The following is a 72,089-nucleotide window of genomic DNA, read 5'->3' as shown; positions in this document are numbered from 1 at the left end:
TAAGATATTTAATAGCAGCATGATCAGTGTGAATAGTTACTTTAGAATCAACAATATAAGGTCTGAACTTATCACAAGCAAATACAACTGCTAAGAATTCTTTTTCAGTAGTAGCATAATTTTTCTGGGCATTGTCTAGAGTTTTACTAGCATATTGAATAACATTTAATTTCTTATCAACTCTTTGCCCTAGAACAGCACCTACAGCATAATCACTAGCATCACACATAATTTCAAAAGGTAAATTCCAATCAGGTGGCTGAACGATAGGTGCAGAGATCAATGCTTTCTTAAGTATTTCAAATGCTTCTACACAATCATCATCAAAGACAAATGGTATATCTTTTTGTAATAAATTAGTCAGAGGCCGAGATATTTTTGAGAAGTCCTTAATGAACCTCCTATAAAAGCCGGCATGACCAAGGAAACTTCTTATACCTTTGATGTCCTTGGGACATGGCATCTTTTCAATAGCATCAACTTTAGCTTTATCAACCTCAATGCCTCTTTTGGAAATGTTGTGCCCCAAGACACCTTCATTAACCATAAAGTGGCACTTCTCCCAATTCAAGACAAGATTAGTTTCTTCACATCTCTGCAAAACTCTATCAAGATCGCTCAAGCAATCATCAAAAGAGGATCCATAAACGGAGAAATCGTCCATGAAAACCTCACAAATCTTTTCACAAAAGTCAGAGAATATAGCCATCATGCATCTTTAAAAGGTAGCAGGTGCATTACATAAACCAAAAGGCATACGTCTATAAGCAAAAGTACTGAAAGGACAAGTAAATGTGGTCTTAGCTTGATCATCAGCTGACACAGGTGTTTGAGAGAAACCAGAATAACCATCTAGAAAGCAAAAGTGTGTATGTTTGGATAATCTTTCTAGCATTTGATCAATAAAAGGTAAGGGGTAATGATCTTTTTAGTAGCCTTATTTAATTTGCGGAAATCAATTACTATCCTATAACCTGTAATAATTGTTTGCGGAATCAATTCATCTTTATCATTAGGAACGACAGTAATACCTCCCTTCTTAGGGACACAATGGACATGACTTACCCACTGACTATCAGCAACGGGATAGATTATACCTGCCTCAAGGAGCTTTAGTATTTCCTTTCTTACCACTTCTTTCATCTTAGGATTCAGCCGTTGTTGATGATCAATAACTGGTTTGGCATATTTCTCCAAATTTATTTTGTGTTGACATAGAGTGGGACTAATGGCCTTAAGATCATCAAGAGTATATCCAATAGCAGCACGGTGCTTCTTCAGAGTTTTCAATAATTTTTCTTCCTCCTTCTCTGAAAGGTTAGCACTAATAATAACAGGATATATCTTCTTTTCATCAAGATAAGCATATTTAAGAGTATCAGGCAATGGTCTAAGCTCAAACACGGGATCACCCTTGGGTGGAGGAGGATCCCCTAGGATTTCAACAGGCAAGTTGTGTTTCAGAATAGGTCCCTGTTTAAAGAACACTTCATCTATTTCCCTTCTTTCATTCATAAACATATCATTTTTCATGGTCTAGCAAATATTGCTCTAAAGGATCACTAGGAGGTACGGCAATAGAAGCAAGACTAATAATTTCATCTTTACTAGGCAATTCCTCTTCACGGTGTTGTCTACGAAATTTAGAGAAGTTGAACTCATGAGACATATCACCTAAACCAATAGTAACAACATCCTTTTTGCAGTCTATCTTAGCGTTAACATTTTTTAAGAAGGGCCTACCAAATATAATGGGACAAAAGCTATCTTGTGGGGAACCAAGAACAAGAAAATCAGCAGGATATTTAGTTTTCCCACACAAGACTTCAACATCTCTAACAATCCCAATTGGTGATATAGTATCTCTATTGGCAAGCTTAATTGTAACATCAATTTCTTCTAACTCAGTAGGTGCAATATCATGCATAATTTCTTTGTATAAGTCAATAGGTATTGCACTAGCACTAGCACCCATATCACATAAGCCATGATAACAATGATCTCCTATTTTAACAGAAATAACAGGCATGCTTACCACAAGTCTATGTTTATCTTTAGCACAAGGTTTAGCAATTCTAGCAGTCTCATTACAGAAATAAATAACATGCCCATCAATATTATCAACCAAGAGATCTTTAACTATAGCAATATTAGGTTCAACTTTAACTTGCTCAGGAGGTGTATAAGTTCCAATATTGCTTTTACGAACCACAGTTGAAGCTTTAGCATGATCCTTTATTCTAACAAGGAAAGGTGGTTTCTCAACATAAGCAGTAGGAACAATAGGATCATTGTAAGTGATAGTCTTTTCTTCAACTTTAATAGGTGCAGCTACTTTTACTTCTATAGGAGGATGATATTTAAACCACTTTTCCTTAGGGAGATCAACATGAGTAGCAAAAGATTCACAGAAAGAAGCTACTATCTCAGAGTCAAGTCCATATTTAGTGCTAAATTTACGGAAAACATCGGTATCCATAAAACTTAGGTGTCATACCTGACTCCTTACCTTCGTCGAGATCCCAATCTTCAGAGTTGCGTTTAATTATTTCCAATAAATCCCATTTAAATTCAATAGTCTTCATCATAAAAGAGCCAACACAAGAAGTATCGAGCATGGTGCGATTGTTATCAGAAAGCCGAGCATAAATTTTTTGAATAATCATTTCTCTTGAGAGCTCATGATTGGGGCATGAATATAACATTGTTTTAAGCCTCCCCCAAGCTTGAGCGATGCTTTCTCCTTCGCGAGGCAAAAAATTATATATATAATTGCAATCACGATGAACAAGATGCATAGGATAAAACTTCTGATGAAATTCCAATTTCAATCGTTTGTAGTTCCATGATCCCATATCATCATATAGACTATACCATGTCAATGCATCTCCCTTCAAAGATAAAGGGAAGACCTTCTTCTTGATAACATCATCGGGCATACCTGCAAGCTTAAATAATCCACAAACTTCATCCACATATCTTAGGTGCTCATCAGGATGTAATGTTCCATCTCCTGTAGAAGGATTAGCTAGCAGTTTTTCTACCATACCCGAAGGAATTTCAAAGTAGACATTTTCATTTTCAGTAGGTTCAGTAGGTTGAGGAGAAACTCTTTGCTCTACTGGTCGGGGTGAAGATACCCCGAACAAGGCCCTCAGAGGATTACTTTCCATAGTAACAAGTGACAGTAAATTTCAGCACACTATATAAATTTTCCTTACCAAATTCCACCTACCAAAGGCGCTTCACTCCCCGGCAATGGTGCCAGAAAAGAGTCTTGATGACCCACAAGTATAGGGGATCTATCGTAGTCCTTTCGATAAGTAAGAGTGTCGAACCCAACGAGGAGCAGAAGGAAATGATAAGCGGTTTTCAGCAAGGTATTCTCTGCAAGCACTGAAATTATAGGTAACAGATAGTTTTGTGATAAGATAATTTGTAACGAGCAACAAGTAACAAAAGTAAATAAAGTGCAGCAAGGTGGTCCAATCCCTTTTGTAGCAAAGGACAAGCCTGGACAAACTCTTATCTAGAGAAAAGCGCTCCCGAGGACACATGGGAATTATCGTCAAGCTAGTTTTCATCACGTTCATATGATTCGCGTTCGGTACTTTGATAATTTGATATGTGGGTGGACCGGTGCTTGGGTGCTGTCCTTACTTGGACAAGCATCCCACTTATGATTAACCCCTATTGCAAGCATCCGCAACTACAAAAGAAGTATTAAGGTAAACCTAACCATAGCATGAAACATATGGATCCAAATCAGCCCCTTACGAAGCAACACATAAACTAGGGTTTAAGCTTCTGTCACTCTAGCAACCCATCATCTACTTATTACTTCCCAATGCCTTCCTCTAGGCCCAAATAATGGTGAAGTTTCATGTAGTCGACGTTCACATAACACCACTAGAGGAGAGACAACATACATCTCATCAAAATATCGAACGAATACCAAATTCACATGACTACTAATAGCAAGACTTCTCCCATGTCCTCAGGAACAAACATAACTACTCACAAAGCATATTCATGTTCATAATCAGAGGGGTATTAATATGCATATAGGATCTGAACATATGGTCTTCCACCAAATAAACCAACTAGCATCAACTACAAGGAGTAATCAACACTACAAGCAACCTACTAGTACCAATCCCAGACTTAGAGACAAGAATTGGATACAAGAGATGAACTAGGGTTTGAGAGGAGATGGTGCTGGTGAAGATGTTGATGGAGATTGGCCCTCTCCCGATGAGAGGAGCGTTGGTGATGACGATGGCGATGATTTCCCCCTCCCGGAGGGAGGTGTCCCCGGCAGAACAGCTCCGCCGGAGCCCTAGATTGGTTTCGCCAAGGTTCCGCCTCGTGGCGGCGGAGTCTCGACCTGAAAGCTTGCTTATGATTTTTCTTCGGACGAAAGACTTCATATAGCAGAAGATGGGCATCGGAGGGCCAACAGGGGGCCCACGAGGCAGGGGGCGCGCCCAGGGGGGTAAGGCGCGCCCCCCACCCTCGTGGCTAGGGTGTGGGCCCCCTCTGGTATTTCTTCCGCTCAGTATTTTTTATTATTTCCAAAAACAACTTTCGTAGAGTTTCAAGACTTTTGGAGTTGTGCAGAATAGGTCTCTAATATTTGCTCCTTTTCCAGCCCAGAATTCCAGTTGCCGGCATTCTCCCTCCTTATGTAAACCTTGTAAAATAAGAGAGAATAGGCATAAGTATTGTGACATAATGTGTAATAACAGCCCATAATGCAATAAATATCGATATAAAAGCATGATGCAAAATGGACGTATCAGGGGGCTAGCCGGCTTGACCGCAACCCGCCATCCCCCTTAGTACATTCCGGCGTGTTCGAGTTGCTGAGGCCCCCAACTTCGCCTTAAGCCACAGTCCGGCTTCGGCTGTTGGCCGACAAGAACCATGGGCCAAAGCGTCGGCACGCCGAAAAACGCTAAGTTAGATTTGCCGGATTGGTCAATCCGGCCTCACCGCACTAAGTTGCCGCACGACCGGCTGCGCGCCAGCCGGGCCAGTGGGTGATTCGCTCGCGCTCAATGTTTGAAAGGCCTAAGTACTATGCACTCAGTCCCAAGGCTGAACTCCTTGTCACAGACCGGAACCCGACTGTCTGACTCGCGGGGGGAAGCCCAAAGAAGTAGCAAGCAAGGAAAAAAGCTTAAGAACAAAGAGCAAGAGCGCAAACACTCGCGAAAATATTTAGATCACAAAAATAAAGGCCCGCGGCCGGAGTTCATTACATTCACCCTACACCCCAGTGGGTGGGTGGACTTGTCAGTTAACAAAATGCGATAAAAGTAAAGTAGGACGGCTTCAGGCGGCTCCCGCGCCGGGCTACGCGACCGCCGACTCCTCCGCGGTGATCTCCGGGTTCTCCGAGGTGCTGGTGTCATCCAACCCTGCATCATCGTCCGCATAGGGGCCCGACTCCTCCCAGCTGCCAGCCGGGTCGTTGAGCGCCAAGCCGAAGTTGTCGGGCGGCACCTCCTCACCGTCTTTGGTACGCTCCACCTGGAACTCGTCGTGCGACGCGGATGAGGTGAGGTAGCTGGCCCGCGCGGCAATTCGGCCCGCCTCCGCCTCCAGCTGAGCCTCCGCACTAGCTCGCTGGGCCGCCAGCCGGTCTAGGTTCAGGCCTGGATACCAAGACATGATGAACCGCAGCGCCAAGTCGGCGCCGGCATGAGCGGCGGAGACACGCCACGCGTGAAGCCGCGCCTGTCTGGCTACCAGCCAGTGCGCCAACCGCGTAAAGCTATTGGGCGCAATGGCGAGCCAGAGGGCTACCGCCATCCTCAACCCAGCCTCGGATAGCCGTGCTGTCGGCTTGTCCAGGGCCCTCAGGAGGGCTTCAGCGGCATGCTTGATCTCCGAGAAACTCCAGGCGACATTCAGATCAAGTCTGTCACCCGCGTCCGCCTGGGTCGATCGGTGGGCAAGCACGGCCTCCTCCGTCGTCTCCTGCATCTCCGGGAAGTACTCTGTTGGGTGGAGAAGGGAAACAATCAGCCATGAAAAAACTCAGCCAGCTCGCAACCCGGCGAAATCAATAAAGAAACACTTACTGACAAGGAGCTCGTCGAGATGCTGCGCCTCGCACAACATACCATGCCCCTCCAAGTTCCCGGCGCGGCCACTGGCTTCGAGCGCCTTCTCGAGCTCGGCGACCTTGTCAACGGCCGCCTTCAGCTTGTCGCCCCTTGCGGTGGCCGCCATGTCGCACTCGTTTCCAAGCCGGATGAGCTCCGCCTAGTGGGCCTCCGCCGCCTTGGCGGCCTCCGCCTTCAGCCGCTCCACCTCGGCTTGGAGCTGGTCGTTGTCGACGACTGCCTGGTCGCGCTGCTGGCCGGATTCGACCAACCGGGTTCATAGATCCGGCACCTCGGCCTCGGCAGCTGCGCGGCAAAGTTTTAGGTCAAGACGCCGGAAGAAAAGAAAAACACTAAGTTTTGACCCAACTATTTCAGAGTTGGCCCGAATCTCGGGGGCTACACCCAGTGGGTGCGGTAGCACGCCCCCACTAAGAGCATTCAAGATGTACCTCCGGCAAGACGGAGCGCCTCCTTGGCAGCGAGCTGCCCCGTGACCTGGCGATGCTTCTCCAGAAGCCGGTTATGAATGCTGACTCGGAGGCCGTCCAAGTGCTGCAGGAAGGCAAGGATTAGCACAACCGCAAAGACATTTTTTAAGATTCGACCCAACTACTTCGTAGTTGGCCCAAATCTCGAGGGCTACACCCAGTGGGTGCGCTAGCGCACTCCCAGTGACAAGCCGGAAAGACAAGCAAGAAAACTTACGATCATAGAGCGCTCCAGCTCCCATGCCCACTCCAGCTCGCCCTGGGCGAAGGCCTGAATCCGATCCGCGTGCCCGTGAAGATGCTGGCGCACAGCATCCATCGCTGCCTCCTCCCGCGTGCGCGGCACGAAGATGGCTCCGCTGGACCCGGCTCGGGCTTGCTGCGACCCGACGACCGGGCCGCTTCCCGGCGCCTGCTCCGTGTTCACGACAACCCTCGATGGCGGAACCACCAAGGCGCGCTCGCTTCGCGCCGGATCCTCTATGGCCGGCGTTTACCCTGGTGCTCCGGCGGGCATCGACTCCGGTGCTCCGGCCGGCGTCGTCTCCGGTGCTCCAGCCGGCATCGACCCCGGCGCTCCTCCCGGGGCGGCGTCCCCGGTGCGCCCCTCCTCTGCCCGCTCGGCCACGTTGTTCTGGGGTGGGGTGTCTATGACTATATCCTCCACCTCCGAGTCGTCAACGGCCGGCTCCGGGTCACGCCCCTCCTCCACCGGCGGCTCGATGACCGTCTCCGTCGGCTCCGTGTCCTCCAGCATCTCTAGGCAAGTCGGCTCCAGGGCAGCCTGCTCCCTCGCCTCTGCGGGCCTAGCCCAAGCCTGGGCCGAGGTCGCTGCCAGCTCCTCCTCAGCCTTGTTTCAGGCCTGCCAAGCCACGCACTCACTGTCCGCTGGATCCAGGCCGAGGTCCTCCTCAGACGTGTGCTCCTCCCGGTCGATGGCGCTACTCCGGGTCTTCCAGAACGAAAATCCGCCTCCGAACGCGCGTCCGTGGCCGCCAATGCCAAGTGAAGAGGCGACCTGAGCCAAGCAAAGAAAACATAAGAAAGGTGCAACCAAGCAGGACACAGAAAGCAGCAAAGGAAACTCACCCGATCGCTGTCGCGATGGCTTGCCACGCGCGGCCGATCCCTCCGCCGCGCGTTTCGTGGCCGGCTTCGATGGCACCGCGTCCTTCCCGTGCGGTCGGCCTGTCGCTGCCAGCACGCGGGACGACCGGGCGTCGGCCGTCTTCTTCTGTCATCTTGGGGGGTCGACGCTGTTGTCCCCTCCCCCCATCGGTGCTGCACCACCAGCGTATGTCAGGACCTCATCATCATTCTCCGACCAGTCTCGTAAGAGGTCTGGGTGCGGAGACTTACCAGCACGGCGCGCTGGGCCGGCTTCAGCATCGGACGGCTCCGGGTTCTCGGCGGAGGTCTCCACCCCCTCCGAGCGAGCCTGCTCAGTGGCCAGTACCCGTGCCCTTGTCCCATCACACCTTTGTTGGATGGCGTTCAGCAACACCTCTCTCGTTGCATCAGGACGGAGGAAAAGTTGAGACATTGCAAAAAAAGAGGACCAAGGACTCACCGCTGGCGCCGGGTTCTCTCCATTGTAGGCCGCCTTCCCAAAGCGCCAGTCAGGGGCCAACCTAGCCTTGGAGATGGTGTTCACCCGGTCGGCGACCTGCTCCAGCTATAGCCTCCCGGACGACATCCGGGTGGGATCCCGGGGGTCACCCATCTGGCCGATGATGTGCGCCCGGCGTTGCAGCGGCAGCACCCGGCGCGCGATGAAGGCGGCGACAAGATCCGTCCCCTTAAGACCCTCCCACACCGTCATCTCCCTGATTTGGCTGCACACATTCTGCAGCCCCTGTGACGGGTTCTTGGGCATGTAGCCCCAGTTCATCTTGGCGAGCGGCTTCTCATTGATGAACGGGGGCAGGTTGATGGCGTCGGCTCCTCCGCCGATGTTGCGCACGTAGAAGATGGGATTCTGCCACCTCAATGGGCATCTTGGGGAACACCCCGTTCGGCTGGATCGAGACTATGGCAGCCCCGCAGTCGGACATGGCCTCGGCCTCCGGCCCCTGCTGCTTGAGGAAGAAGAGGCAGCTCCAGAGCTCCATGTCTGGCTCCACCCCCAGGTAGTCTTTGCATAAGGTAGCGAAGCCAGAGAGCTGTAGTACGGTGTTTGCGCCCAAGTGGTGCGGCTGCAGCCCGAAAGAAATAAAGGCGCGGAAGAAGGTGCTAGCGGCGAGGCCGAACCCACGCTTGAAGTGGCTATAGAAGACCACACGCTCACCCTCCAGCGGCTGCCGCTCCCTCTCCCATCCAGGAGCGCACACGGCAACGTCCTCCGCCGACGGCAATCGCCGAGTGTCGTGGAGGTACTGGATGTCAGCGTCGGTGACCTCGGATCCCTCCCATGAGCCCTTTGGGGCGCCATCGATGGAGCTCTGCAAGGGTACTAGGTGCGACGGCAAGAAGAAGCTAGCGTGGCCGGTTGGTGATTCGGGCGGTGCCTGGCATTCTGGTGGGCAGCGAGCTTGAGAGTTGGGCAGAGAGAAGAAGGACGGGGCGAGGGGTGCGTGCGTGAGTGCTTCCGCTGCCCCCTCCATCTGATTTCATAACCGCAGCCAAACGTGGGGAAGTGGGATCGGCTGCGCCCACGTTTCCACTTCCCTGCATTATGTGGGCACGTTTCCCCCACAAATTAATTACCCTGAGAAGTGCAACCGTCCGCGGCAGCCGCAACCAATCCTCGCGCGCGGACCGAGGGTGCGACGTGGCGGGCCCCAGCCCGCTCTTATGTCCCATCGTGCGCGTGGCCTCACAGGGCCTCTCCAGCTGCTGTTCATCACGTGGCGCCTGTGTCGGGCCGTGGGAGGCGCGTCCCTTTCCCTTCAAGATTCGGGAGACGCCTCGGTTTCTCGCCCATGCCGGGGTGCCGCAATCCGGCTTTTGGAAACCGGCACACACTGGGTGTTGCCGGACCCGACGGCCGCAAACCTCATCAACCCAGCCACCTCCTCAGGGGGGTGAAACTGCAAAGGCCCCCTGCTTGAAGCCAGCGAGCCTTCACAGCTTCGGGAACTACTGTTGGGGGGATGGACCCCGTGCAGGCAACGGAACCCGGATCCCTCTCAAAAACATCGGTCCTGGCAACGCCCCTCAATCCGGCTTGCGCCTGGCCGGCTTCCCAGCGCAACCCAGCCAAAGCCGGCTGGCGCATGCCGGCCGGTTCTCGCAAGTTAAACCTTCATCGACAAACAAGCATGGCTACAGTGTGCCCCCCTTTATGCCGGCCCCGGCGGGCGCGGCTGTCGTGCCGACCAAGCCTCCGCCTGGGGTGGGCGGCGTCCCGGAGGCGCAACCCTGTAGCAAGATGGCGCGACCGTCCCATGACGACCAACACGGCGTGCCTATAGTACCAGCAGTCGCCCGTACCTGCGCCCGGCGGGCCCAGTACGGCCCGCACCCGACGGACCCGACCCGACGCCCCGGCGGCCCCCACTGCCGGCTCCTGAACACTGACAATCCGGCCCCGTGCCCATGTAACTTTACCATTGTAACCCTGGGGGCAGCGTATAAGACCCCTTGGTGCTCCTCCATGCAGGGGGTCGACTCCTCTAGCCACACACACATACTGACATCCACCCACACGGAGAAGGAGAAGCCTATGCACTGGCCTGCCTTCCTTCCTCCCCAAAACAGCTCTAGGAGCAAGCTTGTACCATGTTCATATAAACCACACTCGGCAGGACTAGGGGTGTTATCTCTCCGGAGAGCCTCGAACCTGGGTACGTCTTGCGTATCCCGCTTGCTCGTACCAACCTCGCCTCTGGAGCCCACCGGTTGCCTCTTGCCTATCCCTCTCTTTAGCCACCCTGTGGCATCTGTCCTGCGCCCACCATGACAGGTTCTGAGCGAGGCGTTCGGATTAGGGTTTTTGTGGGACAGTTGTGGGGTCGGTGGTGGGCCGGGCCTGTCAGGCGGACGCGCCCGGGCAAGTTTTGGGTCGGATATGAGGAGTGTCGGTCAGCTCGGGCGTTTTTCCGCGGTTTGAAAGGTCCGGTTGGGTCATATTTTTTTACAGGTCAGTAACCGGACGAACTGCCTAGGCGAGGTCTGGCTGTAGATGCTCTTAAGTGAAAGTGAGGATGTGGTGACCAGTGTTCTTGAGTGTTGCATGTCAGAGCATCTCCAGCAGCTCATATTTCTAAAAAAATTGTCAGAAAGTTTTTTAACACAATACAAACGCTGATGCTCATACATACGCACATACACTCACCCCTATAAACACACGCATATCGTACATATGTGAGCACATTCAAGAGACGGAGCTGGCACATCATCTTTAAATTGAAGAAGTCGTCACACGCGCTTTCATAGTCGACGCAACGTCTCCCACTGAACGCACATCATCGGAAGACCTGAAATAAATTCAAGAAAATGCGACCATCAATGTGAAGTCTAGGAATTGAACTCTAGTAGACTAGGGATATCGTTGTCCTCCTAACATGTGACCACGGGTTGGTTCATTTAAAGTTATGTCCACCGTTTGGGAAGTTGAGGCAAACAAATTCTCTCCAATAGTTCTCTTAAAGTGACCATAACTTTCTGGGATCTTGTAAAATTGGTCTTTCTTCCCACATGTTTACTGGAAAATCATCTTTCCATAAAGTCGTGGCTACTTTTACAGGAACTGTTAGAGTCTTTTTTTGTCCCCAATTTCCCGTAACACAGCCAGAATGCCGCCGCCCGCCGCCTCGCGCCAGGGACCATCGCATCACCTCATGTCGTCCTTGTTGGCAATTATCTATTTTTTGTTTAATTAAACTAAAATAAAAATGGATTTAGGGGAAGAAGTGTATGGAAACTGACAAAAGTTGCTCTCGAACAACTTCTCGTAAATTTTACGATCATCTGAAAACCAGTTTTATGAGGAAAAAATTAAGGGAGTTATTGGAGTTGCTCTACGGGCAACTCCAGACGTCTCTTGAGTCTTGTGTCCTAAGGGCAATTCCAACGAAAGACCGCCAGACGTGTCTATGAGCAGTGATAGGGATGGAGGTTATTCAATCGCAACATCAAATTCGGACGGTGTGCTATGGTTGACAGTGGGCCGGGCGCACTGGAAAAAGAAGACAGAGTAGGCCAATGGTTGTGAGACATGGCCCAACTGATGGTGGGCATATGGACGCCGGCAAAACTCCCCTTCGTTTGGTTTGGTGATTTTGAACTTCCGGACCGGTCCGAACAATTTTGATGACCACCATTGGATAGTAAAAAAAATGTCTGGATTGTTTGATCTGGACAATTAGGACGATTTGGTAATCTGTGTTGTATAAAATCGCCCCTAAATGTCCGAATTGGGCAGTCCAGACATTTTTTGTCATCCAACGGTGGTCATTACCCGCATTCATGTTAGTTGGTTGTATAAGGTCTGGATCGTCATCACGGGAGTAAGTTCCCGGTTGTGGAGCTGGACAACTCACGGTCTCGATCCAGCATCGCCAACCCTGTTCGGATATGTTATACATCTAATGAGAAGTAAGAACACTGCTCGGATGAGAAAACTTACCGCTTCGACGGGTTTATGATAGGAGAAGCCATCAAACATTCGTTGATTGATGAATTCTTCCTTTTCTCCCTTGCAAGTTGCTTCCAATGCAGCGACCAAGGCCGCCTAGTTCTCAAAACCTTTTCTTATGGCTCGGGTAGCCTCGTTAGACCCATTGACCTCACAATGTATGGGTGCGTTTCTTGAAGCGGTTGAACGACTCGGCCTATCGCTACGGCCATCACGTTGATGATGGTTAGCTTATGGCGTCCGAGGCAAGTGCCTTGAGCGGCCAACCGATAAATCTCGGATTCTTAGTGTCTTCCCTTTGGGAACGACTTCTCGGCCGCTAGTTGTACCACTATTTCGGTGGCATGGGGGAAAAGGAGGAAGACCTTCCCGGACAGGATCCTTGAGTGGGACGTCGGCTATATAAAACCATTTGGATGCCCACATCTCGACATCCTCCTTTGGGGTGCTGCTACTTATGAGTTGCGTTGGGATTTTTCTTGAAGACGAGAGGAGATGCAACATAGTAGATATAAGTATTTCCCTTAGTGAGAACTATGGTATCAATCCAGTAGGAGAATCACGCAAAGCTTCATGAATAGCACATGCACACACAAAAGCAAATACTTGGACCCAACGCGGGCAAGAGGGTCGTCAATCCCCTTGAACTCGCTACTTGCAAGGATCAAATCTTGTAGAGGTGGATAGATAAATTGCAAAAAAAATAAAAGATATAATATATAAAGAAGACCCCGGGGCATAGTTTTCACTAGAGGCTTCTCTCTCGAACACATAGCATACGGTGGGTGAACAAATTACTGATGAGTAACTGATAGAAAAAGCATAGTTATGACGATATTCAAGGCAATGATCACATATATAGGCATCAAGTCCGAGACAAGCAGACCGACTCGTGCCTGCATCTATTACAATTATTCCACCCATTGACTGCTATCCAACATGCATCTAGGGTATTAAGTTAATAAAAACAAAGTAACACCATAAGCAAGATGGCATGGCGTAGACAAAGTAAACAAATTAATATGAATAAACCCCATTGTTTTACCCTTAATGGCAACCATACAAATACGTGTCTTGTCCCTTTCTGTCACTAGGATAGAGCACCGCAAGATTGAACCCATCACAAAGTACCTCTCCCACTGAAGATAAATCAATCTAGTTAGCCAAACCAAACGGATAGATCGGAGAGAAATATAAAGCTATAACAATCATGCATAATAAAGTTCAGAAAAGACTCAATTACTTCTCATGAATATTCAGATCATAGACCCACAATTTATTGGATCCCAACAAACACACCGCAAAAGAAGATTACATCAGATAGAACTCAAAGAACATCGAGGAGAACATTGTACTGAAGCTCAAAGAGAGAGAAGAAGCCATCTAGCTACTAGCTATGGACCCGTAGGCCTGTGGTGAATTACTCATGAATCATCAGAAGGCAACAAGGATGATGTAGAAGCCCTCCATGATCGATTCCCCCCTCCGGCAGAGTACCGGAAAAGGCCTTGAAATGGGATTGCAGAAGAACAGAAGCTTGCGGCGGCAGAAAAAATGTTTCGAGTGACTCTCTGATATATTGGGAATATTTGGGAATTTATAGAGGCGAAATTAGGTCAAGAGGTGCCACGAGGGCCCCACAAACTCAGCCCCCCCCGGGGGGGGCGCCTTGTGAGCTTGTCGCACCCTCGTGACTCTTCTGGTCTTCTCCCGTACCTTTGTGGGTCACTGTGGCCCAGAAAAAATTGATCCAAAGGTTTGTCCATTTAGACTCCGTTTGATATTGATTTTCTAAAAAGCTAAAAAAAACAACTGGCACTGGGCACTAGGTTAATAGGTTAGTCACAAAAATGATATAAAATAACATATAAATGCATATAAAACATCCAAGATTGATACTATAATAGCATGGAACAATAAAAAATTATAGATACGTTGGAGACGCATCAGCATCCTCAAGCTTAATTCCTACTCGTCCTGGAGTAGGTTAATGATAAAAACATAATTTTTTATGTGGAATGCTACCTAACATGTCTATCATGTAATCCGTTTGACGATATAAATATTGAGAAACGATGAAGTAATAACATCAACATAATAATAGCCATGAATATAAGAAGCATAATCATTACTTTTTCAAAATATACGATCCTTAACGAGTGTTATCCCCCCTCATTTTATCATGTTGACATGGCATTAACTCCGCCTTCATCGCAAAAATATAAATCATGAGCACCAAGGTGTTAAACCAAGCAATTGGATCGTGCTTCTAATGCGCTTCAACATTTTCAACTCCCACGCAATACATGAGCGTGAGCCATGGACATAGCACTAGGTGGAATAGAATGCGGTGATAGGGATCAATAAGGAGAAGTCAAAAAGGGAGAAAGTCTAAGATCGACGCGGCTAATCAACGGGCTATGGAGATGCACATCAATTGATGTCATTGCGAGGAGTATGGATTGCCATGCAACGGATGCTCTAAGAGCTATAAGTGTATGAAAGCTCAATTGAAAACTAAGTGGGTGTGCATTCAACTTGCTTGCTCATAAAGACCTTGGGCATTTGAGGAAGCCCATCATCGGAATACACAAGCCAAGTTCTATAATGAAAAATTACCACTAGTATATGAAAGTGACAATGTAGGGGACTCTCTATATGAAAAACATGGTGCTAATTTGCAGCACAAGTGTGGAAAATGATAATAACATTGCCCATTCTCTCCTTTTCTCTCATTTTTTGTGGGGCTCTTTTTGGCCTCTCTTTTTTCATCCGGTTCCTCATCCCGACTTGTGTGGGAATCATCGTCCCCGACATCCTTTCCTCACTAGGACAATGCTCTAAAAATGGTGATCATCACACTTTTATTTACTTACAACTCGACACTAGAACAATATGACTATATGAATGCCTCTGGCAGTGTACCAGGATGTGCAATGATGCTAGCGTAACATGTATGATAATTATGAATGGTGGCTGAGCCACAAATACTATGTCAGTTATATGATCATGCAAAACAATATGACACTGAAGGTGTATGTCATAATAACGGAACGATGGAAGTTGCATGACAATATATCTCATAGGCTATGGAAATGCCATGATAGGTAGGTATGGTGACTATTTTGAGGAAGATATAAGGAGGCTTATGTGTGATAGAGCGTACCATATCATGGAGTTTGGATGCACCGCCGAAGTCTGCATCGACTCTCGATGCAAGAAAGGGCAATGCATGGTACCGAAGAGGCTAGCAAATGGCGGAAATTTAGGAGTGCTATAATCCATGGACTCACATTAGTCATAAAGAACTCACATATTTATTGCGAAAGTATACTTAGCCCTCGAAGCAAAGTACTCCCCGCATGCAAAACAATATGTAGATCATACTGTACTCTGTACCCCCTCACAGTCAATATAAACAAGAGCAAGGTGTAGGGTTTTACCTCCTCTAGAGGGCCCGAACTTGGGTAAAACATCGTGTCCCTACTCTTCATGTTACCATCGATACAAGATCACCAGCTCGAACCCCCCTACCTGAGATCCTCCGGCTTTAGAACTGACACATGCTAGTTTATTCCTACGTTTTTTCTCTATTCCTGCATTTTCAAAATCCCGTGGATCAAAGAGGCCCTTAATAATAGAACAACATTTTGAAAGTTTCGGTGTATCTTCTCTCCTTCTTCCTCCCTCCTATCTATAGCCAAGTAACCCCTAGTACAAATAATTTGCCACTTTTTCCATGTAGAATACATCTACGTCTTCTCATTAACAATTTTTTATTTGAACAACAAAGGAACAATTGTATGTTATTTTATTTTTATTTTTTGCGGTATGTGTTATATTGATCTGAATAGATGGTACTGAATATTTTTTGCAACACGTAATATGTTATAGCTATATATTTTTAATAATTTTATAGCTCTGATACAGACTATGAAAATACCTTTCTTAAGGACTTGTACGATGAAACGGATTTGCTTCATCCTTGTTACGAATGGGCCAAGCGCATTAAATGATGTTCGGCCAATGAGCCATCCAGGGTGCTGTTATACACTTTGGGGCTATTTTGGATGCTCGTACTGGGCAACGTCCGCGCTGGGTCCTCCTATTTGGGAGAGCAACTAGTCAAGGGGCATGTCTTGTGGACCTCCTATAAAGGTCACTTTCGTGGGCTAAGAACATGCCAAGTGGTGCATCCAGCAGCCGCCACGTGTCGCGTGCTAGGCGTTTCCTTGGGATTTTTTTATTTTTCTCTACGTGTTTTCCAGTTTTAAATGATTTTATTATGGTTTTTGGTTTCCTTATATTTTATAGGAAATATATATATATATATATATATATATATATATATATATATATATATATATATATATATATATATATATATATTTGTGTGTGTGTGTGTGTGAAAAAAGTTAAGCGGAAAAATTGGGCTTTCACAGAAAACACAAATTTGCTTTTCATGGAGGCACAAATCAACTTCTGCGAGTGCTTCTTGAAAAGGAACTAAACGCGATTTTTTTTACTTTCACGAGAAGCACATATTTGCTTCTCGTTGAGGCACATGTTTGTTTCTGCGAGAAGCACATATGTGTTTTTTCAGAAAAGGAAAAACCGCGACTTTCTTTTGCTTCCACGAGAAGAATAGATTTGCTTCTCGGGTAGGCACAAATTTGCTTCCATAAGAAGCACAACTTCTCGGAGGCACTTTTTTTGATTCTACGAGAAGCACGGATTTGCTTTTCGTAGAGGCACATATTTGCTACCACGAGAAGTAAAACTATACTTATAAAAAAAAAGAAAAAAAAAAGCGTGATTTTTTTGGCTTCCACCAGAAGCACGGATTTGTTTCCGCGTGAAGCACAATTGTGCTTCTCGAAAAGGGAAAATTTCAAGAAAGACCGTGGTTCAGACTTTGAGTTTTTTCTTCTGTTTATTTTTGTCAAAAAAGCTCATCAAAACCTATTAACAGGCGATCTAGTTTCAAAGATCTTGGCGTGACAAATCCAATGGTGAAAACGGTTCAAGATTTGGATGCACGGTTCAAGAGACAAATCCAATGGATGCACGGTTTGAGATTTGAATAAACGAATCTATAAAAAAAATGCAGGTTACGACAAGTGACGCATATGCAACGTGCTACTTCTCAGTGCCTGAGAAGGTGAGAGTGACACTTGGAAGGGCACCTCTTAACTACTGATTTCGCCTATTTGGCGAGCTAGGCGCTTCTGAACGAATCAGTGCGCAATTTCCCTCCTACGCGCCATTTTGCCGGCCTTTGCGCGGGTCACTTTGTTTTTTTTTCATTTATTTTCTTCTTTAAACAATTCGGGATTTTTGAAAACTTTGAAATGTTTAGAAAAATGTTGAGAAAATAATGCTCAAGAATGTTCGTTGATAAAAAAAACTGTTGTGATTTAAAAATATATTTGCATATTAAAGAATGTTCACGAATTTTACTAAAATGTTCTAGATTCTAATAATGTTCCTAATTTTAAGACAAAATATTTACAAAATTTAAACAATGTTCCTGAAATACAAAAAATGTTTATGAATTCGATTTTTTTCATGCATTTCAAAATTATTCTTCAAAACATAAAAGTTTATAAATTTTAACAATTGGTCCCCAGTTTCAATATATGTTCCCGAGTTTCGAAAAAATCTTCACAATTTTAATACATATCCTTGAATTTGTACAAAACTTTCACCAATTAAAAATGGTCCCGAATTTGTAAAAAGTACTGGCGTATTTGAAAAATGTTCACGACTTCATAAACAAATTTTGCAAATGCAGAAAATCTCCACTGTTTTAAAAACCTAAAAAACAAAGGAAAATGGAAATTAAAAATAAAGGGAAAAACAAACATAAGAAAATATTTAAAAGGAACGAAAGTGAAAAAAAGATAGGAAAGGACCTTCCAAAACTGGAAAGAGCTAATGGGCCAGCCCAAATCATACGTAACGGCAGGTGGCTAGCAACTACACTCCGCGCCCTAATGGACCGACCCAATTGAGCTGTTCTTATGTTTAGCTTTTTGTTCTTTCCCCACCGATTTTGAAATGGTTGTAGAACCTTCGCTCGATCATTTTTTTTCTTTTGTTCATTTTATATTTCCCCTATGTTCTTCATAAAATATTTGTCCTCCCTTTTTCAAAATTGATGTAATTTTCAAACTTATGAGCATTTTTTGTATTGGGATTTTTGATTATTCGAGTTTTAAAATTAATGATTACTTTTAAATTTATGATTTTTATTGAATACGTGATTTTTAAAATACATCCATGAACAATTTTATTACAAAAACCTTTTTAACCTGTCAGAAAAAACCAAGTAGGCAGTTTTCTTATGAAGCGAACCATACCCGGTAGACGTCACTAATTGTTTATTTGAATTTTGTGTGTTATGATGGTGACGGCATAAAGCCCGATAATATTTTATCTTTGCACTAATGGATTTTCCACGCCTACTTTAAAATGTTGCAGATTCTGCAAAAAATAAATGTTTGCCATGCTATTAATTAAATTAGGCCCAAGTTATACACCCCCGAAATGGTGAACAGTATAGGTGTCCTCCCTGCACTTACAAACAACTTATTAGAATAATTAGAATGCTATTTTTATAGTTTCAGGTTTGTGCCAGAAGGCAAAAACTCACGATATTAAGACGTTGACAACTTTTCACCCAGGGACATGGCTTATGTCGCCCCCCCCCCCCCCCCCCCCCCACCAAAAAAAAGACATGGCTTATGTTACTCACAATATATGGTTATAGTCGTTCAAGCATATCTCCTTGACACTCCCACTCCATGATCTAAGCCAAATAACTGTCTGGGAATCGGCATGGCCATAGTTCTCCATGAAATGACTTACCTAATTTTGGCTACAAGTAATATATATGAGTAATGCTACACTCTTAATCGTTGTTCAACAATTTCTTGATTCACCGATGAAAAAGCCTTTCCTTAATGACCTTTGTGCTACCCATTTCAATCGCAATAGCAGCTAACACCATCACGATGGTAATGCGACAACTTACATGAAGGCATCTAGTTCGACACGTTGTGGCATGTACATTCCGCTTCGCCCAGCAAACCGCAGCAGGATTCAACTTTGATGTCTCCTCCACATGAAAATTTCCTCGACGATCTTCTCCATAGGCTAATGAAAAGGAGGGAGAAAGAGACAACCGACTTAGGTTTAGATTACAGATGAAGGAACAAAATGCACGTCACAAGTCGTGTAAAGATTTTCACAAAGGGTTTCACTCAATTCATCGACGCAAACTGACATCGACTATATGCGTTACAATCATGTATCGTTCAACACCAACATGCACTACATTTTTGCACTTTCACCATGGCACCTTTCAGTTGTCATCCCTGCTAGATTCATATCGTAGCTCATGAACTAGCAAAGCAGGCGAATTCCATGACACTCATTATAAACAAAATGCGTGGTAAAAGTCGTCCTAGATTTTAACCAAGATTTTATTCAGTGCACCGACACAAATCGATATCAACTATTTTCTGTTACAATTGTGAACCATTCAAGGACGCTGCGTTTTGCACTTCGTCAAGGCAGCTTTACATTGGCGTCCCCGTTAGATGTGCGGTGTATCTTCTGAGCTAGAAAAGCAGGTGAATTATGTGCCACCGGTTGTTTTCGTTGAACAATGCGCTAAATTATCACGTTCTCTTGTCGGTGGATGATTTAACTTTGTTTCATTATTTAATAAATATTGAAAAACTTTCTCTGGTTGCTAAATCATCAATAGGATCAACACAACTTTGTCAAAAAAAGAAGTTCAACACAACAATCTGCGGGAACATGCAATCAACCCCTTTTGACGAATCAGGGACTTGGTGCCCTTGATTTGCTCACGTTGTTCTTGTCGGCAAGAAAAAAATAGCCCACCTCAGCAGTAGCTTAACTGAACAAGGTTGGTGTCCATTTCTTCTGTAAAAGTAAACCTCGCGCGTATTAGAGATGTTTTTTTTAACATTATTAGAAATGGTTTGTTAAACTGCTAATCTAATGTAGGACAATTCCAGACAAAAACCAGGCCGTAGACCGTAGAAACCCCGCGCCCATGACCCGGAGAAAGGTACAAAGTTCGTTAATTCGGTTTGGTCCCAACATAGCGCAGGCCCACCACACACCAGGTGTCCGAACTGTCCGCCCCGGCGCGTCGCCTTCGCCGTGCCAAGTCGTCGCCAAATCAGCACGACCCCCATGCTCCGCCCCCATGGCCGGTCGCCCATGCCGCCCCCATACACTACGAACGCAGCAGTCGCACACCTACGCTACGCGCGTCGTAGCTATACTAGCTAGTGACGGCGAGTGCGTAGCCCGCGCGATCTACGTGCTATCCAAAATCTCATGGGCGGCACGCGCGGCCCCGTGCGTCCCATCCCCTCTCGCTGCTGAGTCGGCGCTGCTGACTCAGGGCCGAGATGGCGGCACCAGCTTTCCTGCTCGGCTTGTCTCGAATGCGCACGTACGCGTCAGGGGCAGCATCCCGGTCGAGATAAGTGGCCAACTTGCTCTTCGATTCTCTGGTAACAATGGTCAATGCCTCAATGGCGTGCAACGCCCAAGCGTTGACCGAGTTGTTAAAGGAGTGAGTGACGGATCGATCCTACCTACGGACAGAAGGACTGAGCCATGGACGTGCGCGTACGGGTGGTCGGTGGCCGCGCGCGGGCTGGGCAGGACTGGAGCGTTGCTCTGTCCGGGGGCGCGCCGACCATGCCAATATGCCATGCCATTTACCTTGGGCTCGCCCACGGGGCGGGGAACCGGCAGCCCGACCGGTGGCGCGCCGCGCTGCTGCGTCCTGACGCCGATCGCCCGATCTCCGCCCACATGGGGCTGCGGTGTGCAGGATCCAACAATGTGGGACGCCGCGCCCCCACCTGCATGTCAAGGGTGGGACGTACCCCCAACCCCACGTCCGCCCATTGTACCGCAGACAGCGCCGTGTCTCATCGGCCCGGGGCACGCACCATGCGGGCAGGACCATGTTTTCTCTCAAGTCTCAACGCCCAGCGGCGTTGCGCGACTATAGCTAGCTAGCGAAATGTTAATGGCGATCGATCTCCTCCGAAGACTCTCCTCACCCGCCCGGATCGTGGGGGCCTGCAGGGTGGGTGCGCAAGGCCCGTGCCGACACGGCGGGCGGCAAGGTGGGGCCGTGGCGGCCGCGCTGTCGGCCGTGCCGTCGCTCGCTAGCTGCATGCATGGGAGCGAGATGGAACCCCCGGAGATAAGGTACGGCCAGCTTCTTGGACCTCCGACGATCTCGCTCCGTCCAGCTGGTCTCCGATCTCAAACTTTGTTTCTACATGGACGGACATGGGTACACACAAGTTAAGCGCGGCGCCATGCATGCAAGACATAACACGACTGGCCCCATTTGCAGCGTCAGGAGGTGGCAGCATTTCTCAACAAGCGCAGGGTTGCCGTGCGATCCAGCCAAAACTTTGGACCGGGCAGGAGCTCTGCCTGCCTTTTGGGATGCCGTTCCTGACAGTCAAGGGTTTTAGATTGACATGGGCCATGCTCGCTGATCACCTTGTCTCGTGATTCCCGCGCGTGCTGTTTGCCCGCGATGGTATGACTAGAGATCTCTGACTGATCTGATGGACAAGATTTTGAACCGGGCAACGTGCCGTATATTTGCACCAATGGTTTCAAGAAGTTATCAACACATGAGCAGACAGCCTGGTTGTTGGGTTGTAATCACAGGATTATTGGTACGTACGACACGGTTGACGTTTGTATCAGAAAACAGAGCAAACAGCCTCCGGTGCACTTGTGACCCATGGCCCCCATTAGATGCTGTGTTCGCAAAGTAGTTGTTTGTTGCTTTGCCCCGTGATTTTGATTAACCACGTGCTCGGTTGGTAGGATGAGCGTTCCTTCATACTACTAGTGTGGTTTTTAGACGCGACGTCATAAGTTTCCAGAACTGGCCGTCAATCAATCGAATCCAGTATGCTAGGCCAGACAGAGCATGTTCCACGGTACTACCAAATCTAGTTGGACAAAATTACTCATGGTTTTTCATGACACAGGAAACTATTCACAGCGTTTTGCGCAACAAGTTTCATTACACATGGAAAAGGATCCCATGTTCAAAAGAGCTACAGTACATTCTCGGGGGGGAAATGTTCAGAAGAGCTATCGATTACCCGCAACAACAACAAAAAGTTATCGGTGAGCAGCTTCGTGCCAAAAACCTCCAACTGTAAAGCTGAGGCAACAACGCATTACACACTCCTCGACGATTATCAATTCCATTTCGTCGGCATTGTGTGCAAGTTGCCCAACCCATCCAACTGCCAAAGGAGTAGGTTTTTTCGGCCCCACGTGTCCTGTTTGTCGGACATGTGTTGCCCATAAATGTTTGTCTCTACTAAGCATTTGTTTCTACGTGCCTATAAAAAGACTTATCCAATTTCTGGAAAGGAAAAAAAATGCTTGCCAAGTGGGTGGAAAACAGAGAAAATAGTGCGCACAAACGATCCACAAAGTTCCCGGATCTCAATAAGTTTGCTCCGCTCGGAGAGAGGTCTAGAGACATCAACGAGTGTTGTTTAGGGCGCATTGCCGGTGGATGCAGAAACAAGAAGACTTCGGCACTCTCAGAGATTTAGACATACTTTTAATTTCTATAATGGTGTTTTTGTAAGGGCATGTGCTATTAATACATGCCCTTTGCACTTTCCGCAAAAAAGAAAAGCCCATTATGCCCACTCGCTACTAAGAGGATCTCGAGCAGATCACCAAAAAAAATTGACCAATACAATCAATTCATCGATGACCGGCAAGTATGATGGTTTTAATGATGATCCTGCATGTATTTTGTGTGTATCTCATAGGTAGATTTAAAAAACCATGTGAATTAACTTGGGTCACATGTGTGGTTTTGGGTGTTTTGACTGCATCATTTGGTGTAACTGGTTATTCTTTTCCTTGGGATCAAATTGGCTATTGGGCGGTCAAAACAGTAACACCTGCCAAGCTTCTCGATCTGTCATTATCCCTCAAAAAGTAGAAAGAATGACAGCTACATTCCACACAACACTTTAGGAATTCCCTGATAGTTGGTACAAATTCCTAAGCTTGGTCGGCTGATACGCTTAAAAAAGATTTGTATTCTATATAATCCTTTTCTAGTCCTTTCTCTTTTGATGACTAAAAGTTGAAACCAAGAAATATCGATTAGGTTCCTGATGGTTCTGAACAATTTCAGTAAAACCCTCTCGTAGAAGTAATTTAACAATATTTTCGATAATACTTGTAGATACGACACAAACTGTTCCTTTCTTATTCATGTCGGTGTTTCTTATAGAGGTTAGTAAATTAGCAATATTGTCCTTGCCCATAAGACTATAATTCTAGGTTCCTCCTATATTTTTTTAATAATCAACAATTTTTGTCCCTCTACAATTGGTTACACGGGCTCTCTCAATAAATATATAGGGGTTTTCATGAGTGATGCTTTTGCATATCTCCAATAAACTCATATCAATATACAACATACTTCGGTCGATGTGTCATTGGGTCAACTTTTATTTCTTTTTATTTTTTCCGTCGGCGTCTGTCTCTTCTCCCCTATCTCTTTCTCGCATCTTCATCTCTCTCAAGTGGGTCAAGGCAGCTACGATGGAGCTCGAGGCGGGTGGCATGCGGTCAAGGATGGACGACGACCTCGCGTTGGGCAATGACGGTGCTCGAGCTTAGTCGGGAGAGGGGCTCTGGGGCGATGCGCGCAAGTGGTCGTGGGGGATGCGGGGTGGGCGACTTGGTGGGGGAAGTGCGGGCAGGCGGGAGCCGCGGGCCAGCGCCTGAGCGCGGGTCGACGATGGCAGTCGCTGGAGGTGGCCTGTGGGGGGCATGACCGGAGAGCGAGGGTAGCGGGGACGGTGCGGGGGGCAATAAGAATGGCCTGGTATTTTTCACCGGTGGTGCGGTGGTCGTCATCGAGATGGCGGTATGGCGGTTGGAGCGGGCAGCCAGTGAAGGAGCGGTAGACATGAAAATTCCATTTGTTGGCATCCACCAACGTGATCGGTAGACATGAAATTTTCATTTGTTACCTCTCCAGAGGGCCCCAAACCAGGGTACGTCTTGTGTCTCATACACACGCGTGCTGACCTCGCCTTCGGAACCCACCGGCGTCCTCACACAGCCCCCCACTTTCAGGTATCTCATGGCATCTGTCGTGATTTCACCACGACACCCAAAGAAAGCATGCCAAATCTGTAAGTCATGTGATGCCACTGCTTCTAGTATGATGGTGGCCTTTTTGGTGTGACCTTGATATATTCTCCATAAATCTTTGGGCAGTTCTTATATTGCCAATGCATGCAATCAATTGGTCCGAGCATTCCTGGAAACCCTCTGGCCTCTCCAACAGCCAACAACTTTTATGTGTCCTGCGCATTTGGTTCTCCTCAAATACTCTGCTCCAAACACCTGCACCAAAGCGTGGGCAAACTTGACAGTAGTCTTCAATCATGTGCTCTCCTCCATCCACACCATCTCACCAACGGCATCTGCGGCAGTACCAGGTGCAAGCATCCTTAGAGCAGCCGTGCATTTCTGCTTAGCATGGAAAGAAAGTTGGCCGAGGCAATCCCTTGCGAGCTTGGAGTAGTCATCTTGTGCCTCCACTCCCTCCACAATGCACAAAAACAATGGTTTTCACATGCGAAAATGACGACAAAACCATGGATCATATAGGAAAGTTGGGTTCGGAGCAAAGTATTCCTTGTGAAATAGACGTGCTCGGAGACCCTATTCAGATTGATCACTCTTCTCCTTTGGTTGAGCCCTTGAAGTTGAAAGTTATGCTCCACCCGCCGGTCCATTTCCTCGTGCATGTTCATGAGCATGATCATGTCCACTTCTTCGTCTGAATCCGACGAATCGAAGAAGTCATCTTGAATCATTTGATCAAGCTCCACCGGGCCATACTCCTCGTCCGATGAAGCATCAGAATTCATCGTTTTCCCTACCAACAAATCACCAAAAACCGGGTTGGACAATGTGTTGAACACATAGAGCCCAAGGGGCAGCCCGAGAGTTGCCAAACGTGTCGTAGCAGCGTCTGGGCCGGCGTCGACGTCCCCCTCAGCGAGCACGAGACAAAGGATTGTTGTGTCGGTGTTGGCGGCGCAGAGGCTCAGAAAGGCTGTAGAGCAAGAGTGGCGGGGGAACTGTGAGACGTCCATCACGGAGGAAGAAGAGAGAAGAGTGCAAATGGATCCAGTAGGTCGAGGGGTGAATTTGTGATGGGGTAGGGCTGTTGGGTTTGACGTAGCGGACGCGTCCAGGCATGCCTTGGCGCCCCATATCCGCCCTACATTTGGGGGTGGCGATCAACCCGACGTTTGAGACCCGTTTAAGGCGCCCGTCTACGCCGCTTTGTCATGACCGGCCATTGATCGGGCCGTCCGCCCAGTCGTTTGAGGCGGGCTTGGGACGCCCGCTGTAGATGTGATACGTCCATTTTGCATCATGCTTTTATATCGATATTTATTGCATTATGGGCTGTTATTACACATTATGTCACAATACTTATACATTTTCTCTCTCATTTTACAAGGTTTACATGAAGAGGGAGAATGCCGGCAGCTGGAATTCAGGGCTGGAAAAGGAGCAAATATTAGAGACCTATTTTGCACAGCTCCAAAAGTCCTGAAACTCTAGGGAAGTTGTTTTTGGAATTAATAAAAAATACTGAGCGAAGAAAGTACCAGAGGGGGCCACCCACCATCCATGAGGGTGGGGGCGCGCCCTACCCCCCTGGGCGCACCCCCTGCCTCGTGGCCCCCCTGGCAGGCCTCCGGTGTCCATCTTCTGCTATATGAAGTCTTTTACCCTGGAAAAAATCATAAGCAAGCTTTCGGGAAGAAACACCGCCGCCACGAGGCGGAACCTTGGCGGAACCAATCTAGGGCTCCGACGGAGCTGTTCTGTCGGGGAAACATCCCTCCGGGAGGGGGAAATCATCGCCATCGTCATCACCAACGATCCTCTCATCAGGAGGGGGTCAATCTTCATCAACATCTTCACCAACACCATCTCTTCTCAAACCCTAGTTCATCTCTTGTATCCAATCTTTGTCCCAAAACCTCAGATTGGTACCTGTGGGTTGCTAGTAGTGTTGATTACTCCTTGTAGTTGATGCTAGTTGGTTTATTTGGTGGAAGATCATATGTTCAGATCCTTTATGCATATTAATACCCCTCTGATTATGAACATGAATATGATTTGTGAGTAGTTATGTTTGTTCCTTAGGACATGGGAGAAGTCTCGCTATAAGTAGTCATGTGAATTTGGTATTCGTTCGATATTTTGATGAGATGTATGTTGTCTTTCCTCTAGTGGTGTTATGTGAACGTCGACTACATGAGACTTCACCATTGTTTGGGCCTAGAGGAAGGCATTGGGAAGTAATAAGTAGATGATGGGTTGCTAGAGTGACAGAAGCTTAAACCCTAGTTTATGAGTTGCTTCGTAAGGGGCTGATTTGGATCCATATGTTTCATGCTATGGTTAGGTTTACCTTAATACTTCTTTTGTAGTTGCGGATGCTTGCAATAAGGGTTAATCATAAGTGGGATGCTTGTCCAAGAAAGGGCAGTACCCAAGCATCAGTCCACCCACATACCAAATTATCAAAGTAACGAACGCGAATCATATGAGCGTGATGAAAACTAGCTTGACGATAATTCCCATGTGTCCTTGGGAGCGTTTTACTTCATATAAGAGTTTGTCCAGGCTTGTCCTTTGCTACAAAAAGGAATGGGCCATCTTGCTGCACCTTATTTACTTTCATTACTTGTTACCCGTTAAATTACCTTATCACAAAACTATCTATTACTGATAATTTCAGTGCTTACAGAGAATACCTTACTGAAAGCCGCTTGTCATTTCCTTCTGCTCCTCGTTGGGTTCGACACTCTTACTTATCGAAAGGACTATGATAGATCCCCTACACTTGTGGGTCATCAAGACTCTTTTCTGGCGCCATTGCCGGGGAGTGAAGCGCCTTTGGTAGGTGGAATTTGGTAAGGAAAAATTTATATAGTGTGCTGAAATTTACCGTCACGTGTTACTATGGAACATAATCCTTTGAGGGGCTTGTTCGGGGTATCTTCACCCCGACCAGTAGATCAAAGAGTTGCTCCTCAACCTACTGAACCTACTATATTTACTTTGAAATTCCTTCGGGTATGATAGAGAAACTGCTAGCTAATCGTTTCACAGGTGATGGAACATTACATCCCGATTTGCCCCTAATCTATGTGGATGAAGTTTGTTGATTATTTAAGCTTGCAGGTATGCCCGAGGATGTTATCAAGAAGAAGGTCTTCCCTTTATCTTTGAAGGGAAAGGCATTGACATGGTTTAGGCTATGTGATGATATGGGATCATGGAACTACAACCGATTGAAATTGGAATTTCATCAGAAGTTTTATCATATGCATCTTGTTCATCGTGATCGTAATTATATATATAATTTTTGGCCTCATGAAGGAGAAAGCATCGCTCAAGCTTGGGGAAGGCTTAAGTCAATGTTATATTCATGCCCCAATCATGAGCTCTCAAGAGAAATGATTATTCAAAAAATTTATGCTCGGCTTTCTCTCAATAATCGCTCCATGCTCAATACTTCTTGTACTGGTTCTTTTATGATGAAGACTATTGAATTCAAATGGGATTTATTGGAAAGAATTAAACGCAACTCTGAAGATTGGGATCTCGACGAAGGTAAGGAGTCAGGTATAACACTTAAGTTTGATTGTGTTAAATCTTTTATGGATACCGATGTTTTCCGTGAATTTAGCACTAAATATGGACTTGACTCTGAGATAGTAGCTTATTTCTGTGAATCATTTGCTACTCATGTTGATCTCCCTAAGGAGAAGTGGTTTAAATATAATCCTCCCATTGAAGTAAAAGTAGTTTCACCTATTAAAGTTGAAGAAAAGACTATCAGATATAATGATCCTATTGTTCCTACTGCTTATATTGAGGAACCACCTTTCCCTGTTAGAATAAACGATCATGCTAAAGCTTCAACTGTGATCAACAAAAGTAATATTAGGACACCCAAACCCCCTGAGCAAATTAAAGTTGAACCTAGTATTGCTATGGTTAAACATCTCTTGGCTGATAATATTGATGGGCATGTTATTTACTTCTGTGATGAAGTTGCTAGAATTGCTAGTCCCGATACTAAAAATAAACATAAACCTGTTGTAGGCATGCCTGTTGTTTCTGTTAAAATAGGAGATCATTGTTATCATGGCTTATGTGATATGGGTGCTAGTGCAAGTGCAATACCTCATTCCTTATACAAAGAAATTATGCATGATATTGCACCTGCTGAGATAGAAGAAATTGATGTTACAATTAAGCTTGCCAATAGAGATACTATTTCACCAGTTGGGATTGTTAGAGATGTTGAAGTCTTGTGTGGGAAAGTTAAATATCCTGCTGATTTTCTTGTTCTTGGTTCCCCACAAGATAGCTTTTGTCCCATTATATTTGGTAGACCCTTCTTGAATACTGTTAATGCTAGGATAGACTGCGAAAAGGATGTTGTTACTATTGGTTTGGGTGATATGTCTCATGAGTTTAATTTTGCTAAATTCCGTAGACAACCCCGTGATGAGGAATTGCCTAGTAAAGATGAAATTATTGGTCTTGCTTCTATTGCCGTGCCTCCTAATGATCCTTTAGAACAATATTTGCTCGACCATGAAAATGATATGTTTATAAATGAAAGAATGGAAATAGATGAAGTATTCTTTAAACAGGGACCTATTTTGAAACATAACTTGCCTCTTGAAATCCTAGGGGATCCTCCTCCACTAAAGGGTGATCCCGTGTTTGAGCTTAAACCATTACCGGATACCCTTAAATATGCTTATATTAATGAGAAAAAGATATATCCTGTTATTATTAGTGCTAACCTTTCAGAGCATGAAGAAAAGAAACCATTGAAAACTCTGAAGAAGCACTGTACCGCTATTGGATATACTCTTATTGATCTTAAGGGCATTAGTCCCACTCTATGCCAGCACAAAATAAAATTGGAGAAAGATGCTAAACCAGTTGTTGATCACCAACGACGGTTAAATCCTAAGATGAAAGAAGTGGTAAGAAAAGAAATACTAAAGCTTCTGGAGGCAGGTAGAATTTATCCCGTTGCTGATAGTCAGTGGGTAAGTGTTGTCCATTATATCCCTAAGAAGGGAGGTATTACTGTTGTTCCTAATGATAAAGATGAATTGATCCCACAAAGAATTGTTACAGGTTATAGGATGGTAGTTGATTTCCATAAACTAAATAAAGCTACTAAAAAGGATCATTACCCTTTACCTTTTATTGATCAAATGCTAGAAGGATTATCCAAACATACACACTTTTGCTTTCTAGATGGTTATTCTAGTTTCTCTCAAATACCTGTGTCAAAAGAGGATTAAGAAAAGACCACCTTTACTTGTCCTTTCGGTACCTTCGCTTATAGACGTATGCCTTTTGGTTTATGTAATGCACCTGCTACCTTTCAAAGATGCATCATGGCTATATTCTCTGATTTTTGTGAAAAGATTGTTGAGGTTTTCATGGATGATTCCTCCGTATATGGAACTTCTTTTGATGATTGCTTGAGCAACCTTGATCGAGTTTTGCAGAGATGTGAATAAACTAATCTTGTCTTGAATTGGGAGAAGTGCCACTTTATGGTTAGTGAAGGTTTCGTCTTGGGGCATAAAATTTCTGAAAGAGGCATTGAAGTTGATAAAGCTAAAGTTGATGCTATTGAAAAGATGCCGTGTCCCAAGGACATTAAAGGTATAAGAAGTTTCCTTGGTCATGCCGGGTTTTATAGGAGGTTCATTAAGGACTTCTCAAAAATTTCTAGGCCTCTGACTAGTCTCTTACAAAAAGATATTCCTTTTGTATTTCATGATGATTGTGTAGAAGCATTTGAAATACTTAAGAAAGCCTTGATTTCTGAACCTATTGTTCAGCCACCTGATTGGAATTTACCATTTGAAATTATGTGTGATGCTAGTGATTATGCCGTAGGTGCTGTTCTAGGACAAATAGTTGATAAGAAATTAAATGTTATCTAATATGCTAGTAAAACTCTAGACAATGCCCAGAGAAATTATGCTACTACTGAAAAATAATTTTTAGCAGTTGTATTTGCTTGTGACAAGTTCAGACCTTATATTGTTGATTCTAAAGTAACTATTCACACTGATCATGCTGCTATTAAATATCTTATGGAAAAGAAAGATGCTAAACCTAGACTAATTAGATGGGTTCTCTTGTTACAAGAATTTGATTTGCATATTATTGATAGAAAGGGAGCTGAGAACCCCGTTGCAGACAACTTGTCTAGGTTAGAGAATGTTCTTGATTACCCACTACCTATTGATGATAGCTTTCCTGATGAACAATTAGCTATCATAAATGCTTCTCGTACTGCTCCATGGTATGCTGATTATGCTAATTACATTGTTGCTAAATTTATACCACCTAGTTTCACATACCAGCAAAAGAAAAAGTTTTTCTATGATTTAAGACATTACTTCTGGGATGACCCACACCTTTATAAAGAAGGAGTAGATGGTGTTATTAGACGTTGTGTACCCGAGCATGAACAGGAATAGATCCTACACAAGTGTCACTCCGAGGCTTATGGAGGACACCACGCTGGAGATAGAACTGCACATAAGGTATTATAATCCGGTTTTTACTGGCCTACTCTCTTCAAAGATGCCCGTAAGTTTGTCTTGTCTTGTGATGAATGTCAAAGAATTGGTAATATTAGTAGACGTCAAGAAATGCCTATAAATTACTCACTTGTTATTGAACCATTTGATGTTTGGGGCTTTGATTATATGGGACCGTTTCCTTCCTCTAATGGGTATACACATATTTTAGTTGATGTTGATTACGTTACTAAGTGGGTAGAAGCTATTCCAACTAGTAGCGCTGATCATAACACCTCTATTAGGATGCTTAAAGAAGTTATTTTTCCGAGGTTTGGAGTCCCTAGATACTTAATGACTGATGGTGGTTCACACTTTATTCATGGTGCTTTTCGTAAAATGCTTGCTAAGTATGACGTTAATCATAGAATTGCATCTCCATATCATCCACAATCTAGTGGTCAAGTAGAATTGAGTAATAGAGAGATCAAATTAATCTTGCAAAAGACTGTTAATAGATCTAGGAAGAATTGGTCCAAGAAACTTGATGATGCATTATGGGCTTATAGAACTGCATATAAAAGTCCTATGGGAATGTCTCCATATAAAATGGTTTATGGAAAAGCATGTCACTTACCTCTCGAACTAGAACATCAGGTATATTGGGCCATTAAAGAGCTAAATTATGATTTCAAACTTGCCGGTGAGAAGAGGTTATTTGACATTAGCTCACTTGATGAATGGAGAACCCAGGCCTATGAGAATGCCAAATTGTTTAAGGAAAAAGTTAAAAGATGGCATGACAAGAGGATAAAAAAGCGTGAGTTTAATGTAGGTGATTATGTTTTGCTATACAACTCTCGTTTAAGATTTTTTGCAGGAAAACTTCTCGCTAAATGGGAAGGTCCTTACGTTATCGAGGAGGTCTATCATTCCGGTGCCATAAAAATCAACAACTTCGAAGGCACAAATCCAAGGGTGGTGAACGGTCAAAGAATCAAACATTATATCTCACGTAATCCTATAAATGTTGAAACTAATGTTATTGAAATCGTAACCCGGAGGAATACATAAGGAACACTTTCCAGAATGTTTCAGACTTCGAAAAGGAATAGGTATGTGGTACGGTAAGTAAACCGACTCCAAAACAGTTCTAATGGCAATTTTTCTCCGTTTTGGGATATTTAAGAAAATAGGAAAATAAGAAGTAGTCCGGGAAGGATACGAGGCTTCCACGAGGGTGGTGGGCGCGCCCCCTGCCTCGTAGGCAGCTTGTGTGCTCTCAGGACTCCGTTTTCTTGCACGATACGTATTTGGTCGGTAAAAATTCATTATATAATCTCCCGAAGGTTTTAACCCCCGTACCACGCAAATATCCTCTGTTTTTGTTTCGAGCTGTTTCTGCCGCAGATTAGAGCAAGATGTCTTCTCAAGGGTCAGTCGGGGAGAGTCGGGTGTCTCATCCGACACCGGGACCAGGAGCAAACAGTGATGCCTATCACTTTGGGCCATCAACGGAGGAAGAGATGGAGGCCGACTTGAAAAGGATAGATGCCATGGAGGAGGATCAAGAAGTTACTTCTCGTTTCCGAGATGGATTCACAATGGGGGAACTACAGAGCTCAGCTATTCCAAATTCGGTCATCCCTTCCAATGTTAGATTTCTTTCTTATGAAAATATGAAAAAGAGTGTTACTTGTTCTCGAGGAGGAGAATTGTATCCTGAAAGGATCATCGCCAAGAATATCACATCACCACCTCCGAAGAAAGAGATATAATCACATGGGTATGGGCACTCCCCTTGGCAACTGCCAAGCTTGGGGGAGGTGCCCCGGTATCGTATCACCATCACACTCCTATCTTTACCGTTTTTCTTACTTCGATCCTTTTAGTAATATCTTGATCTAGTAGCATAAAGTTTTAGTATGATTTAGTTTTGAGTTTTGCTTTGTGATCCTTCTATGTAATCGAGTCCGTGAGCTATATATAATAAAGATTAGTGTTGAGTCAAGGGCTTGATTATCGTGCTATGATCTTGAGGGGATAAAAAGAAAAGAAAGAATAAAAATAAATAAAGAGATCATATTGATCTTATGGAGAGTAATGACTTCACATATAAAGAGTATGATGAATAAAAGTTGTTGAGAGTTGACAAACATAGTTTTGGTCATCGTTGCAATTAATAGGAAGTAATAAACAAAGAGAGGTTCTCACATATAAATATACTATCTTGGACATCTTTTATGATTGTGAGCACTCATTGAAATATGACATGCTAAAGAGTTGACGTTGGACAAGGAAGACAACGTAATGGGTTATGTTTTCTTACATCTGAAATAAATTGTATTGTCATGGATCATCCAACATGTTGAGCTTGCCTTTCCCCCTCATGCTAGCCAAACTCTTTGCACCAAGTAGACATACCACTTGTGCTTCCATATATCCTTAAACCCAGTTTTGCCATGAGATTCCACTATATCTACCTATGGATTGAGTAAGATCCTTCAAGTAAGTTGTCATTGTTGCATGTGTTGGGGATCGTTGCAGAAATTAAAAAATTTCTATGCATCACCAAGATCAATCTATGGAGTTTACTAGCAACGAGAGGGGAATGCATCTTCATACCTTTGAAGATCGCGATGCGGAACCTTTGCAAGAACGCGGTCGGTGGAGTCGTACACGAAGCGATTCAGATCGCGGCCGAATCCGATCTAAGCACCGAACAACGGTGCCTCCGCGTTCAACACACGTGCAGCCCGGTGACGTCTCCCGCGCCTAGATCCAGCAAGGAGAGAGGGAGAGGTTGGGGAAGACTCCGTCCAGCAGCAGCAGGACGACGTGGTGGTGGTGGAGGAGCGTGGCACTCCAGCAGGGCTTCGCCAAGCACTGCGAGAGACGAGGAGGGAGAGGGGTAGGGCTGCGCCAAGAGAGAGGGAGACTCGTGTCTCTGGCAGCCCCAAAAACCCCACTATATATAGGGGAAGGGGAGGGGGCCCGCCCCCCTAGATCCATATAGAGGGGGGGGGGGGCGGCGGCCCCTCGGGGGGGGGGGCAGCGCCCCCCTTAGGGTTTCCAACTAGGGGGGCGCCCCCCCGGGGGGGGGCAGCGGCCCCTAGGGTTTCCAACCCTAGGCGCCTTGGGCCCTTGGGGGGCGCACCAGCCCACTAAGGGGCTGGTTCCCACACAACTACAGCCTATTAGGTCCTTCGGGGCAGGTGGACCCTCCCGATGGACCCCCGGAACCCCTTCGGTGGTCCCGGTACAATACCGATAAACCCCGAAACCTTTCCGGTGACTGAAACTGGACTTCCCATATATAAATCTTCACCTCCGGACCATTCCAAAACTCCTCGTGACGTGCGGGATCTCATCCGGGACTCCGAACAACATTCGGTAACCACGTACATCTATTCCCTATAACCCTAGCGTCATCGAACCTTAAGTGTGTAGACCCTACGGGTTCGGGAACTATGCAGATATGACCGAGACATCTCTCCGGCCAATAACCAACAACGGGATCTGGATACCCATGTTGGCTCCCACATGTTCCATGATGATCTCATCGGATTAACCACGATGTCAAGGATTCAATCAATCCCGTATACGATTCCCTTTGTCTACCGATATAGCACTTGCCCGAGATTCGATCGTCGGTATACCGATACCTTGTTCAATCTCGTTACGGCAAGTCTCTTTACTCGTTCCGTAACACATCATCCAGTGACTAACCCCTTAGTCACATTGAGCTCATTACGATGATGTCTTACCGAGTGGGCCAAGAGATACCTCTCCGTCATACGGAGTGACAAATCCCAGTCTCGATTCGTGCCAACCCAACAGATACTTTCGGGGATACCCGTAGTGTACCTTTATAGCCACCCAGTTACGTTGTGACATTTGGCACACCCAAAGTACCCTTACGGTATCCGGGAGTTGCACAATCTCATGGTCTAAGGAGAAGATACTTGACATTAGAAAAGCTTTAGCAGACGAACTACACGATCTTGTGCTATGCTTAGGATTGGGTCTTGTCCATCACATCATTATCCTAATGATGTGATCCTGTTATCAATGACATCCTATGTCCATGGTTAGGAAACCGTAACCATCTATTGATCAACGAGCTAGTCAACTAGAGGCTCATTAGGGACATATTGTGGTCTATGTATTCACAAATGTATTACGATTTCCGAATAACACAATTATAGCATGAACAATAGACAATTATCATGAACAAGGAAATATAATAATAACCATTTTATTATTGCCTCTAGGGCATATTTCCAACAGTCTCCCACTTGCACTAGAGTCAATAACCTAGTTACATTGTGATGAATCGAACACCCATAGAGTTCTGGTGTTGATCATGCTTTGCACGTGGAAGAGGTTTAGTCAACGGATCTGCGACATTCAGGTCCGTATGCACTTTAAAAATCTCTATGTCTCCATCTTGAACATTTTCACGAATGGAGTTGAAGCGACACTTGATATGCCTGGTCTTCTTGTGAAACCTGGGCTCCTTGGCAAGGGTAATAGCTCCAGTGTTGTCACAGAAGAGAGTCATCGGGCCCGACGCATTGGGAATAACTCCTAGGTCGGTAATGAACCCCTTCATCCAGATTGCTTCATGTGCTGCCTCCGAGGCTGCCATGTACTCCGCTTCACATGTAGATCCCGCCACGACGCTTTGCTTGCAACTGCACCAGCTGACTGCCCCACCATTCGAAATATACACGTATCCGGTTTGTGACTTGGAGTCATCCAGATCTGTGTCGAAGCTAGCATCAACGCAACCCTTTACGACGAGCTCTTCGTCACCTCCATAAATGAGAAACATATCCTTAGTCCTTTTCAGGTACTTCAGGATATTCTTGACCGCTATCCAGTGTTCCATGCCGGGATTACTTTGGTACCTTCCTACCAAACTTACGGCAAGGTTTACATCAGGTCTGGTACACAGCATGGCATACATAATAGACCCTATGGCCGAGGCATAGGGGATGACACTCATCTTTTCTCTATCTTCTGCCGTGGTCGGGCATTGAGCCGCGCTCAATCTCACACCTTGCAATACAGGCAAGAACCCCTTCTTTGACTAGTCCATATTGAACTTCTTCAATATCTTGTCAAGGTATGTGCTTTGTGAAAGACCAATGAGGCGTCTCGATCTATCTCTATAGATCTTGATGCCTAATATATAAGCAGCTTCTCCAAGGTCCTTCATTGAAAAACACTTATTCAAGTAGGCCTTTATGCTTTCCAAGAGTTCTATATTATTTCCCATCAATAGTATGTCGTCCACATACAATATGAGAAATGCTACAGAGCTCCCACTCACTTTCTTGTAAACACAGGCTTCTCCATAAATCTGCGTAAACCCAAATGCTTTGATCATCTCATCAAAACGAATGTTCCAGCTCCGAGATGCTTGCACCAGCCCATAGATCAAGCGTTGGAGCTTGCATACCTTGTAAACATTCTTAGGATCGACAAAACCTTCCGGCTGCATCATATACAATTCTTCCTTAAGGAAACCATTAAGGAATGCCGTTTTGACGTCCATTTGCCATATCTCATAATCATAGAATGCAGCAATTGCTAACATGATTCGGACAGACTTCAGCTTCGCTACGGGTGAGAAGGTCTCATCGTAGTCAACCCCTTGAACTTCTCGATAACCCTTAGCGATAAGCCGAGCTTTATAGATGGTCACATTGCCATCCGCGTTCGTCTTCTTCTTAAAGATCCATTTATTTTCAATGGCTCGCCGATCATCGGGCAAGTCCATCAAAGTCCATACTTTGTTTTCATACATGGATCCTATCTCGGATTTCATGGCTTCAAGCCATTTGTCGGAATCCGGGCCCGCCATCGCTTCTTCATAGTTCGAAGGTTCACCATTGTCTAACAACATGATTTCCAGGACAGGGTTGCCGTACCACTCTGGTGCGGAACGTGTCCTTGTGGACCTACGAAGTTCAGTAGCAACTTGATCTGAAGTTTCATGATCATCATCATTAACTTCCTCTCTAGTCGGTGCAGGCACCACAGAAACATTTTCTTGAGCTACGCTACTCTCCGGTTCAAGAGGCAATACTTCATCAAGTTCTACTTTCCTCCTACTTACTTCTTTCGAGAGAAACTCTTTCTCTAGAAAGGATCCATTCTTGGCAACAAAGATCTTGCCTTTGGATCTGAGGTAGAAGGTATACCCAATAGTTTCCTTAGGGTATCCTATGAAGACGCATTTTTCTGACTTGGGTTCGAGCTTTTCAGGTTGAAGTTTCTTGACATAAGCATCACATCCCCAAACTTTCAGAAACGACAGCTTAGGTTTCTTCCCAAACCATAATTCATACGGTGTCGTCTCAACGGATTTCGACGGAGCCCTATTTAAAGTGAATGCGGCAGTCTCTATAGCATAACCCCAAAATGATAGCGGTAGGTCGGTAAGAGACATCGTGGATCGCACCATATTCAATAGAGTGCGATTTCGACGTTCGGACACACCATTACGCTGAGGTGTTCCAGGCGGCGTGAGTTGTGAAACAATTCCACATTTCCTTAAGTGCGTGCCAAATTCGTGACTCAAATTTTCTCCCCCACGATCTGATCGTAAGAACTTGATTTTCCTATCACATTGATTGTCAACCTCACTCTGAAATTCCTTGAACTTTTCAAAGGTCTCAGACTTGTGTTCCATTAAGTAGACATACCCATATCTACTTAAGTCATCCGTGAGGGTGAGAACATAGCGATAACCACCGCGAGCCTCAACGCTCATTGGACCGCACACATCAGTATATATGATTTCCAATAAGTTGGTTGCTCGCTCCATTGTTCCGGAGAACGGAGTCTTGGTCATTTTGCCCATGAGGCATGGTTCGCACGTGTCAAATGATTCATAATCAAGAGACTCCAAAAGTCCATCTGCATGGAGTTTCTTCATGCGTTTGACACCAATGTGACCAAGGCGGCAGTGGCACAAGTATGTGGGACTATCATTATCAACCTTACATCTTTTGGCATTCACACTATGAATATGTGTAACATCACGTTCGAGATTAAATAAGAATAAACCATTGACCAGCGGGGCATGACCATAAAACATGTCTCTCATATAAATAGAACAACCATTATTCTCATATTTAAATGAGTAGCCATCTCGCATTAAACGAGATCCAGATACAATATTCATGCTCAAAGCTGGTACTAAATAACAATTATTGAGGTTTAAAACTAATCCCGTAGGTAAATGTAGAGGTAGCGTGCCGACGGCGATCACATCGACCTTGGAACCATTCCCGACGCGCATGGTCACCTCGTCCTTCGCCAGTCTCTGCTTATTCCGCAGCTCCTGTTTTGAGTTACAAATATGAGCAACCGCACCGGTATCAAATACCCAGGAGCTACTACGAGCGCTGGTTAGGTACACATCAATAACATGTATATCACATATACCTTTGGTATTGCCGGCCTTCTTATCCGCTAAGTACTTGGGGCAGTTCCGCTTCCAGTGACCGTTTCCCTTGCAATAAAAGCACTCAGTCTCAGGCTTGGGTCCATGTTTTGGCTTCTTCCCGGCAACTGGCTTACCGGGCGCAGCAAACCCCTTGCCGTCCTTCTTGAAGTTCTTCTTACCCTTGCCTTTCTTGAACTTAGTGGTTTTATTCACCATCAACACTTGATGTTCCTTTTTGATCTCCACCTCCGCTGATTTCAGCATTGAATATACCTCAGGAATGGTCTGTTCCATCCCCTGCATATTGAAGTTCATCACAAAGCTCTTGTAGCTAGGTGGGAGCGACTGAAGGATTCTGTCAAGGACCGCATCATCCGGGAGATTAACTCCCAGCTGAGATAAGCGGTTGTTCAACCCAGACATTTTGAGTATGTGCTCGCTGACAGAACTATTCTCCTCCATCTCACAACTGTAGAACTTGTCGGAGACTTCATATCTCTCGACCCGGGCATGAGCTTGGAAAACCATTTTCATCTCTTGGAACATCTCATATGCTCTGTGCTGCTCAAAATGCTTTTGGAGCCCCGGTTCTAAGCTGTAAAGCATGCCGCACTGAACCAGGGAGTAATCATCACTACGCGACTGCCAGGCGTTCATAACGTCTTGAGTTGCTGGGAAAACAGGTGCTTCACCTAGCGGTGCATCAAGGACATATGCTTTCTTGGCAGCTATGAGGATAATCCTCAGGTTACGGACCCAGTCCGTGTAGTTGCTACCATCGCCTTTCAGCTTGGTTTTCTCTAGGAACGCGTTGAATTTGAGGGCAACATTAGCATGGGCCATTTGATCTAGAAGACATATTGCAAAGTTTTAGACTATGTTCATGATAATTAAGTTCATCTAATCAAATTATTTAATGAACTCCCACTCAGATAGACATCCCTTTAGTCATCTAAGTGATACATGATCCGAGTCAACTAGGCCGTGTCCGATCATCACGTGAGACGGACTAGTCATCATCGGTGAACATCTTCATGTTGATCGTATCTTCTATACGACTCATGTTCGACCTTTCGGTCTTCCGTGTTTCGAGGCCATGTCTGTACATGCTAGGCTCGTCAAGTCAACCTAACTGTATTGCGTGTGTAAATCTGGCTTACACCCGTTGTATGCGAACGTTAGAACCTATCACACCCGATCATCACGTGGTGCTTCGGAACAACGGACCTTAGCAACAGTGCACAGTTAGGGGGAACACAATTCTTGATATTTAATGAGGGATCATCTTATTTATGCTACCGTCATTCTAAGCAAATAAGATGTAAAAACATGATAAACATCACATGCAATCAAATAGTGACATGATATGGCCAATATCATTTTGCTCCTTTTGATCTCCATCTTCGGGGCGCCATGATCATCATCGTCACCGGCATGACACCATGATCTCCATCATCATGATCTCCATCATCGTGTCTTCATGAAGTTGTCTCGTCAACTATTACTTCTACTACTATGGCTAACGGTTTAGCAATAAAGTAAAGTAATTACATGACGTTTATGTTGACGCACAAGTCATAAATAAATTAAGACAACTCCTATGGCTCCTGCCGGTTGTCATACTCATCGACATGCAAGTCGTGATTCCTATTACAAGAACATGATCAATCTCATACATCACATCCTTTTGTCCATATCACATCACACGGCATATGCTGCAAAAACAAGTTAGACGTCCTCTAATTGTTGTTGCAAATTTTTACGTGGCTGCTATAGGTTTCTTAGCAAGAATGTTTCTTACACACGCCAAAACCACAACGTGATATGCCAATTTCTATTTACCCTTCATAAGGACCATTTTCATCAAATCCGATCCGACTAAAGTGGGAGAGACAGACACCCGCTAGCCACCTTATGCAACTAGTGCATGTCAGTCGATGGAACCTGTCTCATGTAAGCGTACGTGTAAGGTTGGTCCGGGCCGCTTCATCCCACGATGCCGCCGAATCAAGATAAGACTAGTAACGGCAAGTAAATTGACAAAATCGATGGCCACAACAACTTGTGTTCTACCTCGTGCATAGAAACTACGCATAGACCTAGCTCATGATGCCACTGTTGGGGATCATTGCAGAAATTAAAAAAATTCTACGCATCACCAAGATCAATCTATGGAGTTTACTAGCAACGAGAGGGGAATGCATCTTCATACCTTTGAAGATCGCGAAGCGGAAGCGTTGCAAGAACGCGGTCGGTGGAGTCGTACACGAAGCGATTCAGATCGCGGCCGAATCCGATCTAAGCACCGAACAACGGTGCCTCCGCGTTCAACACACGTGCAGCCCGATGACGTCTCCCGCGCCTTGATCCAGCAAGGAGAGAGGGAGAGGTTGGGGAAGACTCCGTCCAGCAGCAGCACGACGGCGTGGTGGTGGTGGAGGAGCGTGGCACTCCAGCAGGGCTTCGCCAAGCACTACGAGAGACGAGGAGGGAGAGGGGTAGGGCTGCGCCAAGAGAGAGGGACACTCGTGTCTCTGGCAGCCCCAAAAACCCCACTATATATAGGGGAAGGGGAGGGGGGCCGCCCCCCTAAATCCATCTAGAGGGGGGGCGGCGGCCCCTCGGGGGGGGGGGGGGGCTGGGCAGCGGCCCCCTTAGTGTTTCCAACTAGGGGGGCGCCCCCCTCCCGGGGGGGCAGCGGCCCCCTAGGGTTTCCAACCCTAGGCGCCTTGGGCCCTTGGGGGGCGCACCAGCCCACTAAGGGGATGGTTCCCACCCAACTACAGCCCATTAGGTCCTTCGGGGCAGGTGGACCCCCAGAACCCCTTCGGTGGTCCCGGTAAAATACCGATAAACCCCGAAACCTTTCCGGTGACTGAAACTGGACTTCCCATATATAAATCTTCACCTCTGGAACTCCTCGTGACGTCCGGGATCTCATCCGGGACTCCGAACAACATTCGGTAACCACGTACATCTATTCCCTATAACCCTAGCGTCATCGAACCTTAAGTGTGTAGACCCTACGGGTTCGGGAACTATGCAGACATGACCGAGACATCTCTCCGGCCAATGACCAACAGCGGGATCTGGATACCCATGTTGGCTCCCACATGTTCCACGATGATCTCATCGGATGAACCATGATGTCAAGGATTTAATCAATCTCGTATACGATTCCCTTTGTCTACCGATATAGCACTTGCCCGAGATTCGATCGTCGGTATACCGATACCTTGTTCAATCTCGTTACGGCAAGTCTCTTTACTCGTTCCGTAACACATCATCCCGTGACCAACCCCTTAGTCACATTGAGCTCATTACGATGATGTCTTACCGAGTGGGCCAAGAGATACCTCTCTGTCATACGGAGTGACAAATCCCAGTCTTGATTCGTGCCAACCCAACAGATACTTTCGGGGATACCCGTAGTGTACCTTTATAGCCACCCAGTTATGTTCTGACGTTTGGCACACCCAAAGTACCCTTACGGTATCCGGGAGTTGCACAATCTCATGGTCTAAGGAAAAGATACTTGACATTAGAAAAGCTTTAGCAGACGAACTACATGATCTTGTGCTATGCATAGGATTGGGTCTTGTCCATCACATCATTATCCTAATGATGTGATCCCGTTATCAATGACATCCTATGTCCATGGTTAGGAAACCGTAACCATCTATTGATCAACGAGCTAGTCAACTAGAGGCTCACTAGGGACATGTTGTGGTCTATGTATTCACACATGTATTACGATTTCCGGATAACACAATTATAGCATGAACAATAGACAATTATCATGAACAAGGAAATATAATAATAACCATTTTATTATTGCCTCTAGGGCATATTTCCAACAGCATGCAATAAAAATTGCTCTCTAAATATGTATGATTTATTAGTGTGGAGAAAATAAGCTTTATACAATCTTGTGATGTGGAAGAAATAAAAGCGACGGACTGCATAATAAAGGCCCATATCACAAGTGGCAATATAAAGTGACGTTCTCTTTATACTTTATACAAGAGTACATCTAACCATAAAAGCACACGACAACCTCTGCTTCCCTCTGCGAAGGGCCTATCTTTTATTCTTGTCTCATACTTTATACAAGAGTCATGGTGATCTTCACCTTTCCTTTTTACATTTTATCCTTTGGCAAGCACATTGAGTTGGAAAGATCCTGATATATATATATATATATATATATATATATATATATATATATATATATATATATATATATATATCCAATTGGATGTAAGTTATCATGAACTATTATTGTTGACATTACCCTTGAGGTAAAAGGTTGGGAGGCAACACTATAAGCCCATATCTTTCTCTGTGTCCGATTAAAACTCCATAACCATAAGTATTGCGTGAGTGTTAGCAATTGTGAAAGACTAAATGAAACTCCCTCGTCCCATAATATAAGAGCGTTTTTGAAACGAGAGTAGTGTCAAAAACGCTCTTATATTATGGGACGGAGGGAGTAGTTGAGTATGTGGACTTGCTGAAAAGCTCTTATATTGACTCTTTCCTATGTTATGATAAATTGCAATTGCTTCAATGACCGAGATTATAGTTTGTTAGTTTTCAATGAAGTTTCTGATTCATACTTTACATTTTGAATAGGTTGTTACTTTAGCATAAGAAATCATATGACAAAATATATACATGTTGCTGTTATAAGAATAATCATGATGCCCTCAGGTTCGTATTTTATTTTATCGACACCTCTATCTCTAAACATGTGGACATATTTATTGTTATCGGTTTCCGCTTGAGGACAAGCGAGGTCTAAGCTTGGGGGAGTTGATACATCCATTTTGCATCATGCTTTTATATCGATATTTACTGCATTATGGGCTGTTATTACACATTATGTCACAATACTTATACCTTTTCTCTCTTATTTTACAAGGTTTACATGAAGAGGGAGAATGCCGGCTGCTGAAATTCTGGGCTGGAAAAGGAGCAAATATTAGAAACCTATTCTGCATAGCTCCAAAAGTCCTGAAACTCCACGGAAGTTGTTTTTGGAATTAATAAAAAATACTAAGCAAAGAAAGTACCAGAGGGGGCCACCCACCATCCATGAGGGTGGGGGCGCGCCCTACCCCCTGGGCGCGCCCCCTGCCTCGTGGGCCCCCTGGCAGGCCTCCGGTGTCCATCTTCTGCTATATGAAGTCTTTTACCCTAGAAAAAATCTTAAGCAAGCTTTCGGGAAGAAACACCGCCGCCACGAGGCGGAACCTTGGCGGAACCAATCTAGGGCTCCGGCGGAGCTGTTCTGCCGGGGAAACATCCCTCCGGGAGGGGGAAATCATCGCCATCGTCATCACCAACGATCCTCTCATCTGGAGGGGGTCAATCTTCATCAACATCTTCACCAGCACCATGTCTTCTCAAACCCTAGTTCATCTCTTGTATCCAATCTTTGTCCCAAAACCTCAGATTGGTATCTGTGGGTTGCTAGTAGTGTTGATTACTCCTTGTACTTGATGCTAGTTGGTTTATTTGGTGGAAGATCATATGTTCAGATCCTTTATGCATATTAATACCCCTCTGATTATGAACATGAATATGATTTGTGAGTAGTTACATTTGTTCCTTAGGACATGGGAGAAGTCTTGCTATAAGTAGTCATGTGAATTTGGTATTCGTTCGATATTTTGATGAGATGTATGTTGTCTTTCCTCTAGTGGTGTTATGTGAACGTCGACTACATGAGACTTCACCATTGTTTGGGCCTAGAGGAAGGCATTGGGAAGTAATAAGTAGATGATGGGTTGCTAGAGTGACAGAAGCTTAAACCCTAGTTTATGAGTTGCTTCGTAAGGGGCTGATTTGGATCCATATGTTTCATGGTAAACTTAAGTTTACCTTAATACTTCTTTTGTAGTTGCGGATGCTTGCAATAGGGGTTAATCATAAGTGGGATGCTTGTCCAAGAAATGGCAGTACCCATGCACCGGTCCACCCACATACCAAATTATTAAAGTAACGAACGCGAATCATATGAGCGTGATGAAAACTAGCTTGACGATAATTCCCATGTGTCCTTGGTGTCGGCGTTCTAGGAATGGGGGTCCCCAGACTTGCCTGCCTGCGGCCCACGGCGTGGCTGTGCTAGCAGACCTGTACGACCCATCTTCATCAACAAGGCATTCAAGACCCTCGCGAGGCGGACGACGCAAGACCTCCTCAGGAGCGGCCTCACTAGGTTGCCTCGCGAGGAGCGGAGAGATCGAGGCAGGGCAAACCTCGCGAGGTTCTCGTGACGTGAGCCATGACGATTAAGATCAGGCGGGCGCCAGCGCGCGTAGCGTCCTTGTTTCCTCTTTGGTGCTAAGGGGGCAAGCGTAGGCGCGGAGTACCAAGGCATCAAGCAAACGTTTCCATATCGGTGCAACGAGACCAAGACCAGAAGGACGACAAGACGGAGGTCACCATGGAGCCCAAGGTGGCGTCACCACCAGAGCCTTTTGCAGGCGAAGACTACTTTTGTCAGGATAAGCTGTACTAGATGTCCCCTTTCAAATTGGCCGTTGTTGGCTCCCTTCCCGCTCAATATTTGGGGAGAGGATCAGGGCCTCTATAAATAGGACTAGCCACTACAGTAGGAAGGGGACGGATTCGGAGCCCTCTCATCTGATCTTTAGCCACACACCAAGCACAAGAACACCTCAACCTCAGGAGGCTGTTCTTCCCCTTGTACTGTTCATCATCAGCCCAAGAGGAAATCCACCACCACCACACTAGAGTAGGGTATTACACCACATCGGTGGCCCGAGCCAGTATAAATCATGTGTCCCTTGTGTTGTGAGTTCGTCGGGCTCGTTCTTGAGATCTTAGTCAGTTAGGACGTGGATCGGTAGGGAGGAAATCTTCGCGTGCACCCCAGTGTTTGAACCTTGAGGGTTTTGCCGGAACCCGTGATCCGAAATTTGGCGCGCCAGGTAGGGGTGCGCCGAAGCTTCCTTTCCGTCGCTCCGCGTCCAGTTGCTCCGACGCCTCCATGGCGGACGCTCGCCGTGCTCGTGCCGAGCGCCGGGCTACCCTCGCCACCCATGTCGCTCAGACGGCTCCTATCGGCGGGCCACCTCGTCGTTCTCCGTCGCCTGCCGCCAACGCCGTCACCGGCCCGATGGGGAACGAGCAGCAAGCATCCTCGCTGCACCCCTCGGTGCGGCGGGACGGCCGCAGCGCCATTCCATCGCTGACTCCGGCCGGTTCCTCATCCCATGCACATCGCGCTCCCATGGACGCGCGGGCCGCGCTCCTCATGGCGCACGAGCTCCTGCGCTACCGCCCAGTCGACGACCTCTATGAGGACTGGCTCGACCGCATCGCCGAGCTTGTTCACGCCGCAGGGGGCTCCCCTGCGCCGTCCCTCTCTCTGCCTCGCCCTCCGCCAGCTACAGGCGACGTAGCTCATGGAGCACCTGCACCACCTCTGCCCCAAGACGGCGCCCTGGCGCCAAGGCGCGCGGCTCTGCGGTGCGACCCACCGCGTCCGGCACCCGCGCGTGAAGAAAGAAGTTGTCAAGAAGTCCCTCGACCGCAAGAGAACGCTCCGCCGCTCCTCGCACTGCCGCGCTAGGACTGTTTTTTTGCGGCAAGGCCCCGCGCTGCTTGCCGTAGCGGCGCGTGGGCGCCAAGACCAAGCTCCACCTCCAAGGCAGGCCCCGGTGACCACGGCCGGCTGCCACGCCTTCACCCACGAGCTGCGTAGCGTCACCTGGCCGGGCAAGTTCAAGCCAGGTCTGCCTCCTCGCTATGACAGCACCCCCGACCCCGCGGAGTTCTTGCAGCTCTACGAGCTGAGCATCGAGGCGGCCAACAGCGATGAGAAAGTCATGGCGAACTGGTTTCCCATGGCTCTCAAGGATGGCGCCCGCTCCTGGCTCCTGAACCTGCCTCCAGGCTCGATCTCCACCTGGGACGAGATGCGCAACCGCTTCGTCGCCAACTTCCACGGCACTCGCGACCGCCCACCGGCCGCAGGTGACCTGCGCCACGTCAAGCAACAACCAGGAGAGACCCTCCAGAAGTACATCTAGCGCTTCAACAACGTCCGCCTCAAGATCCCACGGTGACAGATGAGGCCATCATCTCCGCGTTCTCTGATGGCGTCCGCGACGTCAAGATGAAGGAGGAGCTCGCTATCCACGAGGAGTTGTGCACGTCTCTGAGTTGTTCAACCTGGCGACCAAGTGCGCAAGAGCTGAGGAGGGGTGCCTCTCCCTCGTCGAGCTCCCAGCTGCGGACCCGGAGGAGAAGAAAGCCAAGGCCAAGGACGTGAAGCGCAAGGGAGCAGCCGTGCTCGCGGCTGAACCGGACACCAAGCGCGGCAGAGACCAGCCCGAGTCATCCAAGAGCAACCGACCGTTCTGCGCCTTCCATAACCTGCATACCCACAACACCAGCGACTGTCAAGAGCTCAGAACCATCCGAGAAGGATGCTTCGGTCGACGCCCCGAGCGCAGTGACCGGGGGTACGGCCGAGGTGGAGGACGTGGTGGCGGACGCTGGGACGACCATGGCCCGCGCCAGGAGTGGTGCGACCGGCCTCGCGAGGACCGCTGACAGGATCAGCCTCGCGAGGGCGCCCGGAGGGACCAGCCTCATGAGGATCGACCTCAGGGTAACGCCGGTCTTCCTCCACTACCACCACCGCCAAGAAGGAATGACGACCACCATCAAGACGAGGGGGCTGGGGGCTTCCAGGAGCCGCGCGCTATCGCCTGCATCTTGGGCGGAGCTCAAGCCCCAGCCTCCCAGCGTATCTTCAAACAGTTTGCTCGTGAAGTGAATGCAGTCCTCCCCAAGCTCGAGGCCACGCGCCCGCTCAGGTGGTCCAAGTGCGCCATCATGTTCAGTTCGGCAGATCAGCTCAAGTGCGCAGCTACCGGTGGCGCCCTCCCAATGCATTGCTCACCAGTCATCAGCGACGTGCAAGTTACCAAGACCCTCATCGACGGCGGCGCAACGCTCAACGTCCTTTCCGTCGACACGTTCGACAACCTCCAAGTGCCATATGACCAGCTTCAGCCTACCAAGCCGTTCTCAGGAGTGACCGACGGTTCCACCACACCGATAGGGCAGGTCCGCCTCCCTGTCACCTTCGGAGAACGCAACAACTACCGCACCGAGCTCATCGACTTCGACGTCGCCTATATCCGCCTGCCATACAATGCGATCCTCGGGTACCCAGCCCTGGCCAAGTTCATGGCGGTGATTCATCACCGCTACAATGTCCTCAAGATGCCAGGAAGCGGCGGAATCATCACGGTCCCATGCGAAGAAAGAGACGTGGTGTGCTCCCTCGAGCGTGCCTTCCAAGCTGCAGCAATCGACGACCCCGACAGCAAGGGCGAGCGCCCTCCTGAGACCACCCCCAAGAAGAAGAAGCAGTTGCGCCGTGCAGGACCTCAGGAGGGTAGCGTTGCAGCTGGAACCTCGTCAGGATCAGCGCCCTCACCTGGGGCGCTTCCCTCCATCGCATAGGAAAGCGCGCCCGGTGCCCCTCTCGGGCAGGGCTCGGGAGCTCTCTTCTAGAGGGCCTCAGACTTGGCCAACATCATGAGGGAGGCACTCGGGCACCACTTAGAGGCGTGCTTCACGACACGTTTCCCTCAGGAGGACACAAGGCAAGGAGTGCCCACCATTCAGGAGTTCATCACCGAGACCACTCAGGAACTGCAGGACGCAAGGGCCATGCGCAGCGGCCGCCGTTGACCAGGCGCAGCTCCCCATCCAGGCGAGGTTGCCGGGCTGCGCGTCTGCATCGACGTCCCAGGGCTCAACAGGGCCGCCTCTCAGGAGCTTTTCTGGCCTTCGTGCGTGGGATGCTACGAAGGACCACCTCACATGTACGTTTGCATGCCTTTTGGCCTGCCGAGCGTGGCGCTCGCCTATCAGCGCAACCTGCGGAGCATCCTGGTGGCTCAGGAGGCCAGGCACCACGCTGTGCTGACGGAGATGGAGACGATCCTCAGCGAACCACCTGGACCCCCAGAGCCTCCCGAGGCTCAGGACCCCGGTGGCTCATGAGAGGTGACCCCTTCGCCGCGTACCTTCAGCTGCTTCAACTCTCCTTCGTCAATAGAACCAGGTGACATTTTCCAAGTTCATTTAGCTGGGAGCGCCCGTCGGGCTGCATCATTCCCAGGCCGCGTGGGTCCGTCCCTGTGGCATGTATCCCTTTTATGTCTTTAGCTTACCTTGTTGGGGGCACCCCTCGGGCTGCATCATCCCCAAGCCGCTCGGGCCTGACCCAGTGGCCTGTACCTTTCCCGCATTTACTTAAGCCAGTATGCTTTCCATGCTTAATCTACCTATGACTATTACCTGCTCGATCACCACCCACCATGGGAGCCGCGCGCCGGCCATCTTTCTTTAGGACCCTTCACGTCAGCAAGTTGAGCACGGCGTGTATGCTCGGGCCCGTCCCTGCAGCATCGATAAATCCAACGGCTGAGCTCTGTCTGGCGGGCCGGCCTCGTTCACGTCACCTCCTGGGGCCATTGGTGCTTGGCTTTCTCACGCTATAACCTTAGGAGATTCGTTCGGCGCAGGTTGTCTGACCACCTCGCAGGACAAACACAGCGAACAAGAACCAAGACCAGGCGCAACCCGCCTTGAGGTAGGGCCTCGTGAGTCCCGCGCTGGCTCACGAGTGCCTAGATACACCTCGTCCAGCCCTGCCGTGCAAGCCACGTGTCAGGGCGGGGCTGTACACGCCCCGGGGGCTCTCTGCAGTAGGGAGTCCCCCTCCCACGCCCCAGTGGAAGCACCATGCTCCGCGCTGGCCGTCGACACTGCCGAGGAGCGGCTATGCCCGTGCACAAGCGGAAGCACTACGCTCTACGCTGGTGATAAACAACTGAGGGCGGCCTCAAGGCCGTACCAACCTCAGGGAGCCCAGAGCTCAGTGTCCGGCCTCACCGCAACGCCTCCCCTCGGGAGAGCCGCGCGAGGGGGCTGGGCACGGGGGCTGCGCTCGGGTCACGCCCAAGCGTACGCCACCCAACCAGGTCCCTCGGACCTGGTCGTCGCACTCCCCTCCCGAGCCGAGCCTCGGTGAGGACAAAGGTATGGAGATTGTTTGCACGTCAAGGAGGACTCCTGAGCATCGCGACTCAGGAGCCTAACTAGTCACGTAGCCCCTCACTCCTTGGTCCGTCCTGGTCTCCGGTCGGCCCAACGGCGGTTGAGGTATGCCCGGGGCCGGGCTCTGCCGACGTAGAACATTAACCTATCCTCGCGTACCCTTCTTATAAGTTGTTTGCGCGTCAAGGGGGACTCCTGAGCATCGCGAGTCAGGAGCCTAACTGGTCACGTAACTCCTCACTCCTTGGTCCGTCCTGGTCTCCGGTCGGCCTAACAGCGGTTGAGGTATGCGCGGGGCCGGGCTCTGCCGACGCAGAACACAAAGCAAATAGGAAGAAAATTGCAAAATCTCAAAGCAAATATTACAGGCCATATCGTTCTCCTAAATACCAAGCACGAGTTTAAACGCCTCCACGAGGCATGATGCATGTTGCAGGAATAAACAAGGAAGCAGCCGCAAGCAAGTCACCCCTGGACGCCGCCGTCACCCGCAGAAGGTGCTCCTTCCTTGGTGGCGTCGCCTTCGCCTGCATCGTCAGCCGGGGCCGTAGGATCGGTGGCATCGCCGGTCGAAGGCGCGAGGACGAAGCCGCGGAACTTCTTCAGCAGGGCCTCCACTTAACCTTTCACGGCTGCGGCGGCAGCCGTGCAGTGTTCGTCAGCTACAGGCTCCAGCAGCTCGTCAAGACGAGCATTGGGGTCACGAAGGTACAGGTGGCTGAAGACACGCGTCAGTGCAGCTGAAGAAAGGACATGAGCCTCAGCCTCAGCCATGGGACTGATGCCCTCCACGACTTCCTCGAGCGCCTTCACCAAGTGGGGAAGCAGATTTGAGGATTTCGGAAGCAGGGCGCAAGAAAGGGGATCTGAGCAAGGCGAAGAGAAGCAATGAAGGCAACCACTATCTGCGCCAGCCTTTTGTCAAGCCGGGCAGTCGCCGAGGCAGCGAGGGTAAGCGGAGACGCCCACGTCCAATCAACCGCCACGCATCGACCAAGGCCGCAGGCTTTTGGGGCCCGCGGCGCTCCGCACTTGACCTTTGGCTTCGCCTCGAAGCCAAGCGCGAGCGCGGGGGCTACTGTCGGCGTTCTGGGAACGGGGGTCCCCAGACTTGCCTGCCTGCGGCCCACAGCGTGGCTGTGCTAGCAGGCCTGTACGACCCATCTTCATCAACAAGGCATTCAAGACCCTCGCGAGGGGCCAAGCCTCGCGAGGCGGACGACGCAATACCTCCTCAGGAGTGGCCTCACCAGGTTGCCTCGTGAGGAGTGGAGAGATCGAGGCAGGGCAAACCTCGCGAGGTTCTCGTGACGTGAGCCATGACGATCAAGATCAGGCGGGCGCCAGGCAGGCGCCAGCGCGCGCAGCGTCCTTGTTTCCTCTTTGGTGCTAAGGGGGCAAGCGCAGGCGCGGAGTACCGAGGCATCAAGCAAAGGTTTCCATATTGGTGCAACGAGACCAAGACCAGAAGGACGGCAAAGACGGAGGTCACCATGGAGCCCAAGGTGGCGTCACCACCAGAGCCTTTTGCAGGCGAAGACTACTTTTGTCAGGATAAGCTGTACTAGTTGTCCCCTTTCAAATTGGACGTTGTTGGCTCCCTTCCCGCTCAATATTTGGGGAGAGGACCAGGGCCTCTATAAATAGGACTAGCCACCACAGTAGGAATGGGACGATTCGGAGCCCTCTCATCTGATCTTTAGCCACACACCAAGCACAAGAACACCTCAACCTCAGGAGGCTGTTCTTCCCCTTGTACTGTCCATCATCAGCCCCAGAGGAAATCCACCACCACCACACTGGAGTAGGGTATTACACCACATCGGTGGCCCGAACCAGTATAAATCTTGTGTCCCTTGTGTTGTGAGTTCGTCGAGCTCGTTCTTGAGATCTTAGTCAGCTAGGACGTGGATCGGTAGGGAGGAAATCTTCGCGCGCACCCCAGTGTTCGAACCTTGAGGGTTTTGCCGAAACCCGTGATCCGACACTCGGGAGCGTTTTCCTTCATATAAGAGTTTGTCCAGGCTTGTACTTAGCTACAAAAAGGATTGGGCCATCTTGCTGCACCTTATTTACTTTCATTACTTGTTACCCGTTACAAATTACCTTATCACAAAACTATCTGTTAATGATAATTTCAGTGCTTGCAGAGAATACCTTACTGAAAACCGCTTGTCATTTCCTTCTGCTCCTCGTTGGGTTCGACACTCTTACTTATCGAAATGGATGATTTTTGCTTATCATCGGACATGGATGGGACTCATGGTAAGTCCACCTTTGAAGATGAACCTGGACAGCAACTGCTGAGAAGGCAGCCCATGGAAAATTGGCATGATGGGGTGCAAGCTGGGAACAAAGTGCAAATGTTGGAAAGGTTCCAACCATCATATCTGCCTGAGATTCAGATCTGGTTGGTGTCAGGATATTCCAGACTCATCAAGTCTAGAAAGAGAAATGAAAGTTTGCAACACAAATCGATGAGATGACGTTGCGAGATTCTCGGGGAGTGAACTACGATAGCAAGCTCCAAAACATGAGCTGGTTCTGCTACATACATGTGGACACGTTGTCCAAGACAAGCATGACCACATAGTAGTCTTACAACGAAACACTACCGAGTTCTGATTGGGAACCATCATTGCGGAGAGCGAAGTCCTTCGCATGTACCTTTGGGTCCTTAAGGGTTAGCACTCAAGAACTTCTTTTCCTTGAACAAATCAATCAGTGGCTTGGTGTGCTAGGGAATACATATGGAGTGGAGGTACCAGAGGAAACAAAAACAATCTTTCTCGAACTCACGGCGGCAACTTGCTCCAAATGCACATGAATTCGGGGAAGTCACTTCTTCCATCCAAGCATACGCTTCGCGAACGGAACACGAAGGCACTGCTTACAAAATTTTCAACACTAGGTTGATGTTCAACATGAATCATGGGGGAGACAAAATGCTGCTGTTGGGCTCAGCAGCAACTCATCGGAATTTCCATATCACTGGACTTCCACCATCATGTGAACACGGTGATAGCATTGGTCAGACCAAAAGATGTAATGGTGTATGCTCGAGGGATCAACCACGAGTAAGACAACATTACGAACATCGTTGGTTCTGATTTGACTTGACGATAACCCATACTCAAGTCAAAGTTATGATAGGGCAATAGATCCAACAGCTGATCACGAGGACCAACCGATGAATAAATGATCTTTTTACAATGAACACACAAACACAAGATATCCCTTTGGAAACGAACTAAGTTAGACAAGCTTTTATCTTCCAACTCTCCAAGTTGTTGTTTAGCCTGACCAACTAGCTCAGGGGTATCCAGCATAGATACTTGGAGAATGGGGTGTGTCGTGGAATTGTCACGTGTGACACCGCAAAATTTTGACCTTGTTTTATTAATTAAAATTTTGCCAGGAAATTAAACTTTTCCATTTGTCTGGATTTACCTTTTGATATTATGGGTTTTTACCTCAAGTGGAAACTTTCCAAAAGTATTATTGGACTTGTATACTCTCTCTATAAAACAATTCTTTATCAGTGGATTTAATTGCAAGATTGCTTTCCCTGAGCTTTATTCTTTTAAAATGATTTTTCATGAATTTGGAGTCTCTGTTGCACTGCAACCATTTGATTAATGCATTTAAAAATTTCACCAAAATTTGGGGATGTCATGTGATGTTTCCACATCACTTTTATGCAAAAATATCTTTTGGTTATTGGAGATTTTGAGCTCTATATCAACTTTTCAAATCTGGTCCAGTAGGTATTTTTGCACTACAACCTATTTAAATATTCCTTTAAAAATTCTTCCAAGTGTTTGAGATGTCAGTAGATGCATATAGTTCAACTTTATGCTAAAACCCAGTGATGTTCTTTGAAAAATTTGAGTGAATCAACCTCATTTTCATTCTGGTCCAGCTTAGTGATTTGTACTGCAACCCTAAATTATCTTGCCCCAGTAACCCTGAGCTTTTTCCTACATTTTTGACCACCCTGCAAAACCCTTAAGATCAGGAGAGTGGACCCATTGGAGGATTTTAAGTGCTTGCAACAAGGCCCTTTTCTTTCTGTCCAAAACTAGAGTTTTGCAAAACTTGCACTAGCAAGTTTCTGGTTTTGCCCAAATGATCTTGCCATCATCACCTACATCTAAAGAGACCCTGATCTGGAGATTTTGGCCACTCCAAGAGTTGCCTAGATGCACTTAGCATTCTGACGAACACCTTGAGTGCATGGGCAGATTTGGCATGGTTTTTAGTTTGCACTGTGTACCTAATCCTCTAACCCAGTAACCTTGTCCACTAAGATCCTAGCTACTCCTAACCTAGGTCTGCTAATTGCCAGCCTCACCCAAGCCCTGTGGCGCGCATTGGCATTTGGCCGAACAGTTGGCGTCCACGCTCTAGGCGCGCCCAGAGCGCACGTTTTGCACGCGCGTGCACCGAGCCACCGCGTCGCACTGCCGCCCTCCCCGCGCCCGTTCTGGCCCTTGGCCACCCGCAGCCAGCGCACCCCGTCTCCTCCCAAATCGCAGAGCCGCCCCGACCACCCCTGGCGCCCTACAGCGCTGCCGCCAGGGCTCTCTTGGCGGCACGCCGGCGTCGGCAGTGGGCTCCTGCCGTGGACGGCGCCGCCCAATCCACCCGCGCGCGCCAGCTGCCCCCTGGAACAGCCCGAGCTCATCCACAAGCTCGTCGGCACGCGCTCGTCGCTGCCACGTCGCCCTGCAGCTACAGAACGACGGTCGCCGGCGTTCTTATCCACGGCCGCCGCGGGACCGACCTCGAGCGCCTATATAAGGGGACCCCGAGCTCAACCTAGCACTCAGGCAACCTCGTTCTATCCCCCTAGTGCCCCCAACACCCAGCAATCGACGTCGGGAAGCTTTCTTCCCCGTCTCCGGCCAGTTCGGCCGCCGCCACGCTCCGGTTCAATCCGTCGCAGTCATAGCATTCCTCGGCCATCTAGTACCACCATACCACTCCCCTCGACCTCACAGAGCCGCCCACCCTCTCAAACTCGACCAAGGACCACCGTAGCTCAAAACCCCCCAAACCACCCGAAGCCTCCTCCGCCGCGGAGCTCGCCGCCGGCGACTCCTTCCACCATCGACGACCCAACAACCACCGGGAGGACCGCCCCGGTCTGGCGGGTCCATCCCTGCCCTCAGGTGCCCTCGAGGAGCCGCCGTTCGTCGACGGCGATCGCCGGAGTCCCGCCTTCGTTCGGGCAGAGGAAGAGGAGGCAGAAGCGACTGGTCAAACCTGACCAGTGGGCCCCCTGGACCCACTGTCAGCGACCCAGCCCCGCCGACGTGTGTTTTAAGTGGAGGCGTATTTCACAAAATACGTTTTCTCTAAACAGAAAGCGTAAGCCCCTCCGAAACGTTTTCTTTTTCTGTTTTATTTTTAAAACAGAACTTTGACTGGCTATATCTTTTAAAATAAAACTCCAAATGAGTTGATTCTTTTTCCTACCTCTCTCAAATTTTATCTAGTTTATTTTAAGATTTATTTCAAAAATATTTAGGACAACTTTTTGTACGGTTTTTGAAATATATGCTATTTGAATATTTTTCAAAATAGGAAATGGAGAGAGAAGAAAACTTTCAAAAAGTTTTGGAATGCACACTTCCTCTCCACAACCTGAAGGCAAGCATTCTGAACTCTGCCATAATATTTTTGGGTGTTGTTGATACGGTTACACCACCACCTTGACTTGGAGCATACGTTATTTTTATGTGACGATAAAACCATAAGCATGAGTGCATAATGGAGATGCTTTGCTGTTAGTAATGGAAATGCGGGTGACAGTGATCATCCTCGTGAGCTTTTCATGCATACCGGAAGGAAGCTGGGAAATTCGTGGTCTTGGGTAGACCCGAGCTTATCCCTAGTCCTCGTCGAGACGAGTGTGTCCGGTATGGCATGATGAGGTATGATGAGCGGTGATTCTGTCTGTTAGTTAAAATATATATTTGTTATGCTAATCATACAGGGAATACTTGAGCCTCCTGAGTCGGCCGTAGATTGAGTCTTGTTCCAGTAACCCCCCCATACTTGTTTCGTACTACCATTTGTCCCTGCCGCAGGTAGGGTACAATTCAGTAAGTTGTCAACCCCTTACAAAGCACACACCGTACAGAGAGGCCATGGTGGAAGATACCGGATGCATCCGGTAGGCATGCCACCTGGTCCGGGGGCATGGGTGTTTCCGGTTGGGACCGAGAGGGGGGCACCCCTTAGAGCGCGCGATATAAATTTGATCCCATGCTACGTCGAGGTTGTAGCCTCCCCACTTAGAGTTTTGCTTGACAGGCGTCGTGGGTGATTCCAGACGCCGGTAAGTTAAGCTGGTGTGTGCGGCCAGGTGTGTTTTCAATTAAAAGACCGTAGGCGGAATTAGTCTCGATGGACTAAATAAATCCGTTACTCGTGGGTAAAGAGTACACCCTCTACAGAGGTTGAACCTATTCGGATAGCCATGTCCATGGGAAAGGACTATAGTCTGAGATGGGTCTAGTGACGGTCTTCGGATGGAGAAATGGCTAAACTAGAACATTGATTAAGACCTGTGACATATGAGGATTTTGATTATTATTATTATGGACTAACCAATTACATTGTTTGAATTATTGAGTATCCCTGGGATGGTGCTACCTCCTGGATACTCACTGTGACTATTCTCTTATAAGCCCTTTATGTGGTGTCGCTCAGACGCCCGACTGCGGCATGCTTGCCATTTATTTATTCTTTATAAGCCCTTTATGTGGTGTCGCTCAGACGCCCGACTGAGGCATGATTTATCTTTTTATCCTTTCGAGGCTTCGCTTCAGACACTCGATCGGTGCATTCTATAACTCTACTCCCGTAATTGCATATTCATAGTTTACCCGCATGCGTGCATCTTGGATTTCGTATATTTCGTGATAGACGTTATGATCATAGAATATTTCGGAGCATGATTATCCCTTATTATATTATACCCGTGTTCATAATGTTTGCGAGTACATTCAAACGTACTCACTGGCTTGTCCCTGGCTATTGTCTTGGCCAGATTTCTCGCTTGGAGAGAGCGTTGCGATGACAGCCCCGGAACCTACGCAGTGATGATAGCAGCCTCACGAAGATAGGAGTTATCCTGGTCAGCTGTTCTTGTGGGAAATGGAGTCCCATGGACGCAGATGAACCACAAACCGCTTCCGCCATCAACCACTAGAAACCAAGTGTTGTACTCATTGGCCACAATGGTCTTGTACTACATATTTTGTACCTTGCTTAGAATTTCTGTATCGAGTTGGTGCCTCATCAGCTAACAGTAATCCTGGGGCTGGTGAGCACAAGGGCCATTTTCTGGAAAATTATATCCCGGAAAAACCGGTCCCGACAGACTTGGTATCAGAGCTAGGCTGACCATTGGCTAATCCTATCTTAGCGAGGTCGATAAACCTAGGTTAACCAAACCACCAGACCTTAACCTAACCCCGGCCAAGCTTCTCGTGTAAGATAGCCACACAGTGACCCGACGCCTTTTGGCAGTCGGTGCCCAACCTATCAGCCTAGCCTGTCGATCACGCGCAGTGAACGGCCCCTAAATAGTCCTTTTCGCAAGCGTGCGAAGGAAGACTCCGTCCCCTTTTTCTATAAAAAGGGCACACTAGCCTCAACACAGCACAACACAACCTCTTTCCCAAACCAAGCCACGATGCCTGGTCCCATTGTTCACAATGAGACCATAGCCACCAACCTTGGAGATTTTGTGACCGTGCTCGCGAACCTCACCCGCCGTGCCTATGCATTAGAAGAGCCCCCAGAATACGTTGTGTACCAAGGACTCATGAGCGGTGAGAGCCGTCAATTCTGGGCCACTGTACACATCTATGGTAGGGGTCTGTCGCCAGAACGCCCCTACAGGTTCACTGGGAGGACAACTTCCTTTGAGCCACAAGCCATCCAGCTAGCAGCTCGAGAAGCTATAGTTCAACTCCGGCACTTGTCGCCCAGAGTTAACTGTCGCTCGTTCTACTACTACCCCAGTCGTGACGGGTATGGTAGGCCGCCCCAGGTTACCAACGGAGATCACGAGACGGATCCTGCACTATTGCATCTGGTGCGCTATGTACGTGCACTAGAGGAACTGTTCGATCAAATCACCCTTGATCTGATCGCAGCTCGTGGAGAACTGATTCGTCGAGCCCCGGCAAGAGGAGAAGTGGAGCCCGACGTCGACAACCCAGTCGTGCTGTTCGGACACCCGATCGAGCCCTTGAGGTCTGCCCCAGCCATCAAGCAAAATACTTTGGTGTCCCCAGAAGTGCTTCGTCGCCTTTTGGGAACACGTTCCAACGGGATTGTGGCCAACAACCCCCGCGATGGTCATCACCACTACCCCGACCGTGCAGCCCCTCAACCTCATCCGGCTAATCCCGACGGTGAAACCCGTGGAGAAACCTCGGCGTCCGCAAGGCTAGCCCACTTGGACATTAACGAAGTAGACTAAGTCACTCGAGTAGTACCGAGCCTTAGTATTTTTTTCATGCCTTGTAATTGTGGTGATCCTATATCACCATTATTAAATGATGTCTGCTTGTGCGCCCCTATTTTTGGAGTAGTAGCCATGCATAAGTACGTCAGCGTACAGATGCATCTTTTAAATTCCGGGCGCAGCTACCAAAACCACACCCGACGACACCTACAGCAATGCGTCACATTTATGAGATATGTGTATCTGTGACTTTGACCCCGACCCCAAACTAGTTACCCTTCACCACGGTAAATAACCCAGCCCCAAAGATATATAAAAGGCCACCTCGTGACCTTGCCAAGTACCCCTCACCTTGTGCACAACACACACAGCCATTTCTTTGCCATGCCGACCCCCAGTATTTATCTGAGAACTCCAGACGCAACCCCGGGTAGTTTTGTTAAATTACCGTGGGACTTTACCTGCAGTACCATGAGTGCCATCCATCCACCCCAGTACGAGTTGCTCAAATCGAGGATCACCCCATCCACCTCGAAATATTGGGCAGTGGTGCACATCCCTGCCGCAAACCCAAACCAAGACCCGACGGAAGTCTCCTTCGTGGGGAAATCCATGCCGACGCCGCATATGGCCATTGAAGCTGCTGCGTACGAAGCGCTCGCTCGTCTTCGATTCGCGGTACCCTATGCCAGCGAACGAGGATATTATTATTTTCCGAGTCGTGCAGCACCCGGAGAAGTTGCATCTTTTCCCGGTGGACGAATTGAGAGAGATCCAGTACTGGCCAACCTTGCCCAGTATGTTATCGCTCAGGAGGATTTGACTCAGCGGGTAATGGGTTATCTCCAGAGCCTCGCTGATTTAAATCCTCGGATCTCTATTGGCAGACCACTGAGGCCTGACCAGGAGAGACGCGTTCATCGACTGGTCAACCCGCTTCCCCCGATAGAAGAGGAGTGTGCCCCAGTACCAGAGACGTTTTCTCAGGACCCTGCCCGTTTACCATTTTTATTGTAGACGTCACCGCTGTGTTTATTATCCCGGTATTTATTTATGTGTTGTAACTTGTGCGTGGTATCCAAAATCTGTGCGACGGATCAAATATTTAGTTTCAATTATGTGAGCAGTTTTACTGCTGTTAATTTTGATTTAACTAATTTTTCGCTCACGATAAATTTTGTAGTGAGATTTCTTTCCCTGAGTTGCTGCAGCATATGCCTCTTCACGACATAGATTTTTATTTCCGCAGCGGCAGACTCACAACCCACAACCACTTGACCTCGTGCGCTTATTACAAATCCTCGTACGCATTTTGCACCTAACGGATCACACCCGAGGACACCACAGTCTCAGTAAGAGAGATTGGTAAGTAATCATTCGGGCGCAAGTTGCTCCAGCCCACCGACAGCAGTTAGCACTCGATGCCACCCTTAATCCTTGTGATCACCGCCACCGCGAAGAGCTAACACTCGAGCGGCAGCATCACGACGATCATCCCGGATCATCGCGCACAGGACCACGGAGAGCCCCAGCAACGTCGCCAAACCTCCGCACACCAGGACCACGTACCAGTCCGGCATCACCTCCGCCATTAGAGCCTCGTCTCGGGCTCCTGCAAACAGAAATGGAGGAGTAGGAAGGAGAAGAAGAAGCGAGGCTAGGTGTGAGGAAGAAGAAAGAAGCACCGCGATCATTTTATAGCTCGAGATCGGTGTACGGTGGGCGAGGTCCACCAGCGCCGCTCGTCGCTCGATCGCCGGTGTTCGGAGGCGAATCCGCGAGCAGTGCCGACAGTGCACTGGCCCGCGAGGTGAGTGCACGCTGCACCGGCAGCTAGCACGCCACGCACTACCACAGTACGGCCTAGATGCCCTACGCGCTAGGCGTCGCCGGTGGAGGAAGCGCGGGAGAGCACGCGAGAGAGAAGAGAGAGCCAGAGGTAGAAGAAGAGGCCGACAGTGGGCCCCGGATCCACCTGTCAGCCAGAGAGAGCACTGTGCTCTCGGGTGCGACCAACGTATTTTAGTAATTTAGAATTTATTCTAAATTACTGTATCCAACGTAGAAATATCTCGTTTTCCCCGACCATGGATTTTTCCACGCAACGCCAGTATACCACACCGTGGTTTTACACCACTTATTGCCCTCTCACTGTAGATACGTTGTTATTGCACAGTAGAATGATTTCTTTTGGTAAGAGCGATGTTTGTTCAAAACCGATTTTAACAAATCCCGAGGATTAGATTTTTCTTAAGGGGGGTACTATTGTGACACCCCAAAATTTTGACCTTGTTTTATTAATTTAAATTTTGACAGGAAATTAAACTTTTCCATTTGTCTGGATTTACCTTTTGATATTATGGGTTTTTACCTCAAGTGGAAACTTTCCAAAAGTATTATTGGACTTGTATACTCTCTCTATAAAACAATTCTTTATCAGTGGATTTAATTGCAAGATTGCTTTCCCTGAGCTTTATTCTTTTAAAATGATTTTTCATGAATTTGGAGTCTCTGTTGCACTGCAACCATTTGATTAATGCATTTAAAAATTTCACAAAAATTTGGGGATGTCATGTGATGTTTCCACACCACTTTTATGCAAAAATATCTTTTGGTTATTGGAGATTTTGAGCTCTACATCAACTTTTCAAATCTGGTCCAGTAGGTATTTTTGCACTACAACCTATTTAAATATTCCTTTAAAAATTCTTCCAAGTGTTTGAGATGTCAGTAGATGCATATAGTTCAACTTTATGCTAAAACCCAGTGATGTTCTTTGAAAAATTTGAGTGAATCAACCTCATTTTCATTCTGGTCCAGCTTAGTGATTTGTACTGCAACCCTAAATTATCTTGCCCCAGTAACCCTGAGCTTTTTCCTACATTTTTGACCACCCTGCAAAACCCTTAAGTCCAGGAGAGTGGACCCATTGCAGGATTTTAAGTGCTTGCAATAAGGCCCTTTTCTTTCTGTCCAAAACTGGAGTTTTGCAAAACTTGCACTAGCAAGTTTCTGGTTTTGCCCAAATGATCTTGCCATCATCACCTACATCTAAAGAGACCCTGATCTGGAGATTTTGGCCACTCCAAGAGTTGCCTACATGCACTTAGCATTCTGACGAACACCTTGAGTGCATGGGCAGATTTGGCATGGTTTTTAGTTTGCACTGTGTACCTAATCCTCTAACCCAGTAACCTTGTCCACTAAGATCCTAGCTACTCCTAACCTAGGTCTGCTAATTGCCAGCCTCACCCAAGCCCTCTGGCGCGCATTGGCATTTGGCCGAACAGTTGGCGTGCACGCTCTGGGCGCGCCCAGAGCGCACGTTTTGCACGCACGTGCACCGAGCCGCCGCGTCGCACTGCCGCCCTCCCCGCGCCCGTTCTGGCCCTTGGCCACCCGCAGCTAGCGCACCCCGTCTCCTCCCAAATCGCAGAGTCGCCCCGACCACCCCTGGCGCCCTACAGCGCCGCCGTCAGGGCTCTCTTGGCGGCACGCCGGCGTCGGCAGTGGGCTCCTGCCGTGGACGGCGCCGCCCAAGCCACCCGCGCGTGCCAGCTGCCCCCTGGAACAGCCCGAGCTCATCCACAAGCTCGTCGGCACGCGCTCGTCGCCGCCACGTCGCCCTGCAGCTACAGAACGACGGTCGCCGGCGTTCTTATCCACGGCCACCGCGGGACCGACCTCGAGCGCCTATATAAGGGGACCCCGAGCTCAACCTAGCACTCAGGCAGCCTCGTTCTATCCCCCTAGTGCCCCCAACGCCCAGCAATCGACGTCGGGAAGCTTTCTTCCCCGTCTCCGGCCAGTTCGGCCGCCGCCACGCTCCGGTTCAATCCGTCGCAGTCATAGCATTCCTCGGCCATCTAGTACCACCATACCACTCCCCTCGACCTCACGGAGCCGCCCAGCCTCTCAAACTCGACCAAGGACCACCGTAGCTCAAAACCCCCCAAACCACCCGAAGCCTCCTCCGCCGTGGAGCTCGCCGCCGGCGACTCCTTCCACCACCGACGACCCAACAACCACCGGGAGGACCGCCCCGGTCTGGCGGGTCCATCCCTGCCCTCAGGTGCCCTCGAGGAGCCGCCGTTCGTCGACGGCGATCGCCGGAGTCCCGCCTTCGTTCGGGCAGAGGAAGAGGAGGGAGAAGCGACTGGTCAAACCTGACCAGTGGGCCCCCTGGACCCACTGTCAGCGACCCAGCCCCGCCGACGTGTGTTTTAAGTGGAGGCGTATTTCACAAAATACGTTTTCGCTAAACAGAAAGCGTAAGCCCCTCCGAAACGTTTTCTTTTTCTGTTTTATTTTTAAAACAGAACTTTGACTGGCTATATCTTTTAAAATAAAACTCCAAATGAGTTGATTCTTTTTCCCACCTCTCTCAAATTTATCTAGTTTATTTTAAGATTTATTTCAAAAATATTTAGGACAACTTTTTGTACGGTTTTTGAAATATATGCTATTTGAATATTTTTCAAAATAGGAAATGGAGAGAGAAGAAAACTTTCAAAAAGTTTTGGAATGCACACTTCCTCTCCACAACCTGAAGCAAGCATTCTGAACTCTGGCATAATATTTTTGGGTGTTGTTGATACGGTTACACCACCACCTTGACTTGGAGCATACGTTATTTTTATGTGACGATAAAACCATAAGCATGAGTGCATAATGGAGATGCTTTGCTGTTAGTAATGGAAATGCGGGTGATAGTGATCATCCTCGTGAGCTTTTCATGCATACCGGAAGGAAGCCGGGAAAGTCGTGGTCTTGGGTAGACCCGAGCTTATCCCTAGTCCTCGTCGAGACGAGTGTGTCCGGTATGGCATGATGAGGTATGATGAGCGGTGATTCTGTCTGTTAGTTAAATATATTTTTGTTATTCTAATCATACAGGGAATACTTGAGCCTCCTGAGTCGGCCGTAGATCGAGTCTTGTTCCAGTAACCCCCCCATACTTGTTTCGTACTACCATTTGTCCCTGCCGCAGGTAGGGTACGGTTCAGTAAGTTGTCAACCCCTTACAAAGCACACACCGTACAAAGAGGCCATGGTGGAAGATACCAGATGCATCCGGTAGGCATGCCACCTAGTCCGGGGGCATGGGTGTTTCCGGTTGGGACCGAGAGGGGGGCACCCCTTAGAGCGCGCGATATAAATTTGATCCCATGCTACGTCGAGGTTGTAGCCTCCCCACTTAGAGTTTTGCTTGACAGGCGTCGTGGGTGATTCCAGACGCCGGTAAGTTAATCTGGTGTGTGCGGTCAGGTGTGTTTTCAATTAAAAGACCGTAGGCGGAATTAGTCTCGATGGACTAAATAAATCTGTTACTCGTGGGTAAAGAGTACACCCTCTGCAGAGGTTGAACCTATTCGGATAGCCATGTCCATGGGAAGGGACTACAGTCTGAGATGGGTCTAGTGACGGTCTTCGGATGGAGAAACGGCTAAACTAGAACATTGATTAAGACCTGTGACATATGAGGATTTAGATTATTATTATTGTGGACTAACCAATTACATTGTTTGAATTATTGAGTATCCCTGGGATGGTGCTACCTCCTGGATACTCACTATGACTATTCTCTTATAAGCCCTTTATGTGGTGTCGCTCAGACGCCCGACTGCGGCATGCTTGCCATTTATTTATTCTTTATAAGCCCTTTATGTGGTGTCGCTCAGACGCCCGACTGAGGCATGATTTATCTTTTTATCCTTTCGAGGCGTCGCTTCAGACACTCGATCGGTGCATTCTATAACTCTACTCCCGTAATTGCATATTCATAGTTTACCCGCATGCGTGCATCTTGGATTTCGTATATTTCGTGACAGACGTTATGATCATAGAATATTTCAGAGCATGATTATCCCTTATTATATTATACCCGTGTTCATAATGTTTGCGAGTACATTCAAACGTACTCACTGGCTTGTCCCTGACTATTGTCTTGGCCAGATTTCTCGCTTGGAGAGAGCGTTGCGATGACAGCCCCGGAACCTACGCAGTGATGATAGCAGCCTTGCGAAGATAGGAGTTATCCTGGTCAGCTGTTCTTGTGGGAAATGGAGTCCCATGGACGCAGATGAACCACAAACCGCTTCCGCCATCAACCACTAGAAACCAAGTGTTGTACTCATTGGCCACAATGGTCTTGTACTACATATTTTGTACCTTGCTTGGAATTTCTGTATCGAGTTGGTGCCTCATCAGCTAACAGTAATCCTGGGGCTGGTGAGCACAACGGCCATTTTCTGGAAAATTATATCCCGGAAAAACCGGTCCCGGCATCACGGCAGATGTCCTTAGTGTTAGGACTTAGTCACGAGGCCAACGCATCTATGTGGTAGCTTGAGAGGGGTTGGGCGGAATCGAGAGACGCAACACAAGACAAGGATTTAGACAGCTTCGGGCCCCGGGAAACATCATCCGGTAACAACCCTACATGCTGTTTGAGGCTAGGTCTCATTATGATCATGGGAGGGTCGCCGGGAACCGGCTCTCGGTGTCTAGCCCTAGAGATTGTTTCTGTCTTGTCCCTCTTTGAGGTGCCCTGCCCCTCCTTATATAAGTTAGAGGGGCGGGTTACATGCGGAGTCCTAGTAGGACTAGGACTAGTCTATCTTTTCTTACAAGTTGAATACAAGTCTGGGTCTTGCTTCCGCGTAAAGGAAATATTCGTCATCCCTTTCCTTTTAAGCCGGCCCACCATCACATGAGCCGGCCTTCTGGGCCTTGGGCCTATTCTTCTATCTGACCCGCCATCGGGGTCATCCGTGAGTCATCAGGCTCGTGAGTCGTCTGACAGTGAGCCGCCAGACCCGTGAGTCGCCAGTCCTCCGGCGGGTCACGGTGAAGCGCCAAGTCCGGCCGGGTCATACTTCCGGCCGGGTCATACCGCGGGGTATATCCCCGACATTAGCCCCCAGTTGAATTTGGATTTATCCATGTTAAACTAATCTACAATATAAACACAAGAACAAATTTGACAGGTTGTGTTCCGGGTTAAATATTCTTTGTAAGCCGGCACTTGATCATCCTTAAGTCCTTGTCATCTTCCTTCTTGATATGTGTCCATAATCTCATAGCAAATCTCTTTAGCAGATATGTTCAAATTTTGCCAATGCAAAAAATCCAGATACTTCCTTTGAAAAATCCGGGTCAACAGGCCAGCTTCATAGTCAATTTGCTGACATTGGTCTCTTGTTGAGAAATATTGTAAGAGATAATCCACTTGAGTCGGCTTTCAATGCTCTGACTTGACAAAAATATTGGTCTTCAAATATTCAACTTATATTCAGCCGGCTTAAAGATATAAAACTTGCCGGTTTATGAGTACCAAAATTGCCGGGTTATAAATAGATGATGCCAAGTCATAATTGTCGCCGACGCCGGTTTATGATTTTTGCAGACACCAGGTCAATCTGATTTACTCAAAACTGAGAATTTGAAGATATTTCTCCCTTATATCCATATTACCTGTAGCCCCCAAGAGCCGGTTTAATCAGCATGAATAAGCCGGGACTTATCACCATGGCTTTAAATAAAATCCAGTTGTGTAGCCCCCATGAGTCTGCTATAGTCATAGTAGTGTAGCCGGGTCATCCCAGAATTGTCTTCAGCAGAGAGCAATATACATTAGCCCCCAAGTGTCGGGTCATTATGTAATAATGAGCAGGGACTTTGTAAATATGATCATGTAAACTGGAGCAGCAACGTGTAGCCCCCAAGGGCCGGCTCAGTAAGATATTACTGAGCTGGGACTTTGTATATAATTCATTGATAATAACATCATATGATGTAATCTCCACCATGGGGCTTGAACCCACGTCCATAAGGTTAAGAGCTTTGTACTCTACCAACTGAGTAGTGGATCTTTCAATGTAATGGACTGAGGTTTGTGTACCTTGAATTTTTGACAGGAGCAATTGGCAGCCCCAAGGGCCGGCTCATTTAGAATGTGATGAGTCGGGTCTTCAATAAGTTGAGCAAACAATGACTTTGCATTAGCCCCCAAGTGCCATGGTGCATGCTGGCAGTGACATGGGACTTGCATATTTTGATGTGATCTCAATTTAAATAATGTAGCCCCCAAGTGCCGGGTTGTAAGCCTGCAGCGACTCGGGACTATTCCTTCCATTGTAGAATAAATTATATCCATTGATAAAATAATAGCCATTGCGCCAAAGCGACTTTAAATACCTCATCTGTTGATAAGTCAATCCGGAGTTTAAATACCCGGCGGCTCTTGGCCGATGGCGATTTAATACGCCTCCATTGTAAGCCGGAATTTTTATAACCCGGCGGCTTATAGCCTTTGAGAAAATCAAGAATTGATAATCATTTTGAAGCATCAATTTTGATGATGATTGGACTTAACCATTTATGCAAGTCATAGCTCTGTAAATCCTGTACAAAGTTCAAACAACATATGCCCTGGCGACTTAACGTCAAAAGCCAGGGCGGGTAACCACCCAAATGTAGTCTTACCCTGCACACAAGTAGATCACAAGATACCTATGATCCCTTGAATGATACCGCCGGTTTATGTGACCCGGACAGTGAGGGTGAGAACCCAATTCTGTAAAAGCCGGCACACATGATATTTGTGACAACTCAAATATTTGTGATTACAAAAACTGTATGAGAAACAGATAAAATTTTTGAGGCTTCTGATTCGAATACGATCAGTTAATCGTTCCAATGGGGTTAAGCTAAGATTCGAATACGATCATATAGCCCCCAGTGGCATTGGCGTTGCCGATGAAGAGGGTACCGACAGCTATGTTCTCTTTGGTTCGAATACGACCTATGTTTGAACAGGAAGCCCCGAAATGACCTTGAGAGTTGTTTAACGACGCTGATTCGAATACGATCCACGTCGGTTCTCAAAAGGGGTTGAGCTATGATTCGAATACGATCAAGAAGCCCCCTAGTGAGCTCGGCAGTGTGCCGATCAAGAGGGTACCGACAGCTATGTTCTCTTTGGTTCGAATACGACCGATGTTTGAACAGGAAGCCCCCTAGTGATCATGAGAATATTTAACGACTCTGATTCGAATACGATCAGGGTCACACCAAAAGGGTTAAGCTAAATTCGAATACGATCAGCTCCCAATGGTCATTAAAGCAGGGTACCTATGTTTGGGTTGTGCTTTGTAAAGACTCTTTTTGGTCCCTTTAATTTTTCCTGAGAACTCGAATTTGCGAGAGATAAATTCTTTTCGAACCGGAAAAACCGGATATTGAGAGTTTCAAAGCTTTGTGATAGACAAATTTACCTTGAACCGGATTTGGGAGCTTAAAAGCTTTGTAAGAGACAAATTTACCTTGAGCCGGATGTTTGAACCGGATTTGAGAGCTTCAAAGTTTTGCGGGAGAGAGATGTCTCTTGAACCGGATTTTAAACCGGAATCTTTATTTTGAACCGACAATTTTCCGACGGCCTTTAAATTTTCATCAATATGGCGGTGTCCTCCGGAACCGGGTTATCATTCCCTCCAATGACCAGGAGTTCCCGAGTCATGTCATTGTAGCCCCCGAGTCTGAAGACGACTTGAGGAGTTGTCTTGAGATTCTCCACATTTGACCGTGATATAAACCGGTACGAGTCATTTAACGTCTCAGTGATATAACTTGTCCTGCACTGGAGAACTTGCAAGCCAGAGTAATTGCTCTTTTAAAGAAAGCAATATATAATATAAACTATACTGGATGAATTTCACCTGATGCGTCAGGTCAGTAATTATCACCGCGGAGTTGATGATCACCATGGTGAAGCTGAAATCAATCACGGCCGAGCCGGCCGCGGTGTTGTAAGCCGGTCTGGACGAGCAAGTTGTCCTCCGTGTTATAAGCCGGCGTGGTCGTAAGAAACGGCCACGGCGTTGTAAGCCGGCGCGGTCGTGAGAGACGGCCACGGCGTTGTAAGCCAGCGCGGTCGCGAGAGACGGCCACGGCGTTGTAAGCCGGTGCGGGAGTCCGTTGAGTAACGATGACCACATGTGCCAAAAGATGTTGGCGTGCCTCCATCTCCGCGGTATAATATCACTTTTTGTCATAAATAATTGCCCAGCATATACAATATTGCAGACCAAGGCAAAGATAAACTTGTTCTTTGACAAAAAACAACATGTGCTAATAAAACAAACTTGGATGGATATCACCTGATTTGTTTGGACGACAGATGATCTGTTTTATCGCGACAGAGGCGGCCAACGCGACCCCGGCGGCTCAACATAGCGGGGACGGCTCGCATATGGCCATTGGACAGCTTGTGTGAACAGACGCGGCTCTGATTTGTTGATATATATATCGGAGTCAACCGCGACATTTAGAAGATGGAGCGGACGCGTGAGTCAGCCGTGGCATTCCAAGCCGTGCGGACAGACAAGTCGGCCGTGGATGCGGACAGTTGAGTCGGCGCGGGTACGGTTGAATGAACCGACTGCAGGCGCGGTCCCGATGAGTCAATGTAGACTAGGCCGCAAGTGCGGCGATTTATGCACGTCCATTCCCCGGGTAGTATGGCACAGACAAACGCTGGTACATAATGTTGCCAGCTCGCACCCCATACGCGCAGTATAAACATGATTGTCCTGCGTACAAAAAATACAGCAGGCCGGAGTAGTTGTTTGTCGAAAGAAATCAACATATACTTAACCAAAAAATATATATATGATAATATCACCTGATTTTATTTAGGTGACAGCTCCGTACGCAGACCCTGTCTCTAGGTCCACTTGGCCATTAAAATATTCGGCCATGATGCAAAGCCTTGTTAATTCCTTGGAATAGCACCTGCTGCACTCTCCCCCGTTTCAGTTTTAGTATAAAATCCACACTCTACCACTTTCCTTTCTTCAGGCCATAGCCAGCCGTTTTCAGGCGAGCATGCAGGGGCACAGCTAGAGGCAAGGCGTGGTGGTGGGTGACGACCATAGGCTGACACGAGCGCGCGGCGACCCGGTAGAGGCGGGCCACATCGGAGGCGGACAACAGCTTCAGCGTTCTGAAGGTGGATGGCGGCTCAAGCGAAACCACAGGGCGACTCAATGACGGCGGTTCAACACCAAGGCCAGTAACTCGAGGGTGGAGTTGCGCGGGGGCGGCTCAACCGCGGCGGGTCACAGCTGTGGATGAGGTGGAAACAGCGGCTCGGCGCACGCTCCGGCAGTGAGACAGAGATGGCGACCGTGGCAGGACCTTTCTAAGGCGGCAGCTCGACAGAAGTTGGTGGAGCGAGGCTGAGGGCAGCTCCCAGGCGCGGCGTCAAATGCATGAGGTAGCAGGCCGGCTCTAGGTAAACGGCAGTAGCAAGGTGGCTTCAGCCGCGACAAAGGCAGAGATCATGACGGTTACTCGGTCATAGCAGGACAGACTGAGGTCGGGCTTGCAACGGCGGCTCAAGGCGGCACGGGGATATGGAGGCAGCGTGCCGGCTCAGCGAAGACTGGCGGATCTGGCCGCCGGGCGTCACACAGGCGGGCGTAAAAGTCTGAAACGTGTTCGGCCCCATTTCCGGATCGTGGCTTCCCCTGGCGCAGTCCGACTTGATCCCAGTAGTTTCCCATGTTATACATAGCCACCGTGCAATACTCTTGCCCTTGTTGGACCATCAACAATAATTTTCCTACAAGCATGAAGACCTTGATCTGCTCCGCGCGTACTGCTTCAAGTAGTACTAGTTGATAAACGATTGGAGAGATCATTCATGATATTAACCGTGTACTAGAAGTATAGTACTAGTAGACCAAGTAGTAGCAGCTTTGATCTTTACGTGGGACACAACCCATCAAATCTAGAATAGCAACGACAACTGCGGCCACCTTTGGCCCGTGGCTGCTGTCAGGTAAAGGTGAACCACGCATGAAGTTACAGGTAAAACACGCGTGACGAGCTGCTGAGTACATCGACGCGCCGACCGGATTGAAGTAGTTGATGGATTTCCTGTCGGTCTCGGCCACGCAACTCTTATCCTCTTGATCTAGAACAGAGCTTTGCGCGCCGGCTTTTCAGTATTTGGCTGATAACAAATTCCACGATCCTTGAAGAAATCCCTCCAAGAACTCAACACCACCGTGGGCGAGCCCCACGGTGGGCGCCAACTGTCGTGGAATTGTCACGGCGGATGTCCTTAGTGTTAGGACTTAGTCGCGAGGCCAACGCATCTATGTGGTAGCTTGAGAGGGGTTGGGCGGAATCGAGAGACGCAACACAAGACAAGGATTTAGACAGCTTCGGGCCCCGGGAAACATCATCCGGTAACAAGCCTACATGCTGCTTGAGGCTAGGTCTCATTATGATCAGGGGAGAGTCACCGGGAACCGGCTCTCGGTGTCTAGCCCTAGAGATTGTTTCTGTCTTGTCCCTCTTTGAGGTGCCCTGCCCCTCCTTATATAAGTCAGAGGGGCGGATTACATGCGGAGTCCTAGTAGGACTAGGACTAGTCTATCTTTTCTTACAAGTTGAATACAAGTCCGGGTCTTGCTTCCGCGTAAAGGAAATATTCGTCATCCCTTTCCTTTTAAGCCGGCCCACCATCACATGAGCCGGCCTTCTGGGCCTTGGGCCTAGTCTTCTATCTGACCCGCCGTCGGGGTCATCCGTGAGTCATCAGGCTCGTGAATCGTCTGACAGTGACCCGCCAGACCCGTGAGTCGCCAGTCCTCCGGGGGGTCACGGTGAAGCGCCAAGTCCGGCCGGGTCATACTTCCGGCCGGGTCATACCGCAGGGTATATCCCCGACACGGTGGTTTGGAAGAAAACCAACATGATCACGAACTCAACATAGCGGTCAGGTGACAACCTGGTAATACTTCCGAGAAGATATTCAGAACATCACGAACCACCGATATGTTACTAAGCTCGAGAACAATCTTGCTTTTCAGAGCAAGACGATATGATCAAGTAAGCAAGGGATTGAATAATCCTAACTCACTGATCGATGAGTGCACCAGAAATAAGGACTAGGTAGCACAATCTATCTTAGAATGATGACTCAATAACCAACACGCTAAGAATGAGAATATTGTCTATTTACTACCAAGCAACTAGTGCTAGGAGTATTGATTTCACACATCACGGTTCACTTGTCGGTATTCCGGTTGCAACAACACGAAACCGAGGAGCGAATGATGATGGCGAGAAGTATCACTACATAAGAATTCATAAGAGTTGGTGCAATTATCATGACATTCCTGACATCAAGAGGGCAATACTTCAGGGTAGAACAGAATCAAAAGCTGGGTTGCATTGTGATCTGCGGAATACAACTGCTTTGACCCAGTCCTGGATATGGATGAGGTACTGGAGTTTGTTTCTCCTAGTCATTCTGAAATAGAACGGCTTGACGGACCACAAGAATAATAGGCATTGATGAACACGATCGCACACACATACCCTTGACTATCAATTGATAGATGAAGGTCGGAATATAAGTGAAGAGGGACAACTCAAAGGAACATATCACTTTCTGAGTTGTGGGTGCATAGATTAGCATGTCGAATGAGTTCAACATATTTCTTCCGGATAACCCATGCAGAAAGGTAGGACTGGCAGAGCAACAACATAGAGTCGAGAACTCATCAAAGCACTCTGGTTGTGATCTTTCGGTTCAACGAGGAACTTCTGCCATAAGTAGTTTATGGTATTTGGAAGAAGGAAATACCACGAACTTCGAGGACTATCGCAAAGGTTACTAATATCCTAAAGGAACTAGCAACACTATCAACATGAGGTAAGTAGGGTGAATCTCGGGTTCAAGAACCCAGAAATAGAAGGCCTACTAACTAAATGGCATCACGGGATGCTTTCGAGAATGATGGCCAGAATCATCACACTGGGAATATAAAGCGTTGCTAGATTAGTGGGTGACTCCCTAAGACACCTAGGGTCATAATAATAGCTCCAACATATATGTCGAGGCAATAGAGTACCTCAACGCACCAGTTAGTGTGGTTAATCTGGCCCAAAGGAACATCGGGAACGGAAAGAAGGGAGTTGCAAATGCATCAGACTATCAAGAAACCTGGGATGACTCGGACAGGATAACGGCTGTAAATGCTCAAAAAGATTTGAGACATCCTGCAAAATAG

This window comes from Aegilops tauschii, chromosome 4, assembly GCF_002575655.3.
Source record: "Aegilops tauschii subsp. strangulata cultivar AL8/78 chromosome 4, Aet v6.0, whole genome shotgun sequence".
NCBI lineage: Eukaryota > Viridiplantae > Streptophyta > Magnoliopsida > Poales > Poaceae > Aegilops > Aegilops tauschii.
Note: the sequence above shows the minus strand (reverse complement) of the source record.